The sequence below is a fragment of the Lutra lutra genome, chromosome 16 (genome assembly GCF_902655055.1).
Source record: "Lutra lutra chromosome 16, mLutLut1.2, whole genome shotgun sequence".
Classification (NCBI taxonomy): domain Eukaryota; kingdom Metazoa; phylum Chordata; class Mammalia; order Carnivora; family Mustelidae; genus Lutra; species Lutra lutra.
The window spans coordinates 60,341,812-60,410,569 of NC_062293.1; the positions used below are offsets into that span (position 1 = coordinate 60,341,812).

Genomic DNA, 68,758 nt, shown 5'->3' on the forward strand with positions numbered 1-68,758 from the left:
CCACATCCAGGGGCCACGACGTGGGGGAGGACTGACTGAGCCCCCAGGGATCCAGCATGGTGCACCCCTGCCAGCTCTCCAGGGTCAAACAGCTGTGTCTGCTCACGTGGCCGGAGTGGCTGGGCACCGATTTCCCCGCCGCGGGCGCGGGAATTCTGACCTTTCAGGAGCGTTTACAATACCGACTGGCTGATTGTAGACACGGTGTCAGCAGATAACACCGTGAGGGCAGCCTTCCCCGCCAGCCCCAGAACGCACTCCCGGCCGCGTCGCTCGCAGGCGGAGTGCGGCCTTACTGGACGCATGCTCGGGGCCGGGCCTGGGCGTCCACGCTGTCCTCGTGGAGTGGGCCGGGAGAAGGGGTCCCTCTCAAGGCGGCGGCCGCGGGATCCAGGTCCAGGCTCTCGTCTGGCCAGACCTTGGCGCCCAGGCACCCGGCCCCTCCCTGGGGCTCACAGACGCGGCAGCCCCCCTCCCAGGCTCGGGCTCCAGGCCACGCCCCAGGGAGGGAGCTGCCCGCCAGGCCCAGGGACAGGACCCGCCTGCGGCCTTCTCTGGGCTTCAGCCCAACAGTCCACCAGGTGGAGTTTGCACCAGGGAGACGGCCCAAAGAGCCCACCCGGCACCGTGATGCGCTGGGCACAGGGCAGCTCCCGCCCGCCTTGTCCAGCCACCCCAGCCCGCTCTCCCCCACTGGCCTGTCGTGGCGCCCTGGGCGGGCAAGCCGGAGCCCGATGGGGCCCCAGATGGAGGCTGGAGAGGAGCTGGGCTCTGGCCAGGCCACACTCTTGCTCCCTGACCCTGGGCCTTGTGGGGTGCTCCAGCAGCCCCTGCCCCCTGCTCCCACCACAAGGCAGCCATGCCTTCAGCTCTGAACCGTGTCCTTTCCTGCGCAGCTGGCCTGTGGTGGCCAGCAGGTGCTAACTGGATCAAGGGCCTCTGTCCCAGCATCATATTGGATGCCGCAGGCCTGCCGGGGGGCCTGCCCGCTGCACACAGGATCCCCTCTGTGCTGCCAGAGCCAGCAGGAACCAGCCTCCCCCCACATCCCCTGAACCTCTGTTTTCTCCCTGGCCAGCTAAGGACATGGCCCCCCGAGCCCTTGGAGAAGCAGATGGCCTCCATGCAGTCTCCAAGCCCGAGGGGTGAAGGGCCGTTTGCTGGGGCAGGTTAACTCATGGACGAAACCCCAGGATTTTATCCCCCTGATGGCAACCGGTGGAGTGAGCTCTGACCCCGTGGTTGACGTGTGCTTCCCGCCTCACTGGTCCCTGGAGGAGAAGGCTTTCCTGTCTGAGCCCTGCCTGGAGGAGGAGGCTTTCCTGTCTGAGCCCTGCCTGGAGGAGGAGGCTTTCCTATCTGAGCCCTGCCTGGAGGAGGAGGCTTTCCTGTCTGAGCCCTGCCTGGAGGAGGAAGCTTTCCAGTCTGAGCCCTGCAGGTCCAGGACAGAAAGGTGCAGGTCAGAGCCAGGGAGCAGGCCCCCCTCTGGAAGCTGGGGTGGGGTCTCCCTGTGACAACGGGAGGTCTCTGAGGCAGGGCTCAGGGAGTGTGGACTGAGCTGCTTTCCTTATTAAACCCATCAGCAGCCCCGTGTGCTTGTCATTAACTTCCAAAGTCATCCTTTTATTTGAGCTTAGAGAGAGACACAGCGAGGCATTAGTTCATTGACTCATTTGTCCTGGAGCACGTCTTCGTGCAGACGCTGTGCGGGGCGGATGGCCTCATACCCCTGACGCCCTCCACACGGGGAATCAGAGGTCTCCCGTGAGGCTTAGCCGCGGACCCGAGCCCCTGATCCCTGTGGCCCCGGCCAACGTGGATGCAGCAGCTGAAGGGGACCCAGGACACGGACCGGCCTGGACCGCCTTGCCCCATGGGGGAGAGCTGCGGGGGGAGCCGACCTCTTACTGCATGAGTGAGCGGAGGAAGCATTCCTACTGGGAAACACTCAGCTCCAATGGGTCACAAACCACATGTCCGCATTCGGTGGACTCTGGGGCACCCAGAAGCGGAGGGAGAGAGAACTTTTGGATAAAGTCGCAGTCATCCTGCTCTGGAGGCCGTTGCCATGGTTACCCAAAGTCTCCGGGGCTGTGTCTCACGTGGGTGGGAGCCAGCAGGTGTTTGCCGCAGGGAACCCGAATGACCGAAACAGCGTGGGGGGGGTGGCAAGCGATGGGGCCCCCCAAAACCCTCAAGGGAGCGGGGAGACCCAGTCCCAGTCACATGCAGTCACACCCCTCAGCTCTCTGGGCACCGGGCACGTGCTGTGTCAGGCGCTTTGCACACCAATTCCACTGACCCTTGGTGTCCACGGGAAGGAGGGGATGGTCCCATGTCACCAGGGCGGCCCTCAGCCCCTTGTGCATCGCACACAGATGGTCCAGCCGGTGCCAGCCCGGGCCCTTGGACTCCGAGCCCCGGGGGCAGGCATGGAATCCATTTTGCGCCTGCAGGGACAGGGTCCTGGGGCCCGAAGGCAGTGCCTCCCTCTGCCCCCCTTCTCCCTGGTGGCCTCTCACCCATGGGACCTCCTGCCTCCCAAAGGGACCCAGAGCCTAGTTCTCTAACTCTTCCCTGGCCCCCACGCTGCTTTGCCAAATGCCCGATGGGGCGCTTGCTGCCCCAGTCCTGGTGCTGCCACCGCCCCCGTGGGGAGGGGAGCCTTGATCCTGGGGGACCACAGAAGAAGTGGGACGCGCCATGGCTCAGGGAGCCGTTGGCTGTCTTGGTGGCCAGGGTGGCCGGAGCTCCTGTCTGGCCGTGCTCACCTGCCCAGGCTGGGCCCCGTCGTCTGTCTGTCTCTCCCGCACCCTTGGTTCCTCGTGTGTTCCTGTTCTCCTGTCGCTGGCTTATTGAGGAAACACGCTTCAGTCCCTGACGGGCACCAGGCCCCATGCTGGCCTCGGAGACAGCGAGATGAAATGCCAGTCCCTGCCCTCGAGGTGCCTGCGGTCTGGAGGGGGGCACACAGGCGTCCAAGGCCCTCCCGGTTTCTTCTGCGATGCAAGCAGTGGGGAAGAAGCCACAGACACCCAGAGGCCCAGGCCAGCTTTCCCGGGAGGCGAGAGGGTTTACGGAGCGTGGCCTCTGATGTGGGGAAGGAGCCAGCAGAGTGGGCTCGACGCTGGTTCCTGAGGGGAGCCCTTGAGCCAGCTCGGGCCCAGTGGCAGTCGGGCCCTGGGCTTCCAGAGCGTTCTCTGACAGATGGGCCCGGCTTGTCCTAAGTGGACCGAATCCACCACACGCTTGACATGGACGTGTGCCACTCAGAGTCGGGCTGGGTGGTGCTGTGAGGCCGCCGTGCCCATGCGAGCAGCCTCTGTGACACAGCCAAACTCAGTCTCACACAGGCAGGGTGGGTGTCACCGCGGAAGAACCCACGCAGCCATGGTGCCACGCAGAGGCCACAGTTCCTGCGAGGGGCCTCCTCAGACTGGCTGCTGTACGCATGTGGGGCCCCTCTGTGTCATCTCACGCCTGAGAGCACGTCCTCGTCCGTGCAGCTGCCTAGGCCCTGAAGGACACGTCGGTGGCTTCTGAGCTCAGGCGATGCCAGGGAAGCCACTGTGCGTAGACCCCAGAGGAGGAAGTGCGCCTTGATGCTCCCGCCTGTCCTCATTCCCGGGAAAGTGAGTGTCTGCTGAGAGACATAGGACTGTCCGTGAAACCCATGGTACGGCCGCAACCCAGGGCAGCCCCGTAACTAACAGCTAATTAACCAAAGCCTCAGCTTGTGAGGTCACGGCCACAGCACAGGGGCTGCTCCTCCCTTTGGTGGTGGGACCCAAGTCAATAATTCAGGAGTGTCTCCGCGCCTCTGGCAAGTTTGACGGTGGCAGTTAAGCTAAGGTTCTGCTGGGAATGCCGTGTTTCCAGTGCTCCTGGACCTCCGACCCCCAAGAATTTAATTCTGCTCCTTTAATAATTCCCGGGCATGTGGGTTCTGTTGAGCGAGCAGCTTCCCTCTCGCAGAAACCAACTCAGACCCTGGAGCCGCTCGCTGCATGTTCGGGAAGACGGAGCCCTGCTTAGCTTGGGTGCCAGCAGGAGTGGGAGGCAGCGCTTTCTGGAGGCAGCTGAGGGCCAGGCGACCCTGCCCGGGTGTGCAGGACCGGGGGCCAGGTGGGCCTCCTAGCGCCCCTCCGAGAAACCGCCTGCCGGAGGTTGCATGGTGATCCGGGCTGGAAATGCAAGCCACTCCTCCATCATTCGCGCCTTCCTTTTTGCAACAAAATTTATGTCCCAGTCACTGGACTGGGTACCAGAGAAGGTGAAGATGGGAAATGTGTGGTCCTCGAGAGGTCCTTGTTGCCTTTGAGGGAAACACAGACCATGTGGAAGACAGGTATAGTGGGATCAAGGTGCTGGGAACATAAGGTCATCTTGTAGTCGGGGCTCCACTGACCAGCACCTGACCCTGGAGGGCCTGGTCAGACCCCCATCTGCAGAGCCTTGGAACTGAATCGGGAAGCTTGCCATGGCTAGAACCATCAGGTAAAGCTAAAGGGGAGGAAATACTTTTTTACCCTGTGGCTGAGTTGAAGAAGATGCTGGTCTGCAGATAGAAAAAGAAACCGAGGGCTCAAGAAGGAGAAAAGGGAAGGAGGCCTTTTCTCGGATAAAAGCAGGAGTCAAGTGGGATCTTCCGGGTTTGATTCCGGGCCCCACTGAGGCTGTGCTACTGTCTTAATCTTGGGGTTCTGCAGGATGCCCCCACGTTCTCACAACCAGACCCTCTTTTCAGCCTGAGCTAGCCCAAGCGGGCTTCTGATGCTCGCAGAGAGAGGGGTCGACCGCGATTCTACTGAGCTGGCTCGAGTGTGTGTTGGACAAGAGGGGCGGCCTGGGAGCCAGGGTCAGGGGACACCATGCCTCCGGGGAGGGCAAGCTTAGCAGAGGATCATGTTAAATTCCCATCTCGGAGGAGGACCGGCAGCAACAAACATCGGCAAAGAATACCAGACATTCTCCCAAGTGCTCCTGGAGGGTCTGCAGGTTAGCCCCAGGGTGCAGGGGGGTTGCTAGGAAACAGGCCCGTTGTCATCTCATTTCTCAGATGGAAAATGGAGCCCACCAGGGGCCACGTGGTTTGCCCACAGCCCAGAGACTCAGAAGGCAGGCAGTCTGGAGCCTGGGTTGCCGCACCACCCTTTCCGGCCTGGGGTTCATTGGGGAGTGTCGGGGGCATTGTGGCCCCACTGAGGGCAGGCTGGGCCTTTTGTGCAAACCTGCAGGGCTTGGCTTGGATTCCGAGGGACGGGCGATTCCCTCTGAGTTTGTGTGGATGGCCGAGAGCGCGACGGGGGGGGGGGGGGGGGGGGGAGGCCGTCATTTCCACAGCGAACTCTGTGGGTTTGTCGTGTCGCCGGCTGCTTGCGACCTCCTGACTGTGTACTCGATCCAGCCAAGAAAGTTCAGAGGCCGAGCTGGGGAAGCACCCATCTAGGGGATGTTGAATCCATTAACATGGTATTTTTGAAAAAGTCTCAGCTGGAGGAAAATATTTAAATAGAAGTCATTAGTGAGCATATTTCTGAAGCCGGCAGTGCCTAATAAGCCAAAATTGCTTTCCCTAAAAACGAAACCCATTGAAGGTTTTCAGCCCCCTTTCTGAAGTGCTCAATAAGGGAGAAAAAAACCCGCAGCTCTCCCTGGATGGAAACTGCGGAGAGGTGGGAGTGCTTTCTGGTCAGGCATTGTCCAACCACAGCGACACAAATCAGCCCTTTAGGATAATTTATATCTTGGAGAGGAGTTCGGAAATGGGTCTGCTTGGAGCTAAAAGCATCGTAAATAAGCCACACCAGCTGCAGTGGGGGCTCCAGACTGGCCTCCCAGCCTTCCACCTGACCCTCCAGGCCTGGCCCACCCAGGCCCAGCCACGGCCACCGCCCCCTGGCTGCAGGGTCCCCCTCTGGGACCCCAAAGAGGGTCTGGGCAGAGCCAGGACCTCCCCACTCCTATGTGGGCTCGTTAGGCCCTTGTTGGGGGCCGGGACCATTGGAGGAGCCTGACACTGATAAGAACGCAACCCCAGTTATAGGATCACAGCACACACACAGACAAAACTGTGCGAATGTGTGTTCACGCTAGTGGGGGCATGCCTGCGTGTGTCCGTGTAGGCACTTGACCCAGCTTGGAGGAGTCGGAGAATTTAATCTGGGGGGTTGATGCTTGGTCACATTCTGGATGGGGCTGGAACAAGGTGGGTAGCAGGTCTGGCTGGATCAAGCCGGCTGTGGCTCCTGAGTCCCCACCTTGTAGGACCTCACGGGATCCTGAGGAAGGGGGACTTGGCCAGAGCTACATTTTAGAGAATGTAAATGTCCACATTTTAAGATGAGATTATTTTTCTCCACCTTTTCCCTCAGAAAATATTCCCCTGGAAGTCTGTTGTGCAACAAACAGGACACGGTCTGGGCTGTTGGGAAGACGTGGTGATCGGAGAACCCCCAATCTGTTGGCAAAAAACAAAACAAACAAAAAACCAGAAGGAAACAAAGAAACTGAACACAGATGGAGTATTTCATTATTCCCTGGAGGCCGTCCCCAGGACTGTTGGGAGCTATTAGGAGTGGAACTCGGAGAGGTTATCTCTACGATGCCAGAGAGAGGTAGATTCTTCCAAGGAGACAGCCCCAGTGATGGGGGAGAGCGAGGGCGTGGGGGCGACTGCGGCTGTACCCCTCCGGGGTCCTGCCCCTTGGGGAGGGAGTGGGGGAGGCAGGCTGGTGAGGGGCCCGGGCCTCCCTGTCCGCCTGGAAATCGAGGTGGCACGGCTCTAGTGGCTCTGGGCACTCGCTGTCACTCTCCTTCTCCCTGCTCCCTAGAGCTCGGGGGGAGCTGGACGGAGATGGGTGGGGACCCCGACACACATCCGAGCCGGGCCATTGCTCCCTCCATGGCAGGCAGGGGTCAGACTGGGATCTGGGTGGGGACGCGCGTGGGGCTCTCCTAGGAGTCCGAGGGGAGTCAGAGGCCGGGGAAAACCATCTTAATCTTGGCCTGAGATTCTGTGGGTCAAACTCATACACACAAAACCATGGCGAGAGGGCCCCGCGCTCCCATGGCAGCAGCCATGACCAGAGGCTGGTCTGGGGACTGTGGTCTGGTGGGGCAGGACTCCTGCCCCCTTCCTTGCCCACATCCCATTTCCAGCCCCTGGAGGAGAGCTTCCAGCGGCCCCAGACAGAGGTCAGATGGCCGTGGGCATCCCGTCCCTGCTCACCTGCCAGCCCAGGGACTTCTCAGCCTCCCTGAGCCATCCAGGGGCACATGCGTCCAGAACCAGCTGCCAGCATGGTCCGTGACCCCAGACCGCCTCTCTCCCATCCCTGCACCAGCACCCTCTATCCCCACTCACGCTCCTCTGAGCCAGTGCAGGGGGTCGGCCCCCATGTGTGAGCTATGCAGGTATCCTCCCTCCCCGTAGTGGACACACTCCTTCTGGTACCCCATGCACGGAGGATGGTGGGCACCTCCCAGTTTCTGGGGAATGGCACCCGTGACCCTCAGCCCTGTCCGGGAGTCAGGGTCTACTGTTAGAAGCAGACATGGACCCAACGGCCACCCAGATGAGGACATAACTGCAAAGGTTCCTAACATGCTGGGAGGAAGTCACACACAGGGTCGGGGCATGGGCCCATCTCCCTTCCTCCTCCTCATCCCCACTCTCCAGATGGGAAGACTGAGGCTGGGGGTGGGGGTGAGCAGAGCCACCGGGCCCGAGCCTCGGCCCTGTGTTTCTTCTCCTCCTTAACAGAAAGTCCTGCCTCGGGTCCCCTGGGGGACCACAGGGGAAGGGAACGGAAGGAACTAGAACACGGGGAGCTCTTCACCCGGTGAGCCTGCCCTGCCCTGCCCTGCCCTGCGTGGAACAGCTCTCCCCTCTCCCTGTCCCCAGGTCCCTTCGTGCAGCCACAGATCCCTCGGAGAGGCGGCCCTCCTCCCCTGTCCTTTCCGGGTCCCCTGGGCACTGCCGGTGACATCAGCCACATCCTCTGTGACTCAACAGTGTCCTTCTCATGAAAGTCCCTCCTACCTGAGATGGGGGATGGCACGTGCGTGTGGCTGTGAGGCAGCCACCAGGGAAGGAAGCCAGAAGCTTCTCTGGACAGAGGAGGGGCCACTGTCCCTGTGCACCCCTCAGGAAGGGTCGGAGAGGACAGGAATGTGGCCGATACGCATTGCAGGTTTGCGGGGACGACGGCCTAGTGAGGTGCCCAGCACCTGGGCATCCTCTTCTCCAGGGGCTGGCGGAGGGCAATAGCCCCACAGTGCTGTCTGGGCAGTGAGCAGGGGACAGGTCACAGGCACAGCCCTGGCCCTCCTGCTCTGGCCCCTGTGTCTCCCCATCCGGACTTCTATTCAACCACAGTCTGGGGGGCCCCGGTGGGCCAGGGGCATGCCCTCGAGAGCTCCACTTATGTGGGAGTGACATTCCTCAGAACCTGGTGGGCCCCATGCAGGATATCGGGCCTCCCACACTTCTATGATTCGGAAATGCCACCTGTGGGTGCTTTTTGGACACCCTCCGCCCAGCAAGGCTGCCCTGATGTCCCGTCACCCACCTCGCTGGCCAGCTCCTTGGGCTGCAGAGAAGGCATCACCCCATCATGACCCCTTCTAACAGACATGTCTCCAGAGGGTCCCCCATGGGAGCACGAAGCAGCCTTCCCCAGCCACTCCGGGTGGGGAGCAGGGAAACCTGTGGGCCAGCGGCCGAGGACTCTGTGATCAGAGCAGGAGGTTGCCTGGAAGCAGGTGGCTGGGCGCTGGTGCCCCATCATCCCGCTGAGGCCAGTGGCAGAGGACCAGCTCCGTGAACCCTTCATACTCTCCCCAACGCGGGGTCTCGCTGGCTGCCAGCTGAGTCCCCCCAGATGACTGCAGGAGGGCTGGATGCAGGAGCCTGTGGCCCGAGGGGGCGGGAGCAGTCTGAATTCCTGGGAAGCTCCGTAGCCAACCACTGGGGACCCACTTGGATTCATTAAAAATATGTCATGCTAGACTTACTGCATTTTTAAAAATCAATCAATTATTTATTTAATAAATATTTAGTGAGTGTGTCTATGTGCCAGGAATTAAGCTGGAGCCCAAGGATAGAGCTGTGAACGAGACGGACAGTTCCCTGGCTGTGCGGTGGCTGACACCCCAGCTGTGGGGGCCTGTGACGGTCTGGAAGGAGACGAGAGACAAAAACACGCGTGCCCTGGGGCACGATGGGGTGATGCATTTTCGGCAGCCTGGGAGCTGGTCGGCGAGCCACGTCAGGGCGGCCCCGCTGGTCGGGGGTGGGGGGTGGCGGTCCAGAAAGCACCCACGGGTGGCGTTTCTGGATCATAGGAGTTAGGGAGAAAGCGCTGTACATAATATTTGCTGGGACGTGTTGTGTGATTTTTTCCGTGGCAGGCCGTGCACTGCACCCACCACACACATTTTATCGAGCCTCGTGACAGCCCGCGTTGTCTCTGTTTTGTAGGCAAAGACGGTGAGACTCAGAGAGATGGTGACTTTCCCCAGGTGGGAGGGGAGGTGCGGAGCTGGGACCCGAGCCCCTGCCCGGGCTGCTCACCCTGCAGCCTGTGACCACCAGGCTATCCCCATAGATGAAGGGCAGAAACGCGGCCTGACAGCTCACACTTTACTGGGTATTTCCCGACGTGGAGGGCCAGGTGGCCGCCTGTGGAGGAGCAGGGCCGTGGTGAGGGCGCAGGCTGGGTCTGCAGCCCTGCGTGCCTGCGGGACTCAGCAATCTGAATGAGACTGGCCGGTCTCCTCTGCAGCCACTGCCAACCTTACCCCAGCCACATCGAGTTACCGGGAATTCCTCCAACATACCGTGTGTTTCTCACCTCCCTACCCTCATGCAGGACAACTCCCTTGCTTGGAGTGGCCCCTGCTCCGAGAACCCAGGTCATGCCAACTTCCCCTTTAAAAGTCCGCTGAAATGTCACCTCCTCCATGAAGCCTTCCGTGAATTCCTCTAAACTTTCAGTGTCACGCCCATATATGCATACCCAGCTGCTTGCCTTCCTAGCAGCCAGCACCCTGCTTGTGCTCTGCTACCAGCAGAGGAACAGTTTTGGCCAAGTGGTGACGGGCTTGAAGCTACAAGCCCCTCAGCGGGTGCAGTAGGGCTCCTTGTTTGTGGTACATTCTCACTTCGGGCGTGTTTCCTCACCCAGGGCTCCACACTGGACACTCCCTGGAGGGACTGCCTTTTCTGATCAAAGAGTCTTCCGAGTTCAACACAAAATCTAATGCAATGGGTGCTTAGCTCAGTGATTAAGTGAAAGGATGCATGGAAGGAAGGAAGGAGGAAGGATGGGTGGTGGGTGGGTAAACCAGTGACCGATGTGCAGCTAGGAGACAATGTACCTACTTGGAATCCAATCGTGGATCCAGAAAGAGAAGCAGATGGAGTCAAAAGACAGACACAGAGGCAGGACTGGAGTGGGAGCAGAGGGTCTGGTCTCTAACTCCAGACCTGCAGGGGAGTGGGAGGCGGTGACTCGACGGTCAGTGGTAACTGGACATGTCAGTCCCACTGTGGGACCGCCAAGGTATTAGGGAACCTTCTGGGATATGGATGAAGATGACATGGGGACAGCGGTCCAGCAGTCCCAGCTGTGCCGACGGGACAGCTGTGAGGCAGAGCTCGATGGGGGCTGGGAGTGGCTCTGCTGTCAGGCCTAGTCCAGGAGGCCTCCTTGGGTCCTCTTACGGGTCACCACCACCACAGAGGAGGGCTTCGTCCCAACCCTGACCCTCTGGATACCTTACCGGCGACCTGCGCCCGTCTCCAAGCCCTTCTCCAGCACTTCCTGGATTCTGCCGTCCTCCCTCCTCCTGCATGTCTCTCCCGGAGACCGCAGCTGCTCCTACCTATCTCCCGTGCCCCTGGAGGGATTTTCACAGCAGGTGTCGTGTGGCATCGGGCACACAAAAGGCACAGATGCCCGGCCAACCTTTCTCTTTCCTGAGACGACTCTCCACCGTTGCAGGAGCACACGGCCTTCCCAGCTTGAGTGCTGTCCCAAGTGCTCTCCTGGAGGGGGTCCTGGGCTCTACGCGCTGTGCCCGTCGGGCATTCGTCCACTTGGGGCGTCAGGAGCTTCCTCTGGAAGGTGGCACAGGAAGGCAGCCCCTGACTTACTGTGAGTCTCCAGTGAGATAAAGGGCAGGAGGCAGCTGGGCCAGCGTCACCCGCATGAGCCCCGTGCAAACATTCACAGTCTGTAAGGAACACGCACGTGCGGGGGCTCTTCTGCCAAGCCAGGGACACCGGGGCAGCGCTGGGCGTGTCTCTCACCCCTGGTACCCTCTCACCCAGCACGCCCACAGCTCCAGAGGGGACCGACTCTGTTCTAAGTATGGGGCTTGGATGTGTGCACTCAAGCCAGCCCCTTCCCCTCCGGTGCCACCAGGCTGACCTTCACACAGCAGGGCTCCGACGGGTCCCAGTCGAATCCCTTCCTTGCCCACCCTGCACCTGTTGATAACCGGTTCCTCTGAGTCTCGCCAAGCAGCTCTGCCCCTAGCGGTCATGAGACGCATGAAACTCCCTTTCAGGAAGCCGGGGTCAGAGCCGCACCACAGCCACCTGCTCCCGCAGCCTCTGCTGCTGCTCAGCCTCGGGGAGCATCTCAGCAGCCAGCCCTGGGTGAGGATAGCCCCCCCCATGCACCCGCAGGGGTGCTGCTGTGGCTTGAGGATTTCTGAGGAGCAGGGGCAGGGGAGACACTTGGAGGGGAAATCCTTGGGGTTGGATCCAGCCCTTATGCAAAGGGGGGGATTGTGGATAGCCGTGTGGTTGTATACCCGAGTGTCTGTATCGGTGCCTGCTGCCACGTGTGTGTGTGTGTGTGTGTGTATGCACACGCGTGCACGTGTGCCTGTGGGTCCCTGCCCCGTGTGACTCTCTGTAGAAGTGTGGCACTGCTTCTGTGGGCGACTAGGCGTGTGTCAGTCCCTGAGGGTCGGTGTGGGGCAGTGTAGTAGCTGCCCTGAGCCTGCCGGTGGGGGACAAGGGTCTGGGATGTGTCCCTGCGGTGGTGCCTCTGTGTGTGGCTGTGCCCGTGTGTCTGTGTGCATGAGGACGTGGGTGTCCGTGTCCAGCCACGGATGGGACGGTGAGTCAGTGTGTGTCTGACTGTGTTGGCACCGGAGTACCACCAAGTGTGTGACACTGTGTGTGCCTGTCACCGTGTCCCGTGCGGTCTGTGAGTGGGACAGAGCTGTGTGTGTGTGTGGGTGTGAGCACGAGTGGGTGTCCGCGGGGCTGGGAAGCAGTGACTCCGTGTGTGTCTCCATCACCCGGTGCCCCGGCCCCGTGCGTCTCGGTGATGTGGCAGTGTGGACACGCGTGCGAGGGTGTGAGCGCCAATGCACCCGCCGGCTGCGTGCACACCAGCGGGGCCGTGCGTGTGCGCGTGAGGGTGCCGTGTGCACGCGTGGGCAGCGCACGCGTGTCCCTCGCTCCGCCCGGGCGCGCCGGCCTCACCGGCCAGCCCAGGAGCGGCCCCGGCCCCCAGCGCGCCCCCTCCCACGCGGCGGGCGGCGGCGGGCGCGGGCGCCTCTAGGACCCGGGGCGGCCGGCCGCTGTCCCCGGGCCGCGCGAGTGAGCATGTGCAGAGCCCGCCGCCCCCCGCCGCCCGCGCCGCCCGCCCGGCGCCCGCCCGCGCCGCCCGCGCCGCCCGCTCCGCCCGGACGCCCGCAGCCCCGGGAGCCTGGCGGCGGCGCCCTCTTCCCCCGGGGCGCGTCGGGCCGCTCGCGGGGGCGCCGGGGTCCGGGCGCTGCGGGGCTGCGGGCTTGGCGCCCGGGAGCGGGCGCGTGGCCGCCGGAGCGGGCGCCCCAGCCGGCCGCGATCGCGGGGTGAGTGCTGTCTCCGGGGCGCCCCGCCGGGACCCCCGCCGGGACCCCCGCGCGAGGGGCGGGCGGGCTCCTTCCCAGGCGCCCGCGAACAAGTTTGTGTAGACGCGGCCGGAGCGCGGCGGGGCTGCACCTGCCGGGGCTTGGGGCGGCTGGCGGTGGGCGCCTCTGGGCCGGGGCGGCTGACCGGGGAGGTGTGAGTGCGCGCGTGGGGGCGGCGCTGGAGGGGGCCCGGGGCGAGCGGGGGGTGCACCTGCTTCTCTCGGGGCGGCCGGCCGGGGAGGTGTGGGTGCGCGCGTGGGGGCGGCGCTGGAGGGGGCCCGGGCGGGGTGGCCGAGGGCGTGCAGGGCAGCCTTGGACGCGCTGTCCCCACCCTCCGGAATTCTCGGCGACCGTCCGTTTCCGCGGAGGGAGCGGCGGATCCCGCGAGGCGGGGAACGAGTGCTGTGTTTGGGGCGTGCGCTGCCTCGCTCAGGAGGAGACGTGTGCCCGAGCAGCTCCCCCTCGCTCCGCTGCCAAGAGAGGCTTCCGGTCAGCAGAGGCTCGCTCTGTCTCTCCGTGAACTTGAACAGAGGCAGAGGCAAAGGCGGAACGTATGTATTTATGTATTTTGTCAGCAAAATTACCCAGAGTGAGCTCTACATCTCTCTAGGTGGGGATGGAGACAGGACCTGAGGCTGCTCATTGCGTTTTTCTTGTATGTCCGGAGCCTCAGGGTGGCCCTGCAGGGGTCTGTTTTCTGAGCATCCCCACCAGCGGGCAGTGGCTGCTGGTTCTCCCCAGGGAGGCAGGGGTGCAGAGGGGCGCCTGTCCTTGTCGGAGTCGGCAGAGGCTGGACACCAAGGTTCGGGTCCCACAGCCCTGACCTGGCATCTGGCATCCTGTGGCTTCCCAGGCACCCTTCCCTGGCTGTTCCGAGCCGGACAGACTGGGAACTCCACTGTACTTCTCTGACCCGCAGCGTCTGATGCCATCACCCCCTCCTGTCCTAGAAAGGCCTGCTTCAGTTTAGGGAGCTACGGCGTTGTCCCAGGTTGGGACACCTCGGCTGGGACCCACAGATGGGGCCTTTTGTTTTTCCTCCAAATTGCCTGGGCTAGCAAGCGGGTTAGGGAAGGGAGGGCTGGTGGGGAGAGAGAGAGGAGGGGAAAGCTGGTGGGCCCTTCTGTCTGCAGCAGCCCCTTTCTGCCCCTTGCAAGTGCTGGAGACGGGGCAAGGGGAGGTTGCCCCCCCACCACATTCCCTTGGCTCGGGTCTCAGAAGCCCCTTGGAGAAGGTGTACCATTGGGCCACCAGAGCCCCGGGGGTCTGTGAGGAGCAGCAGCTGGGTTGGTCCGAGAGCACATGTGTCCGTGTCCCACGCACACTTGCGATCACGGCTGCTTGGCGGGTGGCTGGGCTGGGGGCTGCTCCTGGCAGCCCCGCCCTCCCCAGGGGGAGCCCCGTGACCCTCATCCTCGGCTGCACTCTCCCAAGTCTGGACAGGAGCACTTCCAGACTCTGGAGGAACGCTTGCTGTGGGGTGAGGGGACCCCTCTTTGCAGCGGGGGAAGGAGCCCTGTGGGGTGTGGCCGGTGGCCTGCGGCATATCCGGCGGGAAGTGAAGGGCAGCCTGGATTACGCAGGAGGCCAGACCCCATCCTTTCCCTCCAATCTGTCTAATCAGGCAGAAGTGGATATTCTGGGCACCGGTGGGTCGGCCTGAGTCCCTGGCCAGGTCGGGTAAGGCCCGGGGCTGAGGAGTGAGTACGGGGCCGGCTCCCTGGGGGTTGGCCTGCAAGGGCTCCCCATGCCTGGAGGCTGGGACTGAATCTTGCCTAACGGACGATCTTGCAAGGGCTGGGTCTCCCGCAGACACACCCGGCTTCTGCTCCCGCCCGTCTCAGACTGGGGGTGAGACCAGTCCCAGGAGCTCACGGTCAGGGCCCAGGCAGTGGGGACAGCACGGTGTTTCGACCGTCAGGGCCTTTATCCGAGAGAGGCCCGTGATCCTCACCCCCGCTGGCGGGGCAGGCCGGCTCATGGGGGACACGAGTGCATGAATCTGGCTGCGCCTACCCCCTCCTCGGGCCTCAAAGTCTTGTTTTCACACTGTTTCTCCCGATCTCTCCTTGCCGTGCCTGTCCTAATCACCGTGTTGACCCGCCTCCCGCACAATTACCGGAAGTGGGACGCTTTGGAGAACGTGGTTGGGGAGGAGCCGCCTGCCAGCGTGGATGTGAGAAGGGGATGGAGAACAGGCTGGGCTAATTTAGGGAGCCGTGAACAGGGCGCACCTGTGGCTGCCGAGGCCCCTTCCTTCTGAGGGGCTTCTTTTCTCTTGCCGCTGGAGCCCCTTGGCGATATGAGTCCCTCCCAGAGGGCGACCGTCTTGGCCTGAGGGAGCCAGGAGGGTTTGGAGGGTGGGAGCGCCGGAGGCATCCCCTCCCATAGGGTGAGTCCCCTGTCCCAGCAGCTGCGGGAGCCAGAGGGGGCCGAGGCTGAGTCTGCGTGCTCCTCTCGCTCGCCCGGGTTTATCCGAATCGCTGAGGGTCTTGGATGACCCTCCAGGGGTGGCCCCCAAGTGGGAGAAGCACACAAACCAATGAACAAGCCGGGGTTCCGGAGGAGCTGTCTCTGCAGCCCGGGGCTCAAGCCGAAGGAGGCGTGTGACGCGGCACCTCGGAAAGCGTGGGTCTCATGTCTCGTCTGTGACCCGGCTCTGTGGCCCCGACTCTGTCAGCAGCCGGGTCCCTATGACGGCCCGCAGTGACCCTGCCTCTAGGGTTTACAGGGAGCCTCCGCGTTCGCTGCCCGCTCTGCTCCTTTCGTACATGTGGTGCCGCATGAGAGCATCTTTTGGTGTCTGTTGCGGCTCAGGAGGCCCCATTTGTACGAACCTCGGCGGTGGGTGGGAGGGACCGTCCTCTCTGGGCTCCGCGGTGAATGGAGTTTTGACCTTCCTCTTACGCTTTATACCTTCTTAACGACATTACTTATTTTGGACTTTCTCACGTAAGTTCTGCATCCAGAAGATCAAAGCATCTGCCTTTTCAAAGTCAGAGGGATCCCCACCCCATTCCCATTCCCGGACCTCGTCCCGCCCGAGGGCCCGGGGATTTGAATTCAGGGGGGTCCTTTCTCTCTTGGCTCTGAGCCTCCAAGGTGCAGAGGCACCGGGCCCCAGGACGTGGACGGCCACGGGCACGGATCTCCGGCAGGTCTGCCCTGTGCTCACCCCAGAGCTGGACAGGGGCCCTGAGTGTGTGTGGCCTCAGCGGGCTCCCAGGCTGGGAGGAGGAGTGGGCTGAGTAGCTCACGGCCCTGACCTGGGGCAGGACAAATCACCCAGACGCCATTCACGGAGCATCCCATTCCAGCATCGACTCTGGGGGATCAGGAAGGCTTCATGGAAGAGGTGGCATGGAAGCTGAGCCTTGATGGTCACAGAGCATTTCAGAGTCACGCGAGGGGCCCCAGGGCTCCTGGCCAACAGACGAGTGTGCGTGAGGGGGCGTGGTGCGGCTCCCTCGGGCCTGAGGACATGGTGCCTGGGATGTGGCCTTCTGCAAGGGGCCAGGAGACAGAGCATCAGGCTGGGGAGCTTGGGCCTGGCCGCCAGGTCCTCGGGAGCCCCGGCAAACGGCAGTTATGGTTGCGTGTTAGGAAGGTCACTTTCTTAGGTCCAGCCTTTTGGAGGGGGCAGGGTATCCAATGACAGGCCCTGAGCAGGGCAGAGGCAAGGCTGCAGGGGAGGTAGAAAGCAGAGGGAGCTAATTCAGAGCCCCGAGCCCCACTGGAGGCTCCCCAGTGCGGCCTCCTGGAGGTCCTGAGGCTGAGGACTCCTCTGTCCCCCCGTCGTGGAAGCTGGAGCTCAGGGCTGCGGGGACCCCACTGCCCATCTCCTGCTCGGCCCCGTGCCTTTGTCTGCAAGCTTCTTGCCCCACTAAGAAAGAGCGTGCGGCTCTGAACCCCAAGGGTCCCTGTCCTCAGGCCGTGGTCACAGGGCTGAGATGCTTCTGGGGGCACCTGGAGTCTTTCTCCCCTCACCTGTCACTGCCTATCCTTTCTGGGGGAGGGGGAGGTGAGGGAGGCAGAGTCACCTGACCGAACCTCAGTGGCCCGGGGTTGGGCTTGGAACCCTCAGAGCTCTTTCTCCAGGCCCCAGGGGCTGCTGGCTCTCCTCTCCCTGCTGCCGCCCCCGCCAACCTGCTCAGTCCCTGGGAGTCCCCCTCCCCCCTGCCTCGCCGAGCAGTAGGCGGCATCTCCCCAACATCCCTCACCTGCAGGCTCGGCACCTGCTGCCCCCTGGGACCTGGGCGGCAACACAGTACCAGGAGAGGACCCAGGTTTCCTGAGCTCCTGCCCTCGAGAGGGTCCTGCTTCCTCCTGGGACCCCCAGAAGACCCTGGGCCCCGTTACTCTCTCCTTCCTGGGAGGGGTCGTGGGATCCCTCGTTCCTCCAGCCCCTGCCCTTCTCTGGGGTGCTGAGCCCCGCCCCCCCCCGGCCGACAAGGCCCCGGCCAACAAGGCCCCAGCCTCAGGCAGCAGCGTGTCCCCTCGTTCTTCTCTCCCTGGAGCACGTTGTTTGATGACAAGACAGGAGGTGCCATGTGGGGGAGAGCAGCTTGGGGGAGAATGGCGCAGACTCCCAGTGGACGGGGCACCCCAGGAGGCTGGAGCTCGCCCACAGGGCTGCGTCCGGGTCGCTGAGCTGGGGGCATGTGGCAGCCCAGTGGTCTGACCACAGGCCAGGATGGGGCAGGGCCAGGGGCGGCCGCGGCCCAGCCTGGCTCCTCCTTCGCGCCGGGAGTGCTTTGTGGAGGGGGCACAACAGGGAAGCGGTTGCTAACAGCCCAGGGGCGGCTTCGAGCAAGGACGGGGTGCCAGGCCCACCCCAGGGAGCCGGGGCTACGGGGAGGCGAGGGATTCTGGGAAACTGAATTCACCCGTGGGTCAGCTGCCAGGGACCCCTCCTCGGTGTTCATGACGGCGAGCACCAAGCTTTGTAGGGAACGGTTTTCCCTGTGGTTGGATCCACGGCCTTGCTGTTGGTCCCATTTTGCAGGTGAGGAGCCTGAGGCTCCATTCTGAGCCATGCCTTGCCCCGTGGAGGTTTGGGGTGCTACGGGCACCACCGATGGTCTCTGGCCCACGCAGACAGGCTGTGGCTAGATGACCCCTAGGCACTGGCAGCTTGCGCCATGGGGCTGACCCTGGCTGGGCCGGGAGCTTCCGTGCAGCTGACTCTCCCCTGGCTACCCCCAGGCCTTGGCAAGTGTCCACCACCAGTGCCTGCCAGTAGGTGAGGTGTGCTCGGTGCCCGCCGCAAGGAGAGGTAGGGGTGACCGGGAGGTGTGAGGCTGGCCGCAAGGGTGGTAGGCTGCTTTAGAGGATGCTGAAAACGATGGGCCCTGCCTCAATGCCCAGGCCCCTTCCCCAGACCAGGAGGTCCCTCTGGGAGGGGGTGACTCCAGAGGGCACTGTGGGGTCCGTGATCACTGGGATCCTGATCGATGGGCCCTGACGGCGCCCGGCCCACCATACGTGTTTCCCCACATTTCGGGCTGGGGCCCCCAGCTCTGGGTTGGTGTCCCCTGAGGGCTCGGGGCTCCAAGACCCCACAGGAGGGGTGGCTTTCTGATATCAGGGAAGGCTTCTTGGAGGAGATGACTCCTGGGCTCAGACGTGGAGGATACACAGGAATTCACTGAGCTAAGAAAGTGGGAGAGACAGAAGAGGTGCCAGGAGGGCATGTGCTGGTGGTGCCCTGGGGCGTGGGGCATACGTGCTTGTACACGCATGTGACGGGAAGCCAAAGGGAAGGGCTGGGCAGTGGAGAAGCCCGGGAGGGGCCTCGTGTGTCCCACTGAAGAGCTCAGAGTGTGACCCCAAAGCCACGGAGAGCTTTTGAGAGGGGTTTTGAGCCGGGGAGCACGGTGATCAGATTCGTGTGTTCAGAAGATCGCCCTGGAGGCCTTGTGGAGGACGGATTGGAGGTCCAGAGCTGGAGGCTGGGGGATCAGGCAGGATTTCTTGGGATTTTCTCTGTAGCGTTACAAATCTGACAAGGCTGGCTGGGGCGGGCCTGGCGCGCGCCAGCTTAACAAGAAAGTAAGAGCTCAAGACAGGGCGAATGGCTTCCCGGCTCAGAGTTTAAATCCAGCTCCGGCTGCGGACAGAGGGCCTACCCCCGCAATCCCAGACCCAGCCCTCTCCGGGTCCTTGGGACCGGGGGGCTCTGCGAGTTGAGCTGGAAAGGGCCGTGCTGGCCAGGGGGCCACTCTGGATCTCTGCCCTGGGAATGCCAGGCCACAGGGGCCCAAACATTGTCTTTCTGCTCACACCAGGCCGGCTGTGCCCTTCACAGAGCAGCCATTGAGGGGCTGTGGGCCTGGCGGGGGTCCCGGGCCACATTAGTCATGCTCCTGGGAGCTTTTCTTCCCAGGACAAGACTGTCCTTGTGCCGAGGGCCACCCTCACACCACGGCTTGGCTCCTGGCAGCTGCAGAGCCCCTGTCAGCCCCTAGCAGCCCACTTCAGAGGCACCGCCATCCGGAGCCAAAGCCCAGCGTGAGAGCCGGGGGCAGCCCTGGGAGCCCGCGCTGAGCGCCTCCTGCTTTCCCGCTAGGGGCCCCAGTCTCCATGAGCAGGTGCGCGGCCCCTCATCCTTTCCCGGGCTAGAGCCCACCAGGCTCTGCGAAACAGTTCCCAGGACACAACTTCCAGGACCAACGCGCCCTGGGGAGGGCGTTGGCAGACTTTGTGCATGCATGGAGCGCCTGCTGCATACGCATGCCCTGGGCTGGGTACACTTGTGCACGCTGGCGTCCATTGCTGGCTGGGCCAGTTCCTAGTTTACAGTTCAGGCCCTGAAACAGACCGTTTCAAGCCTTGGTTCCTCTGTTTGCCGACGAAACGACATGGGAAAGTTCTTTTGCCTCCTTTTGCCTCATCTGTGAAATGGGGCTGTCCCACCATCTCCCTCTGGGCTGCCCTGAGGGTTGAACGAGATGCTAGGTCAGTGTTCGGCTCGGGCATGGCCTGAGAGGATTCTCTGTGGAGCCACCTCTGTCCCTGGATGTCCAGGGCTGCTCAGGGGGAGGGGGCATCATCCCCATTTTACAGATGGGGAAGCTGAGGTCTGAGGGACTACCCAGGGACACACAGCCAGCTCACGGAGCTGGGACTTGAGTCCTGCTCTCTGGGGCTCCTGCAGCACAGGTGTCCCCTTTGGGAAACAGAGGCCAGAGCGGGGGGCTCCTGACCCCGGCGCGGCTGCACCATGCCCCTCCCCTTGCATCTAAGCGTGCTCTCTCTGCTCTTCCAGATCCCCAGACAGGCGTGGGCATTGGCGGAGCCCAGCGATGGCAGAGTTGGTGACCCTGGGGCAGGAGCCACAGCTGCGGGGCCCCGCGGCCGGAGACGCGTGATGGTGTTCTTGGGGCACCTGCCGGAGACAGGCCGGGTGGACTGGGAGCCCCGAGGAGCAGAGGCCGGCCCCAGCATGCAGAGATGAGGCCTCTGGGGGCCCTGGCCTCCCTCCTGCCCGGGCGCTAGGAGCTGTGGCCAGGCCCCAGCCGGGAGCCCCGCCACCCGGGGGTATGGCCAGACCCTTCTTCCGACTGCAGACGCTGCTGCGGCGCACGCGGGTCCTGCTGTTCCTCCTCACGGCCGCCTACCTGATGACCGGCAGCCTGCTGCTGCTGCAGCGTGCCCGCATGGCCCTCCCGCCGGGGCCCCGAGCGCCCGGCCCCCTGCAGGCCTTGCCTGTGGCTGCCGTGGCACTGGGCGTGGGCCTACTGGACAGCAGGGCGCTGCAGGCCCCCCGCGTCAGCCCGGAGCTGCTGCTCGGCGTGGACGTGCTGCGGAGGCCCCCGGCCCGGCCCCGGCCCGGCCCCCGAGGGCTACGGAGCCGGAACTCAGAGCTGCGGCAGCTGAGACGCCGCTGGTTCCAGCACTTCATGGGGGACCCCCAGGGGCTGCCCGCTCCGGGCCCCGAGGCCCCCAGGCCCGTGGCCAGCAGCCGAGGTAGGTGCCTAGCTCTGGACCCCTTGGCGTGTTGGGGGGCCACTCCCAGAAGCCCTGCCTGGGACCAGGGTTGGCTTTCCCCTTCTCAGGCCCCACCTGCGGCCTCCAGACCACTGAGTTCTGCCCACTCACTGGCTGGGCAGGTCCCAGAACCCGGCCTCTGGGTTCAGGTGGACATCCGCTTGTGTCCTGATTTAGCAGTGACCTTGGACCCCTGACCTAATGTCCCCAGGTCCCTGGGGCATAGAGACAGACATACCTAGCCCAGGGCTCGCGTGGGGATGGCATGGGACAGCAGGGAGGGCCCAGGGCAGTAGCCAGTCCCACGTACAGGTCCTCAGCCTCCCCCGATCACGGGCTGGGGGCCGTGTCTGCACAGCACTGTCTGCGGGTAATTCTGGGGCTCGCGCAGGCGGAGATCCCTGGGCCCGGGGGCCTGGTGTGCTTCCCGGCACCAGTCCCTGGTGGCTGCTCTTTTATTGTTAAACAGCTAATCATACGGCATTTGTGCTGCACTTGTAAATGACATGTTGATGGAAATACCCTGATGGTGACATCCTCATCCTGCGGGGAAACATGGGAATGTGGGGATGCTCTGTCAGTTGCCAGGGTCACTCTCCTGGATTCGGTTCCCCAGAAGCTGTGTTCTGTTTGGGGTGTGACCCCAGGACACTGGCAGGGAGCAAGGAGGGAGCTGGGGAAGAGCAAGTGGCAGGGGAGGGACCGGGAGACATCTTGGAGTATAGCCTGGAGGTGGCGGGTCAGGAGGAGGGCCAGGCCTGGGAGCCTGGCTTCACTGCCAAGATAGTGAGATGATCCAGGGAAGAGGGAGGAGCCCCTGAGGCCCTCACGTCAGGGGAGATGACTGACGGTCAGTGAAGCCCAGAGGACAGTGTCCTTCTGTCTCCACAGAAGGAGGTTTCTCCTGAGGTCACGTAGGTAAGAGCCCTTGCTGTGGGGTTCCTCAGCAAGCTCCCACCTAAGAATGAGGGGGACAAGAGGAATGGATTCTGCAGCTCACTGCACAGGCTGCCTTCTGTAAACTTGCCCCAGCTCCCCAGGAAGCTGGGTCTCTATGCAGACTATACTAGCATGACGCGTTTAGACTAAAGTGTGAATGACTGACAAAGTCAACACAGAATGCTTGAGCAGCAGCCAGGGAAAGAGCACCGGTTTTGAAAACAGACCTTGGTATTGCCGGTCGCTGGCTCTGTGGCCTTGGGCAGATTGGCCAAAGGTCAATTCTTTATTTCTCCCTGTGCACCCTCCTCGGGGGTCCATGCACCAGTCTACCCTTGTCTATGCACTTGAAGAGCTCAGTCTGGGGGTGGACGATGGCCACACAGCAGCAGCAAGGCCCAGATGAAGGTCTTTATGACCCGGCCAGTGGGAGGAGAGGTATAGAGTGACCCAGTCTGAACGCCGGGGGCACCCCTTGTCTCCACGTCATCTCCCCCTGGCAAAGTGGTGGATGGGATTTTGCAGCCGCTGAAGAGATCAGGACCTCAGGGTCACAGGGCAGCAGTTCTGGGGCGATCGGGATGCTGACCGCCGTGAGCCCCTGGGGCGCCCTCCCCGCCTCCGTGCTGGCCGCGCTCGTCACGGGGCCCAGCGGCCCACGTGGGCCAGCTGCTGGGGCTGCAGACAAAGAGGGTGGCTCTTTGCGGCCGGGCAGCCCGCCACGCTCCTGGAAGGGGCTCCTGTGCGGCGTGGAAGCGGCAGGAGGCCATCAATCACCAAGCATTTCATTATACCTTGGACAACATCCATAATGGAATAAAATGTCAGTAAGTTTACTAGGGGAGAAATAGTAACTTCCCCTCGCCAGTTTGTTTTTTATTGATAGTGATTTCCAAAGACATTCCAATATCTCCAAAGCCGTCGTTAGCAGCCGCACGGCGCGTCCGTGTTGACGCGCAAATGAACAGATGCGGAGTCACAGACAATAATGCTTCGCCTCCGTTTTCGCCGAAAGCAATAAATCCGCCTCAGAATGTGTCCCAGTGTGTCCCCCGGACATCCTCTCTCCGCCGCACACCCTCGCTTCCGTCAGAGCTGGAAGAGCCAGTTGGTGATTTTCCAGCACGAAGGGCTCGTGGCTCTGCTGGGGTCCTGGGCCTTCTGCGCGCCCCGTGGTACGGCCGGCGGAGAGCCAGGCCCCACGGCTCCAAATGCTTCTTCCTCTCCCGCTCGTGGTTCAGGTCTCCCGCTGCTGTTTTCCAGTCCAGCGTCCGGCCGCCTGAGCACAGTGAGGGCACCAGGAGCACCCCGGTGGGCGTCCGGCACGGGTCCCACCCGCTCACTCAGGTCTCAGGGACGAAGGACTGGAGAGTCTGTGTCCTGATCGTTGTCGGGGTCAACGCAGCCGCCCCTCAGCAGCACCGCAGGCCGGGCCTTGCGCCAGACGCTGCCGCGTGTTACCTCCCTCTCTCGACCCTCCCCGAGCCCGCGGGGCCGTCTGTCCCCACTTATAGGTGGGGAGGCCCAGGCCCGGCAGGGAGGGGGTGGCAGGGGCCCAGAGTCACGCCCCCCTCCCGCCCGACTTGCATTCTATGCATGCCGTGGGCCCCTCGACACGTTTTTGGCTCGTTTCCCATGAAAATGACCCCTGTGTTTTGTGTTTTGGAGCTTAATTGAAAGTTGTAATAGAATTTCTTCTTTGCTGTGCAACACACCGGAAATTTCTCAAAGGTTAGTTTTCCTCCACCAAGTACCTGGTCGAGGGTAACCCTTTATCCTGCTGCAAGGGGAGGGGTCTCAGGGGTCCTCACCTGTCTGTGACCCCAGGGGTGCTGGTGTCCTGAGCAAGAGCCAGTGCCCGTGGCTACGTGGCTACGTGGCTAGTTGCCAGGCGTCCTGGGGCCAAGGGGACACGGAGGCTCACGGCCCTGCAGGCAGACAGTGAGGATGGTGAACTTTGCTCCCCGCTGCCCCTGGGTTCTTCTGCCTCGGCAACCTTGGCTCAGTGGCGGAATCCCATCTCCGGGCACCTGCTCACCTCCCGCTGCTTATTCTGGGCCCGGGAGCTGTGTGCGGGGGGGCCGGCAGGCCTGCCCCTCCTTGTGTCCAAGCTCCTGCTCACCTGCCCCATCCTTGCGGAGCCTCAGCCTGGTTCTGGGGGCCCCGACCTACTGTGGCACAGGGTGCTGACGGTGTGCGGGGCACAGCGGGACCCCGTGGACACAGGGCACGTGGGTATAAGAGCGTTTTAACACCAGCAGTTACTGAGAAGGGCTTGGGCATTGGCGAGCGTTTCAGATACAGAATGTCCGAATCTGGAGAAAGGAGAGGCAGTGGCAGGCTGGTGGTCTGTGGCAGGCTGGCGTGGTCGGGGACGCCCGATGAGGATGGGCAGGAAGCAGACTGTGGGCATGATCGGGGAACAGGCACAGGTCCATGCCAGGGGCAAGAGGAAGGGGCTTGGGCGGGATGGGGCAGGTGGTGGACCTTAAATCCACTGGACAGTTAGGGAAACTGAGGCACAGAACGTTGTCGTGATATAGCCAAGGTCAGAGGCAGAGTTAGGTGTAATGTTCACAGACGGGACAATTGCTCCCGGCTTTGTCCCCGGGAATGAAGGTGGGAGACATGCTTCTCCAAACACCCCAGCGGGCGGCCCTGGGCTCCTGCTCTGGGCCGGGATCCCAGCAGGAACACAGCGAGTGACGTCTGCCCTCAGGGCGCCGGGATTGGGGGTTCAGGGTGCCATTCCTCCAGCTGTGGGGCCGCCCTGGGCTTGTTACCCCCCAGTGGCAGCGTGTGCTGCATGGATGCCCTTCCAGACGTCCTCGGGATGGCGGGCCTTGTCTGCGCCAGGGGCGCCCCATCCGTGTCTTGGCCCAGCCACCGGTGTAGGACCGGGAGAGCTCCTGCGCCACGTGGCAGTGCGTGCACGCGGCCCGGTGCGCTGGCTCTGTGCTTGTGCTCTCCAGCTTCCCTGTATGTGTCTGGGAGTCCCCTCTGTGTCAGTGACGGGGAGGGCAATTACCTGTCATGCAGGGTCAACACGTGACCACTTGGCGGGTCCCATTCCCCAGCATCCCCTTCTGCACTGGGGAGGGCTCAGCAGTCCCCGGCACTGTCGAGTCCCATGTGGACGGCTCCCTTACCACCTGACTCGCTGTGTCCACGCCTCCAGCGACAGCGGCTCCCCTCCCCTCACCCGGGACCGCAGATTTTTCTTGAGATCCTGTTCCCGTTTGCAAGATGCTCCTTATTCTAGTGAAGGTCAGACTTTCCATAACCGATTTCCTCCCTCTGGACCATAGGTGACAGGACCTGCCCCGTCTGCACCTTCGTGGGGGTGGGGGGATGGGCGGGGATGGAGACGAGGGTCCCGGGAGGCGAGATGGGGCTGGAGGAGGACGAGGCTGCTGTTCAGGCCACTGCCAGCTCCTGGCAGGTGTGTGTGGGGACAGCGGGCTGTCCGGCGTAGGCGTCCGGGAGCGCCGGGGGCAGGTGCGGCCTCACCAGGTGCCCTGGGCCCTCCGAGGGTCCCCCCCCAGGGTGGGTATGCGACAGGACCGTCCCGTCCCCCGCCTGAGCCTCCGCTGTGTTCCCATCCTCAGGCACGTACATCGGCTGCTTCAGCGACGGCGGCCGGGACAGAACCCTGAAGGGCGCCGTGTTCTTCGACTTGAGAAAGATGACTGTCTCCCACTGCCAGGACGCGTGCGCTGAGCGGTGAGTGAGAGCCCCGGGCCACAGACTCTACCTCCGGATGAGGGGGCGTGTGGCTGCGGGGGGCGTCTTGCTCTGACCGGAGCTGGATGGATCAGCAACCCCTGGGGGCACAGAGGATGTGATGCGGGCTCACGACTGTGCCCGGGGAGCAGGCCGCCATGTTAGCGGGTGGTTTTCCTCTCCTGGGCCTCAGTTTACTTGTGTGTTCAGACTCTAGTAGAAGGCTTGGCTTCATTGCCATCTCTTCCGGGAAGCCCTCCAGCTTGGTCATGATCCATTACAGAGAAACTGAGTCTGGAACAGATAGGATGGGTCCCGGCTCAGCCTTGCAGCGTAGACCGAGTAGAAAGTGACAGCAACTCAGTCTCCTCTACCTCCCCAGCAGTTCGGGGAACAGACTTGCAGGTAGATAGCGACTGTCGGACCCCATGGCCAGCCGGTGGGCACAAACGGTGATGAGGGGCACAGGGGTTTTCAGTCCTCGGAGCCGGGGACGTGAATGCGCTGGCCTGTCTCCAGAGCTGGCGTCCATGTGGCCCGTGCTGGGGCCCGTCTGCCGTCTTTCCTCCCCCATGCTGGGGCCCTGCCTGGTACGTGCAGGTGGGGAGCGGCCCCGGGCGGAGGCCTGGCGGCCAGTGTTCCAGACTCGTGCTGGCCAGGCGGGGACCAACTTGAGCCTGGTGCTGAGATCATCCACGGTGGGAGTGCTGCATCCCAGGAGCTGACAGGTGTCTCGAGTTTGGGCTCCCGTCCTCTGGTCCTGAGAGCCTGTTCACAGCCCGCCACGGCCTCGGGCCCTCTGTTCCCGCGCTGGGGCCTCGGGACAGAGCTCTCAGTCAGGCACGAGTGGGGCTGATCAAACTAGATTATCATGAAGGATGGCCTGCTCCCTGCCAGCTAGGGGGCCTCTAAGTCTGGCTGAAGACCAGCCGCTATGGGCAGCTGTGGGCCGGCCACCGCGGCCCTGGCCTCCCGACCTGACCCTGACCTTAGTCACCGCTGCCATGGGGCCGGGGCAGCGACTCAGCTGGGCTACTCTCCCTGCAGGTCCTACGCGTACGCGGGCTTAGAGGCCGGGGCCGAGTGCTACTGCGGGAACCGGCTCCCGGTGACCAGTGTCGGGCCCGAGGCGTGTAACCACGAGTGCAAAGGGGAGAAAGGCTCCGTGTGCGGGGGCGTGGGCCGGCTGTCCGTCTACCGTGTGGAGGAGCTGCCGCCCGGCTCCAGGAAGCGTGAGTGTGCCCGCCTCTCCCTGTGCTCCGTCTCCCACCTGCAGCCCTGCGTCCTCAACACGGGCAAGAGCTAGCGGCCTCCCTTCCCTGCCAGCCTCACTGGAGGGGCTCGCGTGGTGGGCACAGGGGCAGCCGAGGGCTGTGTGGGTTCATGGCCTACAGGACAGACACTCTCATCTGGGGGTCTCGCACGTTCTGTGTGGCCGCAGAGGCCCTGGGCTGTCCCCGGCCATGAGAGGGCCCCGTACTCTGGACGGCAGCCCCTCCCCGTGATGGCACAGACGGAGGCAGCCGGTGCCACTGGGACCACCAGCCCATGGCAAGTCACACTGCTCCTCACGGGTCCATCCCTTCTGGGCACTCGCTGGGCCCACTGGCACCAGGACTGCAGAGCACTGGCCCACCTGACAGGCTCCCAGACTCCAGGCCTGGTCCTGTTCTATGGTCGTGCATGGAGACGCCACCCGGGGTGCTGGCTGGTGACGGGGTCTCCACACTATTGAGGCGGGCGGGCAGAGTGGGCACAACAGTGAGGCTGCCGCCTAAGCAGCCCTGATGAGTGTGGCCAGAGTACAAGCTGTCAGAGCTGGAACGTTCCAGAAGGCCCAGCAGCCCGGACCCCACTCGGAGCTATACTACTCCACCTGGGCTGGAAGACAGCTTGTGGGCTCGGGGAGCCTTCCTGAGGCTGGCGGGAGTTTGGGTCTGACCCCGCAGCACAGCAAGGGGCCGTGGCGGCATTTCACGTTTCTTTCTTTTTTTTTTTTTTTTTAATTTATTTTGTATAGAGAGATCACAAGTAGGCAGAGAGGCAGGCAGAGAGAGAGGGGGGAAGCAGGCTCCCTGCCGAGCAGAGAGCCCGATGTGGGACTCGATCCCAGGACCCTGGGATCATGACTTGAGCTGAAGGCAGAGGCTTTAACCCACTGAGCCACCCAGGTGCCCCGCATTTCACGTTTCTGGATCTACTTTTCTCCTCACGCCTGCACGGCAGGGATGTAGAATTTTCCAGAATATCAGCCTCTTGGGTGGCCTAATGCAGATCTGTGGAAGAAAGGAGGGATGGGGCAAGGGCAGACACTATCCCCCAGGAGCTGGCGAGAGAAGGAAGGAGGGGTGGAAGGGGGGATGGACACTGTCCCCCAGAGTTAGTGAGAGAAAGAAGGAGGGACAGACACCATCCCCCAGGAGCTGGCAGGAGAAGGAAGGAGGGACAGAAGGGGGGATGGACACCGTCCCCCAGAGCTAGTGAGAGAAGGAAGGGGGACGGACACCATCCCCAGAGAGCTGGCAGGAGAAGGAAGGAGGGACGGGGGTTGGGGGGGACAGACGATCCTGCGGAGCTAGTGAGAGAAGGAAGGATGGACAGTAGGGGGATGGACACCATCCCCCAGGAGCTGGTAGGAGAAGGAAGGAGGGACAGAGGGGGACAAACACTATTCCCCAGGAGCTGGTGGGAGAAGGAAGGGGGTGATGGATACCATCCCCAGGGAGCTAGCGGAAGGAAGGATGGATGGTGGGGAGGGCAGACACTATCCTGCGGAGCTGGCAGGAGAAGTGGCCTGAGGTCAGCAGCTGCAACCACGTGGTCCCTTGTTGGTGACCATGGTGGCGAGGTTTGGGTGCCTGGGGTCTCAGGAGCCTGGCCCGCCACACGCCGTCCAGAGTGGTCTGCTGTCTGGTTTGAAACCTACCCCACGGACTCTATTTGCCACTTTCCAGACCGCGAAGCCACCGTTTCCCCCTGATAAGCACCAATAGCCAGGGGCACTGTGTCTCAGCAGACACCCGTTCTGTCCCCACAGGGAGGACTGTCATGTACCGTGGGTGCTTCCGACTGCCGGAGAATGGCACCCACACCTTCCCGGACTCCCTGGCACAGGCCAACGCGACGGTGGACGCGTGCTCGGGGTTTTGTTCCCAGAAGGTGAGGCCAGCTGTGACGTGTGCATGTCTGTGGTGGGCTGCACGGAGCAGGGGCCTGGGCCAGGCGCAGGTTTGGGATGGCCACGTGGTCTGTGCTTGCGTGGGCACCCCAGGCTGGCCGGGGTGCTGTCCGCTGGGCCGCGCGGCTGGAAGGATCGTGCCTTCCCCGGTGGCAGGTGTCACACTGACTGGGCTTGTTAGTGGGATGTGCTGTCTCGGGCCTGGGGAGAGTGGACGGCTCATTGGTTGTGCCCATGGAAAAGGCTGGGTGCTGAACCCGGCATCAGGGCCAGGGTCACATGTGTGCCTTTGGCTCAGCCGGGGCTCGGAGACGATTCTGCAGAGGGCGGGTGGGGCGCCGAGGCCTCCGTCCCATCCTCGTGCGGGAGCTCTAGGTGGGACATGGTGGTCAAGGCCAGGTGGGGCTGGTAAGCGACGGGACTCCCAGAGTGCTGAGGTCTGGGGTGCGGTCCAGTGGCCCACATGTGGGCCCCAGAGCATGGCAGTAGGCTGAGGTCAGGGCTGCTCCCCTGTGCTGGGGACTGTGACAAGAGGCCACGTAACGGGATGGGGCTAAGACGGGAGCGTCCTTGTGATGGTGGTGCATATGTCCTTGTTCATCCGGCAGTGGCCACACCCCTCGCCACGTAGTAAGTCACTCTGCCCTCCTGATGGCCATGCCTGGTGGGTGCTGAGACATGCTGTGATTGTAGGTGAGGAAACAGAGGTGGAGCAGGTCATGCATGCTGCCCAAGGTCACCCATCCCCTATGTGGGGGAGCTGGGATTTGGACCCAGGCAGGCCCTCTGGTTCTGACCCGGCTGGTGGCTCAGAGCTGCAGGAAGTGGGCTTCTGGGGACGGGGGGAGCCTGCCCTCCCTGGTGTCTCTTGAGACGCGCCCATCAGGGCTGAGACAGAGCCTTTCCTGTACTTTCCAGCCCAAGCCGCAGCCTTTGGAGTGGGTCTCTGTGGCTCTAGCATTTCAGGGTGTCTGGGGTGTCCTTGGGGCATCTGGCTAGGGCCCATGTTCCCATGCTCCCCACGTGGGAGCAGAGCTGTGGGTGGAGGGCCATGTGCACCTGCTAAACATGGCCCTCCCAGGGCTTCCGCACACCTGCCGGAGGTCTACAGCCCCGGGAGCACCTACTGCCATCGCCAGTCTAAGGAGCTCGACTGTACCCGACCTGGCCACCTCCATCTGCAAACGTGGAGGTGCCCCACATGCCGGGTGACCCACTTTACTCTCCTGGTGCTCCGAGGGGGACACGCTGCCCCTCACATGCTGCCTGAGCCAGCGGGGGTTGTGGCTGTGGGAGCAGGGGCCCGTGCCATCAGGATGATGCTGCGGTTCCTGCTGAGCAGTGTTGGGGGAGGGGACGGGTAGCTCCTGTTCCTCGTCCGGTCAGTCTTGGTCGGGCTCAGGGACCGCTCTGTCCTGGCACGGGCAGCACTTTCCCCATCTTGGGCTCCATCGTGCAGATGTCCTGTTGCTTACGCAACCCCTCCCCTGCTGGGGAGCACTTCTGTGGTTTTCTGTGTCCCGCTGCTTCTGCGAGCCCCCACGCAGAGCCAAGGCTGGGGTCGGGCTGGGCTTCTCGAGGGCCGGTCTGGGCCAAGCACTGTCGGGGGCGTTTGTGGCCCCAGAGGGGACGTCTCCACCGTGGTTTGTGGGTTGGTCGTGATGGTTCAGGAACACCATGATATGGCCAGACAGAAGGACATGAGGGGCACCATCAGTGCCATGACCATCGGACCACCGGTGCGGGGCTCGGCCAATGTCACGTGTGTCTGAGCACAGAGAAGCCACTTGGTCTGATATTCTGTGGCCATAGGGACAGACCTGCCCTGTGTCCATGCCTGGACCTGGGATGGCAGACATGGGGCCGGCGAGGGGCTCCAGCACTGTGGGCAGACGGGCTGCTGGCCCCTGACGCTTCCACAGGGATCCCGCGTGCGGCCAGAGGTCCCCTCTCCCTGCTCCTAGTCTGTCGGAGAGCGAGAACGAAGGGAGACAGTGTGAGCTCTTCCTGTAGACGGCTGATGGCTCGGGCGGGTCTTCTCGGGCTTTCCCGTGGCACTGACCCGGCTCGTTCCCTGCACCACGGCTGTTCTGCCGGACCCACCTGGATCCTGCCAGGTGCAGGCTGTCCCGGGGTGGGGGAGGGGCACTGCCTCTGCAGCCTGCCAGCGGCAGGGCAGTGAGCGTCTGGGTTTTGTGAATTAAACCCCTGGACGTGGGCTTAAGGAGGGAGGTTTTTCCCTTTGCTAAAATGCTCGCCGGGTCCTGTCGGCTGGTGACAACCTGGCATAGCCTTGGGGTTCTCTCATGATTTTGGCTGTAAACCTGTCAACGTTGCACCATGTGTGTCTTCAGAGAAAGTTTATTCTTCTGGGGGTGGGTGTCTCTAAAGGTAACACATAACTATTTTAGAAAATTTGGAAAACGTGAAATTAAATGAGAACTCATCAGTGACGGTATCGCATCAGAGGACACCACCAACGGCATCTCACATCTTCAGGTCCTCCATTCGACGGGCATGTTGGTGGGATTCGCATCTTTAAAACTGAATCGTTCAGGGCACGTGGGTGCTCCGCTGGTAGAGCGTCCGACTCTCAGCTCAGCTCAGCTCATGGTCTCGGGGTCGCGAGATCGAGTCTCGCCTCGGGCTCCGTGCTGGGCACGGCAGCTGCTTAAAGAAAAAAAAGGAATCTCTCCTTCCATTTTCCTTTGTTCCACGTGTCCCTCATGGCATGAGCCCCCATCCCGCCCACTCTGGGCTCTTTCTTCGTGGCTATGAGCCACGCTGCCATGAACATTCCCAAAGGTCAGCCTTTCAGCGGCCCGTAATGCTCTCCTTGCATCATCACACGTGGAGTCACTGGTGTGAGGGACTCGTGTGTCTCCTGCATCACTCATGAGACTTCAGGTGTGTTTCCAGAAGTGAGTCACGTGGCCTCATTCCGAAGATGGTGGAAGGTGGCTTCAGAGTCCGTGACCTGGGTGTGTGTCTCTTTGCAGACACGTCCTTGCCTTGTGGTCCTGGTCAGTCTCGTGGCCCTGAGCTGTGGCATTCTCACTGATTCTCACGGATGCTGTTCAAAGCCGTGGGTTTCTGTGGCAGGGGGAGCATGAGCTGGTCCCGGCTCCGGGGCTGCCTCCCCGGCCACACAGCTCCTACTTTGCAGCCCGACGGCAGGGGCGTTGTGTCAGCAGAAGACACGTGCTTGGTGATGCGCTCTGCGGACGAGCTCTGGTTGACCATGACGCCCACTGTCCATGCCCATCCCAGCAGCCACCACCCCCGGGCACCTTCTTTCATTCTGGGTGTGCATGTCCAGAGCGGCCTCGGAGTGAAGGGAGGCAGCAGATCGGTGAAGGCAAACTCCGTGCTGGTTTGCAGATTTCACCAAAAACCCCCATTTCTGTGAGTGTGTCCATGGAGTTGAGTGTGGTCTTGGGCAGCCCTGGGCTGCTTCTGCCCCCGATCGGTCTCACGGTCTGAAGTCTGGGCTGCTTGGCACCTGCTTCCTCACCTCAGTTTGCCCTCCTGAAGCCCAAAGTTCTGATCTCTGACGTTTTTGTGATTCTCTACAATCCTGGGGACTGACCGCAAGAAAGGCGCTCAAGGAGGACAGAGACAGACGGGTCTGCTGGGACGTCCACTCCCTGACCTGTGGCCATGAACGTGCCTTTGCAGGGGGACTCCAGGGACGGGAGGGCCTAGCCACTGCTACCGTCAGGACCCAGCACCAGACTGAATCACTGTGCCTGCGGCAGCCACCAGGCCCAGGTTCTGGACGCAGTTCCAGTTGGAGACCTGTCTCCCTACCCTGTCCCCCTGTATCCCTCTGATAGAAACGGTCTCACATCTGTGTCCCCCTTCCACCTCCCCTTCTCCAACCGTTGAGAAGATGGTGGGGGTGGGGGGGAGCAGGGAAGCTGGCAGAGAAGGTTTCATCAATATTTAATTTTTATGGAAATCATGTCCTAGAAATCCCCGAGGGGTTGGAAATTGTCCTGTGTTTTCAGAATCCAGTTCTGTTCTGTTGTAAATAAAACCACATTACTGTCCGCGCTCCCCCATGCTCCGCACGCACCCGGAACCTGACGGTTTCATCCACTCAAGGAAGAGGAGGGGCTCGGGTCGCTGGTGGGGTGCGACCCCCACAGGGGTGGCCACTGGTAGAGGGACACTTCCTTTTGGGACCTGGTCCTGCTGGCGCTCATGAGGACACAGCAGACAGAGCCCAGACGCGTGGGGTGAACGGATGCCCCATGGTGTCTGCACGTGGACCACAGCTGCTGGTTCCTCCACAGGGATCCAGCGTGGGCACACGGATTTCTGAGGGGAGGGAAAGTCTGCTCCAAGGGATCCTGTTCCCAGGACGTTCTAGGGTAGCTGGACGACCGCGGAGCACGAGTTGGAGCTGCGGCTGACTGCAGGAGGAAACGGGACCCAGTGATTCCCACGGGCTGAACCAGAGGGCTCAGCAAAGGGATGGGGTCTCGTGGGGGTGCGAAGGGTGTGGTGGTGTGACCCAGGGTGGCTAGTGAAGGCCTCTCAGGGAAAGGGGCTTGAATAAGTGGGAGGTTCGGGGGCAGGACGTTCCAGGCAGCGAGAACAGCAGGTGCAAATGTCCTGAGCTCTGCATGTGCCAGTGGTGCATGGCCAAGGACTGTAAGGACCCCAGTGTAGAAGGTCACCACAACTGCCCGAACAAAGTGCCACAGACAGGGGGCTCGCACTTCTTGGAACTCTGGAAACCAGAAGCCCAAGGTGGGGTGTCATTGGGCTGGTTTCTTCTCAGGTCTCGTGGGCTCACAGACGGGCATCCTGTACCTTTGTGTTCATATGGTCGTCTGTGTGTGTATCCGAATCTCTTTTTATGGCCACACCAGTCGGATTGGCTCGCACCTGCCATGGCCCCATTTTAACTGGATTCCTTCCTTAGAGACACTGTCTCCGAATACAGCCGCATCCTGAGGTGGGGGAAGGACGTGGGCTTGGGACAGCGGCCGAGTGGTGCAGAGAGATGGCTGGGGGCTCCGCCAGTGCTGCTTCATGGCCTGGTCCTGGCCCCAGCCCGACATGCCAATGCAGGCCTCACTGCGGTGCCTGAGGGTGTGGCCAGTGGGGGGCTGGGCTGCTGTGACCATGGGCAAGTCTGACAGGTGCAGTGGGGGTGGGGCTTCCGACCTTCCAGGCATGGGGACCTTGGAGAGGAGCCTACGGGCAGAGTGTCAAACCCTCAGGTCCCCCAAGCATGGGGGGAGGCAGTGGAATCCTGAGAGATGAGAAGGTGCTCGCAGATAGGGAAACTGAGGCTTGGACGTGTCAGGGTCAGTGTTGGGATCTGATGGGCTACACGCCTGCTGCTTCCTCCCTGGTCCCTATGCCCAGGAAGCCCGGACACCCTGAGCTACTGCCTCCCCCGTCCTCCGAAAATCCTTGCCTCAAGCCTTGTCCAGAAAAAGCATGGGGACCGGGGCTCTGGTCCCAGGGGAGAAGACAAGCTGGGGAGGAGGCCAGAGGGAAGCCAGGTCCTCCCCCTCTTCCAAGCCAACAGCCGAAGGACTTGTCTGTTTTATAGAGACTAGCATTGTGGATGGGGCCCCCGGGCTGTTTAAGGGCTTTTCCTGCATGGGGCGGGGTGGGGCTTGGTGCTGTAGCAACGATGGGCATGGGTAGTGGATGCATGGGGGGGTGCGCAGGGGTGCGTGGTGGGGTGCACGGGGGTGCGAGGTGGGGTGCACGGGGGTGCGTGGTGGGGGCACGCGGGGGTGCGTGGTGGGGCGTGCGGGGGTGCATGGTAGGGTGCGTGGTGGGGCACACGGGTGGTGGTGGGGGCACATGGGCGCGTGGTGGGGGTGCGCAGGGGCATGTGGGGGGGTGCGCAGGGGTGCGTGGTGGAGGCGCGCAGGGGCGCCTGGTGGGGGTGTGCAGTGTCAGAACAACGCAAGGTCTAGGCTTCTGTCCCCATGCGGCAGCTCAGCTCGCAGAGGGACAGGGCTAGGACCCTGGGAGCTCCCGGCAGGGGTGCAGCAGCTCGTGGGCATCCAGGAGGAGGAGGGAGGCGGGGAGAGGCTCTGGTAGGGGTGCAGGGCACTGGGGGGCACACGCCTGAGCACAGGAGCCCCCCACAGGCTCTGCATCGCCCCCCCACCATGGCTGGGACGGGCGACTTTCTGGACGCAGAGATCCTCACTTTGCCAAGCCACACTTGGAAAACGCTATTGATTTTTCTTTTCTTTATTTATTTACGAGATTTTCGCTGTGAGCAAAAAATAAAAAGGTCTGTGTGGTGCTGCCTCAGCCTCCCGCCTCCCTCCCTGCCACCTCCCTCCCTGCATTTCCATTTGCAAGAGGCAGGGGCAGGCAGGATGACGGGGCTGGGTACCCGGGAGCACCCGCGTGCCATGCCCCGTGCTGGGCCGCCCTCATTAGGGACGTGCGAGTCCCCTGATCGCCCGTGTTCGGTGGTGAAGCACAGAGAGGCTCGGCAGGTACCTTGCCCGAGGTCGTCCAGCACCCAGCGGTCTCCTCTGTGGGGGCAGAGGGAGCAGGGAACGAAACCCACACAGGAGGCCAGGGTCCGGCCTCACCGCGAGGCGCTGCCCCACCCCTAATCCTGGCAGAGCTGCAGGGACTTGCGGCTGCCTGGCCTGCACCCCCTGCCCCTGCAGTTGGGTTGGGCTGGTCTCCTCCCCAGGGAGCCCCAGCGGGAACGCCAGAGCTCCCTTCAGGACGCAGTATGTGCACTCACCTGCCCCATCCTGACCCTCGCACTCACTGGCTCCCACAGACATCCCGCTCCGGGTGCCCGGTCCTCGCTGCACTCCCGCCGGGCCCCCAAGGTTAGCCCGGGCCTTCCTCACTCTGACTGTTGTCGGGTCCCCGGCCCACTCTGAGCTGCTGGGGGCAGAAGTCACGTCCCATGCATCCTGCCTCCCCTGGGCTGTCACGGGAAGGATGGGCACCATCCGTGCTGATGCGAGTCGGGAGGCCTGGCCCTGGCGGGCACCCCACATGCTTCTCCCCCCTCGCTCCCTGGCAGGAGTTCCCCCTGGCCATCCTGCGGGGCTGGGAGTGCTACTGTGCTTACCCCACACCTCAGTTCAGCCTCCGGGACGCCGTGGACAGCGCACTGTGTGGCCAGGAGCCCAAGGCACAGAGGCTGGCCGAGTACTGTGCGGTTTACCAGACGCCCGTGCAGGGTGAGTTCGGTGCTTGGGGCACAAGGCGTGCGGGGCCCTCCCCCATGTCTGTCGCATGTGCTGTCTGGGCATTGGGAGAGACCAGTGCGGCTGCGTGCGTCCTGGGGTGGGGAGGGGAGGCCACCACCATCCCTGGAGGCTGGGCACGGGATGTACCTGGCCTTTCCCTGAGTCTGGGGACGGAGGTGCTTTGAGGAACAGCAGGAGAGCCACGAGGCGGGGCCCCACCACCGTCCGGCAGAACCTGGAATGTTCTGTGCTGTGTGGGGAGCCAGGGCTCGCTGCCCGGGCTGTGGGAGGCCTCGTCATCCCCGGAGTTCTCTTTGGGCACGGGCTTGGGCGGCCACCCCCTCCCCCCCGGGCCTGCCTCAGTTTCCCCATCGGTGAAGCAGGAGTCTGCGGGCGGTGGGTCCGGGTGGGGCGGTCGGTGGTCAGCCTCTGGCCTTTCAGACACTCGCTGCACAGACCGGCGGTTCCTACCCACCAAGGCCAAGGTGTTTGTGGCTCTGTCGAGCTTCCCGGGAGCTGGGAACACGTGGGCGCGGCACCTCATCGAGCACGCCACCGGCTTCTACACAGGGAGCTACTACTTCGACGGGACCCTGTACAACAAGGGTGAGTGAGGGCCGAGGGGCCTGGAGTCCCAGGGCCAGCCCCGGGGGCCAGGGAACCAGCATTGCAAACACGCTCCCAGCCGTGCGGCCGGCCCGGGACTTGGGACATCCATCCCCACAGCTTGCGTGCCCATGCTACGACCACTTTAGCTTGCGTGCCCATGCTACGACCACTTTCCGAATTTCTCCTCATTGTCAGAACCCGCGGTAATTCAGTGAGACATCACCGGCTCATTGTCGGATGTTCTGTGAGGCCAGAAGGAGCTCCTCAAAACGCTGTGTTTTCAAGATGGTGCAAAGCCCCCCGAGTTGTGTGGCCCCTAGTCTCTCCCTGCAGAAGCAAGGGGCCTTCCTGTGCTGAGTAGGAACGAGAACCCGGCCAAGCGAGGGGCTATCGGTCTGCCGTCAGGTGTCACCCCCGTTGCGTCCAGGTTCCTGACTGGACTGTGGTTTAGGAAGGGAAGCCCAGACCCACAGTGTCCTCAGCTTGGCAGAGGGCTCTGGTTGGGTGGGAGAAGCCAGGAAAGCTGGTCATTCATCCTTAATTCCTGAGTGCTACCCGCCCCCCCAGTGGGGCGGCCGGATGATCTGTCCCGGGGTCCTGCCTGCTGTGGCCTGGCGCCCATGGAGTCCTGCAGCACGGGCTGCTAGTCACCTGCTCATCTAGAGGGTCTGCACAGCTGGCGGTCTTGTTCTGCAAGTGGCCCGGGGGCCCAGTTGCTGGCGTGGCCATGTGTGATGGCCCCAGAGGTTCCCCCTGTGAGGCTTATGGGACTGGTGCGGGGTGGCCGCTGGCCTCTGCACCAACCCCCCAGTGACATGCATGGGCACCCCGTCTGTCCTGGGCTACTGTGGCCCATGGGACACACAGAGCGGCCACTATGGGGACAGCCCGATGGACTTGGGGTGCTGGGGACCCAATCCTGATCCTGATCCCATGTTTACAGCCCGTGGTCTGGCTCCTCTTTCCCTTGTCCCAGTGCTGGGCAGTAGGAGCCCCGGCGAAGGCTGGTGGTTGTTAGGCCTGGGGCAGGCAGAGATCCGCTTGAACTGTGCTGGGTTCCAGGAGGCAAACCCGCCTCAGAGGAGCCTTGTTCCCAGCATCAAAGAACCCGGCCCCACCTGCTGCGCCTTTGTGTGCCACCCCCTGCCTCTGCTTGTTGCTGTGGTTGTCCCCAAGAGCCCAGGAGACACGCATGCTCGTTTATGGAGCACGGGTCCCCGGCTGGCGGACCCCAGACATGGCGGGATGTGGTTCTGGGGCACCCCTCCTGGGGTCCTTCTGTGACATCTGGCTGCACCCCCTGACCGGCCCCTGACTCCTAGTTCCTGGGAGGCCCTGTGCTCCGTGGGACCGCACACGGAGCCCCTCCATCGCCAGCACAAAGGCCTCCACTGAACGAGCCCACAGTGTCTTACTGACCCACGCGTGACTCTGTTATGGGTGGGAAGGGCTGGGACCCTGCCACAGGACCCCGGGGTCCACCGCCGGGCAGGGGCTGGAAGCCCGGCCTCACGGGGACACCTGCACCAGGTGCCCAGAGCCCCGTGCTGCCGTGCGATCCTGGTAGGTGTCCTGCCCACTCTGAGCCACACCTGCGGCCACAACTCACTCATGGGATGTCGGCGACGCTCGCGGGAAATCGCCATGCAGACGCCCACACGCACGCGCCTGCAGGTTGTAGAGGGGCGTCAGGCCCCGCCCCTGGACTTGTGGGGTCTCCTGGAGGTGCACTCAGCGCTGCTGGCTGCCACGGCGGGGTCCACCACCGTGCTCAGGCCCCCGTCTCCCTGCAGGGTTCAAGGGCGAGAAGGACCACTGGCGCAGCCGGCGCACCATCTGCGTGAAGACCCATGAGAGTGGCCGCAGGGAGATCGAGATGTTCGACTCGGCTATCCTGCTGATCCGGAACCCATACCGGTCCCTGGTGGCTGAGTTCAACCGCAAGTGTGCTGGGCACCTGGGCTACGCGGCCGACCAAAACTGGAAGAGCAAAGGTGGGCAGAAGGGAGGCGGGGGAGGGCAGCTCTTCTGTGCAGACACCCGTCCCGGCCCTGCCCGGACTCGGCCGCTGTCCCCCGAGGTGTGGCCGGGACACGGGTCCAGGTGGCGAGCGTTGGGACACTGAGCGGTCAGAGGGCAGCAGGTGTGGGGCTGTCAGGCAGGCAGGCCCGTCCCCGCAGACCCTGCCCCGGCAGACATCCCCATTGCCTCCAGCCCACCCTGCCCCTTGCTGGCGCCCCAGGAGCAGGAGGCTGAGCTCTGGTCCCTCCTCGGCTCCCAGGGGCCTCAGTTTACCCACCGAAGACACCAGAGCAGTCCCTGTCTGAGGGTGGTCGTGAAGACCAGGGAAAGAGAAGGGTCCCCACGCCATCCGAGGTGGCAGGATGGTCATAAGCTGTATTTGTTGATATTGGCACCGTCCCCACCAAGACAAAAGCCCCAGCACATGTCTCAGTTTGCCGGGACAGAGCTCTCACGGATTGATCCTCCCCGAACGTTGCCGGCTGCCTGGCGGCGTCACGGGGTGGACTGGCCACCCCCATGGGACGTGGTGGGCATCAGGCAGGGACCTCGCTCACTTAGCTTCATAGGAGGACCTGGGCGGGCGCTCGGGCCTACGCCCGTCCTCGTGGTACCCCTGCTCGTCCCTGTCACCTGGGGCAAGGTGAGCGTGAATGAGGGTCACCCATCCCCCCCATGATGAACACCGCTGTGCCGCATGGGCTCGTGGCTCTCCCTGCCCTGGCATGAGCCCCGAGGTCAGGGCGCTCACTGTCCACGAGAGAGGGAACCAGCTCCCTACATACACGCCGCATCTGTCCTCATGTGGGGCTGCACGGCCACCAACGCAGACGTGGCCCGATGTACCAGGCTGGCCCCGAGGTGCCGCTCTTACTGCCCGTGGGCCTGGTCCGAGGGGCCGCCTGCCCTGGTCGGCCTCCTCCCCGGCTCCCCCACCGCAGCGCCCGGGAGGCGGGGCCGACCTGTGCGTCTCTCCCCGCAGAGTGGCCAGACTTTGTGCGCAGCTACGCGGCCTGGTGGTCCTCGCACGTGCTAGACTGGCTGCGGTTCGGCAAGCGGCTGCTGGTGGTGCACTACGAGGAGCTGCGGCACAGCCTGCTGCCCACGCTGCGGGAGATGGTGGCCTTCCTCAACGTGTCCGTGAGCGAGGAGCGGCTGCTGTGCGTGGAGAACAACAAGGAGGGCAGCTTCCGACGGCGTGGCCGGCGTCCACACGACCCCGAGCCCTTCACCCCCGAGATGCGGGCGCTGATCGACGGCTACATCCGGACGGTGGACAAGGCGCTGCGCGACCACGGCGGGGCCGGGCTGCCCGGCGAGTACGTGCCTAGATGACCGCCCAGCTGCTCCGCCCGCACCACCCAGATGCTGCTCCGTGGGCCCGGCTGCCGGAGCCGCCAAGGGGCCCCCGCGCTCACAGACCCGCCGCACGTGCCACTGCACGCTTGCGGGGACCCCCTCGGACTTGGCACGCCAGACTGCGTGCATGCTGGGCTCCCGGTGCAGCTCTCCTGCTTCCCGCTGCGGGCTTGCTGGCCGGGATACTTGCCCACTGGTGCGGGGCTGGGTGGGCATCAGCACTGTGAGCAGCGAGTACCGTGGCGTGGGCTTGAGCTCACAGAGGCTGCTGGACCCTGTGACCCTAAACAGCACATCTGACGCCCTGTGAACATCTGTGGTATGGCCACCAGGCCCCTGCGACCACAGCCCTGCACTCCCTTCTCCGCAGACCGGCTGGCAGCTCAGAGTGGAGCCTCCTCGCCATCCCCATGCTGCACACTGACCTCAGGACCTGCCACAGCTCTGTACACCCCCACTACCCCGTCCAACATCAGCAAGCCGTGGAGGAACCCCCTTGCCTGACTTTTTCCTCCCATGTCCTAGAGGCAGGGTATGGGGCGAGGGGGCATGGGGCAGGGAAGGGCTGGCCTCCAGAGGGAGCTTGGGGTGCACATGGGGAGACCCAGGAGGGATGGGTCTTGGTGTCACTTGGACCGGTGACACCACCCACTTGGCCATGTCCCCCATCCACACAACCGTCGGGGGAGGGGCCACGGCCAAACCCTCTGAGTTCACACACACCCCCATCCCCTGCTGCTGGGTCCCTGGGCCGCATCGCCACACCCTCTGTCTCTGTGGGAGCCTGCCGTCTTTCCCACTCGTTCACCCCGGAGGGAGGGTCCTCATGAGCGCAGTGGGCTGCTGTGTGCTAGCTGGCCGGTGGCTGGGGGGAGCGGTAGGAAAGCTGCCCACCCCAGCTCACAGCCTCAGGGGGCAGAGGAGGGGTGGTCACAGAGGGGAAAAAACCCAGTAGCAGAGGACTGTGTTTGCCATACAGGCTCAGGGTCACCGTACGGGCTGGTCTGGAGGGATCTATAGGAATTACCCCAGCAGAGCCGAGGGAAGGACCTCTAGGCAAAGAGAACAGTGTGTGCAAAGCTCAGGGGCTTGGAGAACAGGGGGATGGGCTGTGGGGCGCGTGTGTCTGAGTTTCTGCAGCTGGGGTGGAGTGGGTGGGTGAGGACAGAGGTGGGGACACAGAGAGGGACCATCCTCAGCCACCTGGTGCTCAGCCTGGAGGGACAGAGCTCCCTTCAGGGGTACCTCGGGTTCAGAATGAGGCCGCGTTACCAGGTCTCCAGTGGAGGGGGTTGGACCCCTGCCAGGTGGACGATGGTGGATGGGCCCCTCGACAGCTTCTCCAGGCTTGGGGTGACGGTGGCAGGGCCCCTTGGTCTGCCCTCCTGCAGCCTGAGCCAAGCTGCCCCAGGGGAAGAAAACAGGGTGAGAGATTTGGGGAAACCAGGGTTGGAACGTCCCGACCCTGCACTCTCCCCGGCCCCGGGAAGCCGAGAGCCACCATGTGAGAGCTGGTGGAGTGGAGGGCCCGGCGGGCTTCCCTTCCTCGGAGGGAGGCCTCCACACCCGTCCCTGCCAAACCCACCGCGGTGCTGAGCCTGTCCTGGGCCGTCCCACAGCCGCTCTCGGCTTAATGCTGGCAACGCTTATCAGCACGGCCCCGGCTCCGCGGTTCCCTCTGGGAAGGCCCCTGACAAAACTGTCTGGAGTCATAGAAAGAGGTGAGGCCTGCCAGGGGGCCCCACCTGCCGTGGAAGGTGGCCCAACGGTCCCTGCACACACACCCCCAAGCAAGCCTAGAGGCAGGATGGAGAGCCGGATGCAGGCTGCCTCCTGAGCCAGGCTCCCAGCTCTGGCCCTCACTCTTCCCGGACTTCGGGGGGAAGACCCAGACGCCGGGGAGGCTGGGAAGGGCAGAGGTGTGGCTGAAGGGCCAGGCCCACTGACCCTTGGGCCACCCACCCTCCTGCCCAACCCAGAATCAAGACAGCATCAGCCAGACTCCCGGTAGCTGGTCCATTTCCTGCTGCAGGTGCGCAGAGAACCTCCTTTCCTTCCCGGGGAAGAGCCGGTCGCTCTCATGGCCTTGTGGTTTACAGGGCACCTCAGCCAGACCTGCAACTGAGTAGAAAGATGGGGTCAGTGTACACCCAGGTCGCGCTGAGTCGGTCCACATGGTCAGGTGCCCTACAGGGGGCTGGTGCTCCTGGGTGTCTGATGAGCAAAGACATGCAAAGGCCCTGTGGCTGATTCTTCCTGTGGGAGAGCCTGGAGGCACAGGAAGGGCTCTGGCTGTCCGTTTGTGCAAGTGAGGCCTCCTGGAGCTCTCAGCTTCTCCATCAAGTAGCCCGGGCACAAAAGCCAGTGTGAATCTGGGGGAGAGTTGTGAGAAAACCCCACTTCTGCAGATTCCAGCTTTAACAGCGAGGCCACGAAATCAACGCAGACCTGCGTTAAGACGTGTAATTTCCATGGTTTTCATCTCCCGTTGTGGATCAATTTGGAAACACCAAAATATATAATTTTAAAAAACGAAAACACATTTCTGATAATCCCAGTGATGTGTAAATGAAACAGAAGAATAGACAGGCTTCCAGACCCCAGGAAGAAAGCTGCTTAATTATGTGAGCATCTTGTAACGAAGTCTCTTGCAGCTAAAATTAGATCCCGAGTGCATGAATGTGTGATAATGTTTGCACACCAGAATTCATTTTCCCCTTAAAACATGGCAGGAGCTCCTTGGTTCCTGGGGGGCCCTCAGGGGGGAGATGGGAGTGCTGGGGAGGTCTTCATGGCTGCAGGAATACTTGGGGCAGAGGTGTGTCTCCTGTGGTCGGAAGCTCACCAGGGCTGTGCAGGGTGGTTCATGGGGGTCTAGCGGGAAACCCACTGGTCTGGGCCCCGCCTGCTCACTGTTCCCACCAGGACGAGTTGGCCTGAATGAGGTCGAAACGGAGTGGAAGCCAGCGCACGCGCTGGGCGGGGCTGTGCCCCCTGTTCCCGCCCCTGTTTCCCTCCCCAGCAGCCCTGGTCTCGGGTGGGGCTATGTAAGGTCATTGTCATCTCCGGGGCGAAGATGGCTCTGGGCGAAGCCAGCGGCTCCATCTCTCTGGCTACAGTGGGTTCGGGGGCGGTAGCATGAGCTAGTGCGGCGTGGCCGGAGGGCATCTCAGGTCATTGGGAAGCACGTGCGCTGCTGGTGGGAGGGGAGGCGGCAGCCCTGGGCCTGCGGAGGGACCCACCCTCAGGTGTCGCCGGTTCTACCGCGGGGACAGTCGGGGGGCACAGGAGCCAGGAACTTGGCGTCGTTACCTATACTCAAGACTGGCTGCGATCGCCCTGCCTCTGGGCGGGTTTGTTACACGAGCCAATAAACCCCCTTCTTGTTCACCTCAGCTGCAGTTGGGCTTCTCTTCCTCGTCGGCCGTGGGCTTAGCCCCGCGTTCTGTCTCCGTGGCGGCTGCAGGCGGGGGCCGGGCTTCGGCCCAGTTTGAGCTGGGGGGCTGCGGACGGAGCCTTTTTCCTACAACAGAGACCTCTGCCTGCGGGCGCCTCTGTCAGGGGAGAGATCTAGCTTCTAGGCTGAGCGGGTCCAAGCGCCTGCCCTCTGCTTCACGGATGAGGGACCCAGACCCCCCAGAGGTCACGCTGGAGGGACAAGTGCTCAGAGCACCGGCAGGAGCGCGGCTCCTTCCACGAAACCACCCGGCCGCCCTTCTGCTTCGACGGTATAGCTCTCGGGCGTCGCTAATAATGGGGCAGATGTGCCCAGCCGGCTTGTCTGGAAGTGACCCCGTTAATCTCATGGCCAGTTCTCTGCCAGAACACACTTTGGTGGGCGCCCGAGGTCGGCGCCGAGGGCCAGGACTTGAAGACCTGCCCACGAGGAGCGGGGAGAGGGACCGCAACGCGCCGGGGTGTCCTTGCTCTCTCCCAGGCGTCCCAGGTGGGAGAGGGTCCTGCGCCCCCAGGGGGCTGACGGATAAGCTTGGGACGCTCACCCACAGGACAAGCGGGTGCTCCCTCCCATTGCATGCCAGCCCTCCTGACCACGAGACAGTGGTCACCTGGACATTGGCGTCAGGTCACTCACTGATCTCGTCCCCACTGTCTGAGCCCCGCACCCAGCCGACCCAGTGACCCACGCCCGCCTGGCAGGCAGGACCCCTGTGCCCCGCCGACAGTGCAACTGGCCACGGTTGAGATCACACCCCACTACTGTCAGCTGGGCTGCTTGCCTTTGCCACGTGACAAATTACCATGAACCCAGCAGCTCGAGCCGACCCCCAGGCACCCTCCCCCGGCTCCCGTGGGTCGGACATCTGGGTGGACCTCCCTGGGCCGCCCGCCATCAAGGTGGTATTAGTGGTCTGCGTTCCCACCGTAGGTCTGACGGGCATGTCCACGCCCAGGCTCCCCCACACTGTTGGCGGAACTGAGTGTCTGTGGTTGTAGGACAGAGGCCCTCGGTCCCTGGGACCCACACGCGGTCCTGACACGTGGGCCTCTCCCAGGAAGGTTGCAGCAAAGCGGCTGCTGGTGGGAGGGTCCCACGTCTCCTACCTAATCCCAGGAAGACCGTCCAGTCACCGTTGCCGCGTCCCACGGGACAGACCCCCACTCGGGGGCTGGGGTCCCACGAAAGCATGAGCCCCAGGAGGTGGGGATCCCTGCGGACCAAGTCAGAGTCTGACAGCCACAACACCAAAGTGGGAAAAATCTGGAAATCCGTACTTTCTGCTCCCCTCCCCTGCCGGTCTGCAATGACTATGGAGGGTGTTTGAGGATATCATCGCGGGGCTGGTTACACCCGCGTCCCTACGAGTCAGGGCCGCGTCCCCAGTCCACACTGGCCACTCTGCACATGGTGGGCCTTTCAGTATCTGGACTTCTTTAGTTTTAAGACGCCATTGACGATTTTTGGGTTGAATGCTGGCCCTCCCCCTCAACGTCCTTCTCGAATTCCTCAAAGGCTGGTGCCTGGACTCCAGAGCCCGGCTGCATCCGGGAGACGCAGCGAGCGGTTTCCCACACGTGCTCTCTTGATCCCACCACGTGGGTGCTGCACTTTGTCCTCAAAAACGATCATTTGCTCTCCCCCGCGTACAGTTCCCGTTAACCCATCTGCCCATTTCCATAATTACATGTTTTTTTTTTAATTCCTGGAACTTCTAATTAATTTTTATCACAGTCTGCCCCGGTTTCATGGATGGTGCCCTTTCACGTCTGCTGATGGGCATTAAATGCATTCAGTGCTGTTAACCCTATTTCCTTGGGTGTGAGTTTCTCTCATTGTCGGGTTTGTGGTCTCTTTGGCGGTTCTGGCCCTCATTGGAGTGTCGGTGGCTCTGCATTCATTCCAGGAGAGGAGGATGGTGCCCAGTCAACCTTCCTGGCGGGCCCAGGTTTGAGACCTCAGCCAACGACCCTGTGAATCACGCCTGGGCCACCTCCTGCTTCCCTATTCCACCGACTCCCGGTGGGACACACCTGCCTTTCTGCGGCAAGAGCCCAGCTGTGTGCTGAGTGCTCACCACCTCTGACCTTCTCATCAGTTTGCCGCTTCTCAGTGTTTGTCGTTGCCGTCCCTTCCCCGCCTTCCTGACCACGTCACCGTCTGGGTTCGATTCAGGGAAGGAGAAGCTGAGTGAGTGCTTCCCTAATCAGCCGTGAGAACCAGACACCTGAGCATGAAGACTGGATCGGATGACCTACGAGCATCGCCAGGAGATGCTGTGTGACCTTGGGTAGCATCTTCTCCTCTCTGAAGCTCAAGTTCTTTATTAGAAAAAAAAACCAAATCCAAGAATTCGAAAGAAGAGCGAAGACCTCACCCATCTTGGCCGCCTGACAGTTCTGCGGATGCCATCCACACAATCTGGGGGAAAAGCACCACCTTTGTACCTGCTCCAAACACTGACCTGACCAGGGTCATCGTAACAGCCAGACCTTCACTTGAGAGCCCAGTCTCTGTCAGGTCTTCCCCAACATGGACAGCGCCATGGAAAAACACAAAAAACACTTAAATCAGGTTTTGTGTGTTCCTTCTATTCCTCATTTTTTTTTTAAGATTTTATTTATTTATTTGACAGACAGAGATCACAAGTAGGCAGAGAGACAGGCAAGGAGAGAGGAGGAAGCAGGCTCGCTGCTGAGCAGAGAGCCCAACGTGGGGCTCGATCCCAGGACCCTGGGATCATGACCTGAGCCGAAGGCAGAGGCTTAACCCACTGAGCCACCCAGGCGCCCCCCATTCCTCATGTTTTAAGTTGGATAATCACCGTTTTCAATTCACTTGAAAGCTCTATTTACACTTTTACTTCACTGGATTTTTAAAACCCATGGGGACAGGGACAGTGCTATATTTTGTAGGGACCCTCCTACCCTCCGCTCCCAGCGCAGGACTCGCAGGCCGGAGGTACAGCAACTATCAGGGGAAGGAAGTAGGGATGCACGAAAATCCTAAACCATCTGCTTTTCAAGTTTTCCAGGAAAGCAACCAGTGCCTCAGGCTTCCTGTTTGTGAGCTGGGGGGGAGGAGCTGATGACACCTGTGAACCCCTCCCCTATGTGCTGAGACGCTGGGGGACGAAAGTGAGCTGTGGGATCCGCACAGCAGGCAGAATGAGGGGGACAAACGGCAGTGCCCCAGCTCTCTGGGGAGTTATCTGAACAGAAGACACACATTCTCGGTTGACCCATGTCCTGTTTGCAAAATTGGAGACAAAACAGTGGGTTTTTGTCCAAAGCTCTGTTGGTGGACGGTTGGGAAGATGGTCTAACGGCATCTCCCGAACTTTGTCCCCTGTTCTGCCGCTCGGTACCTAGCACTGAGACCCTTCCCCATCCAGCCCCCACCGTGGCCCCAGGGCTCACGGCCAAGGATCCCCCATCCACGCCATGCTAGGAAAGACACATGCGTGCATCTCTATCTGCCTCTCTGTAGCCGTAAGTCTCTATCCACCGTCTGCAGACCGACATATGAGATTTCTGATGGCCGTCGTGTGTTTTTGCAATAAGATCCTACGAGGCACCCAATTTTCCATCTTTCAGGTTCCCACTCGATGACATGCTGTGGGCTGTGGGGACGGCGCATAACATTCTCCAGCAAGGACCTCCAACATGCGGCACGTGCGCCCTGCAGGCACCAGGGAAACATCGAACCTTTTACCTCGTCTGTTTGAGTCCTCCTGCTTCAGTCTGTCTATCCCACGCTTGTAGTACTCGTACATACGCGTGAAGGTCTATGCTTGGAGGTACGTGCTGACACCCCATGAGCGGTCAGTGGTCCTCTGAGGCCACGGGGCCACAGAAGTGGGAGGCACCATGTCCATGATTCCCCACTGGCCGGAGACGTTGTTTGTGGCTGGGGTCCCTGCTGGCCTCGTGCAACAAGGGCTGCTTGGTACGAACACTTACGCATGAGTGCTTTGAGGTCTGCGGGCCCCAAGCGTAAAAGCTGGCTCAGGGGATAGGTGGCATCCTAGTCATGACGGATGTTGGTGGCCTCCTCTCCAAAAAGCCTTAGCATCCACACCTGTCCCCAGAATGTATGAAATTCCAGCATCCCTGCGTCTTCCTGGACCTCGTGGCTTCTCCACCTTCTCCAAGTTTTGCCGATGCAGTGGGTGGGTTGGGAAGTGGCCCCCCGTGAAAGGACACCTTCATGGGTAAGTCGGGGCATTTGGCACGATGAGCCCTTGTGCCCCTGATTCTCCAGGCGTCTGTTCTCAGAGCTCACCTGCCACAGGCTCGCCTACAGCACCCCGCCAACCCGAGAGTCGCGGGGGAGCGGCAGAAACCCACACATCGGGGGCCAGGGAGAAAGAAGCCAAACGCCAGCCAGATCATCTCGCCAGCCCTGCTCAGCTTGTAAAACCACGCGTGCCAGATCCCTGCGATTTCATCCAGAACAAATAACAAGAGGCAGCGTGTAATAGTTCCAAGACGAGCATATTCGTAGTAAATATTTTAAGATCAATGGCTGCACGGAATGCATTTCCCAGGAGTTTCACTAAAATGGCTTTGTATTAAAAGTGCCATTTCAATAAATATTCATGGGGAAATTCACTGATGTGTTTTACCACTTACAGTGAAAACTTCGAAGGGCCTGGAAGAAAAGACGTAGGATGCAAGCGTTCCCTGATTGGGAGAGGGTGGTGAAACCGCGTGAGCCCCTCCCGGGCGGGAGCCGCAGGTCCCACGCCCCGTCCAGCGCGCCTGCAGCAGGGCCCGCGGACAAGAAGGGTTGTGGGAGCAGGGGCGGTGGGATGCGGGAGCAGGCGTCTGAGCCTCTTTGGGCTCTGAAGCCCCCCAACACACCTGCCGTTTGATGGGCACCTGCTGTGCACCCCACAGTGTCTTGGGAGAGTTAAGTGATCTGTCTCAGTGTCACAGAGCAAGTTCACGTGGGCCCCATCGCTCCCGCCTTCCTCCGTTCCCCGCCTGCGTTTCCTCTGGGTCTCCAGGAGCTGCTGAGGCAGCGAGGACAGGAGGAAGCCCGGCACGGGGCCAGAGGCCACCTGCGTCACGTCCCCTTCCTCGCGGTCCCTGGCAAGCCCAGTTGGCTGCCTGCTCTGGACGAGAGGCCTCCAAGATCCCGTGACACCCCGCTTCCTGGCCCCTTTTCCTGCAGCAGGAAGCGAGCGCACAGGCGGAGCATTGAAAATCTGGCCGCGCATTCCTGCCAACTTCCTTAGTCCCGGGGAACGTATTTATTTCTATAATGGCAACTTGTCCCCTTGGCACCGATCGGATCCCACCGCTCCCTTGTTTAAGACGCTGGAATCCCTCCCCATGGCCAGCAGAATACAACCCAGATGCCCCACTTGGTTTGGCATTCGAGGCTCTCTAAGGCTCTCTGTAATCTGGCCACACAACCTTCCTCTTCACGGCCGCCATCCTCAATCCACCCGGCCATTCGTGCTCCTCCATCTTCCTGGGATGCCTCCCCTCCGCCCACCCCCACTGACTAGTAGCCTTTTAACTATCCTTCAAGGCCCAGCTTGGAAGGACCTGCCTCCTCCCTCAGCCTCTCCTGATCACCTGGGACAGAACAGACCACAGGGAACCCTCGTCCCTGCCTTTGCTGGACTGTGAGCCTTGGCGGGGTTTAACGGCGAGGATACCCATGCCAGCGACAGCGGTGGAGAGCTATGGGGCCTTTAACACAGAATTGTACTGTGTTCCTCTGATCAGCCTCAGGAGGCCCCCTGAACAGATGAGCAAACGGGCTTCTGAGCGATTGGGTGGGGTGATCGGCTGCGATTTGAACCCGGCTCCTGCACCAACAGCTCATACCCACTGGCTTCATTAGGTGCTAGCTAAATGTTTGTTGAATGACTATTCGAGCACATGGAGGAGCAAATGAGTCATGAGAGGGGAAATCACACAAACACGGAATAATTACCAGTTTGTTGACTGACACAAGGATTACACAGAGCCCATGTGGTGAGACCTGGCATTTCCTGCCACTTGGGAAAACCCCGCTTACAATGGAAGCCACACCAGTGTGTGCCGCCCCACACACTACCCCAGGGATACAGACAAGGATGGCTTATCCTTCTGGGTCCAGGCCTGCGACGGTCTCAGGGGGACACAAACTTGGAGGAGGACCCAGGCCCGCGGGGTGGGAACTCTGGTGTTGGGAGCCTCCGGGAAAAACAGGTTCAAACACGGCTACGTGTGGCAGAGAAAGTGCGGGCAGGAAATGTCTGCAGAGCCGAAGAGAGCCAAGCAGGCTACAGGAAGCAAGAATGAGGGCAGATGGAGAGCCGCCATGGCCCAGCAGACGCTGGGCCACAGCTGCGACTCTGCTTGCGGGAACCGCGGGGGCGGGCAGAGCAGCGGGCACAGCAGAAATGCAGGCAGAGTGACCTGTGTGTCGGTCCCAGAGAAGCCCAGGGCGCTGGCGGGCCGTGGCAGACACGCTCAGCTCAGGGAGAGGCCACATGCCTGTGGGGCACGGCCAGGAGCACACACAGACAGGGCCTGGCCCCCTTGCCTGCTGGCCGCTGCCCTGCCTCACCTGATGCTGCACGGAACCCCAGCCCTGCAGCACATCCTGACCTCTCGTCCCCACTCACTCCCCACGGGGGCTTCTGGAGACATGGGAACACATAGTCATGCGTGCTCACACGCACACACACATGCACACCCATACAGTCACTCATTCACACGCACGCACAATCACACACAACAAACATACACGATCACATGTACACACATGACCCACATGTGCACACCCACACAGAGACACATGTGCGCGGGTGCATGCATGTTCCCCACGCACTAACACGCAGACACAATCACACACGTGTACATGCATGCTCACACTCACCTGCACACATACACATGCTCATACACACCCACTCACATGCACACACGTGCTCACACACATGCACACACGTGTCTACACACTCACATGCACACGCGTGGTCACATGCAGACACGTGCTCACACTCATCTGCACACATGTACACACATTCTCACACACGTACACACTCATTCACATGCATACACGATTACATAGGCAGACACACATGATCACATACATACACACACGGCCCACATGCTCACTGGGAGAAACACGTGCACATGTACACGCATGTCCCCATGCACCAACACACAGACACAAACACACGGGTATGTGCATGTTCATGCTCACATGCTCACACACACATGCTCACAGTAACAGACATGCACACGTGTTCACACGCTCACACACACATGATCACAGTCACACATGCACCTACTCAGAGGTCTGTCCAGCTCCACAGCATAGACAGGAGGGGGGAGTCTTGTGGGCATCCTGAAGGCTGCGGAGGCCCCTCCCTCCAGAGCCCAGGCTTCGTTCCCATCTGTGCTGCTTTCCATCCCTCAACCCCAAGGACCTCAAGCCTCCTAATTATCTGCAGAAAGTACCTATACCTGTTAGATGGACTCATCCTGTTTTAATTCAAATGCAAAACAGGATAAAGGCTCTCACGTTTAAACCCCCTAGGCTGGAGGACAGCAGGACAGTCAGTGCTCACTCTCACGCGAGTCCTTCTGCCCCCAGTACCCTGTACGGCCGGGTCAATGCCCTCCAGGAGCCCCACGCCTGCTGCCTTGGGAAGTTGCTCATTTGGGCTTCACGATGGCAGGAAGCTGAACAATCATGTAAGACTGTGTTTCTGCGACAAGTTTATGGATTTACTTTGAAGGACGCAAGCATGTGCCTATTAAGTATGGGGGAAATTATCAGCAAATGTTTTAAAATGACCAATAAAAATGAAATTATCATTGCTCATTGTTTTTTATGGATCATAATGTGTGTTCCTTTCTCTTTTTTTTCTGATGGAAACATCCAACAAACTCCCCTCCTAGACGCCGGCCACTAATTACACAGCTAGCACAAGGTAATGCAGGCACACAGGGGCCGCCTGTCGTAATTCATCTTCATAACTGTAATTGGCCCAATGAAAGAGACCACAAAATCACTCTGCAAAGAGCAGGCCGATTCAATAAAAACTGATTTCACTCTCCTCTCTTCCGAAACCACAAGCTGGGGACGGGAGCTCTTAAGGACGTATCGGGTCACTTCTCCAATTGCCACTCCCACCCCAATTTGATGGTCTCTCGCCTACTTATTGAGGACCTACTCCACTGGAATCATTAGCTGGGCACTGGGGGAAAAGCAAAGCCTGAGGCAAATTCCCCACGGCCAGGAAGCGCAGTCAGGTGGGGAAGGAGGTAAATTGCACTGCAGTGAACGCCCCAGAAGAGAGGCGGCATGGATTACTCCTGCCAGAGAATCAGGGTGGGCTTCATGGAGGAGGTGACATTCAAGCATGATGAAGAGTTAGGAAGAGGGTAGGCAGGAGCTCAGACTAGCACGGGGTAGTTTTAGCAGAGTGCAGGGGGGAGTGCGGGAGGGAGCGGAAAGGCAGGTTGAAGGTCCCTGATGTGGGAGAAGCAGGCGTTGAAATTTGTAGGTGAAGCCTGAGCCCCTTCCCCTCGTGTGGGGTGGTCAGGAGAGCAGCCCGCCCCAGGCCAGGCCCTGGGTGGTCCAGCTCCCTTGGCTGCAGGCCTGCCTCTAGGAGCCCAGAAGGGTGGTGCAAAGGACTCTGCCAATGCCGCTTATGACAGGAGGCAGGGGGGTCACTGGGGTCACTGCCCACACGTACAGCAGGTCGCACAGGTCTCAGACGAGCTCGTCATCCACCCAACACCACATCACAGGACATGCTGCGAGCAGGAGGCTCCCGGCGCTTCCAAGGCAGAAGATTTTGGACCATTTCCTGTTAAGTGCTTCTCTCCACCTCTGCCGCCAACATTCCCGTCCTTGAACATTCAATGCGCCGGGAAAAGACACTGAGGAGAAACGTTCAGGAGGACAGGAGGGAAATGCTAATGAGAGCCAGAAAGCAGAATCCCGGGGAAGGGGAGGTCTCCCGAAGGAGTGGCAGCTGGTGTTGCTCGCTAACAGGGAAGTCGATCTGGGGACAGGGCGAGAGACTGTCAGAAAAGCGGGGCCCGGGGAGCAGAGGCCCGGTGGCAGCCGAGGACAGTGGGAAGGAGACCCACGCTGGCGCAGGTCTGCTCACCACCCGCCATCCCGACATCCACCACAGCAGGTATTTGTTAACAGACCGACTGACTGCAGGGAAACTAGGGGTCACGGCTTCTCTGCAGGGGAAGGCAGGTGCTGCTGTGACCTTTCCATCCCGGAGCATCTTGGCAACATGTGGGATATGTCCCTCAGGAATGCCCCACCTATACCTGTGGCTCTCACCTTTCTGGGGCTGAAACCCGGACGCGGGGGACCTGGGACAGATTCGCCCTTTCCCTCCCCATGCACATTCCACCTGCTGCACACTCCGTGTCCTCCCTCTGCTTCTCCTGTGTTTCTCTGCTCCCCCCGCCCCTCCCTACCACCCCACCACCCCATGGCTTCCTCTGGGACTGATCGAATCCCCGGTTCCGAGGCCTCGCTGCCTCATTATAGATCTTACTTCTCAGCCTTCCCCAGGCCCATGCCCCTCCCCCGGCACCACGGCCCCTCCCCCAGCCACAGGGCCCCAAGGCCCAGCTCTGCTCCCTGCTCTTGGGAGGGAGGTGCACAGGTGGACTGTGTGACCTGTCTGGGCTAAGGAGATAATCCTAGATGCAATGCTGCCAGAGGCTTGCCGTGTCCTTGTGCCCTGGAGTGGGGTGAGCTCTCATTCCTGGGATCCCCCGAGAAGGTTATGCACCAGGCAGAGGCGCCACTTCAGACGCGGCCCCCGGAGAAACCCGAGGAAAAGACCCAAGTCTACCCAGGAGCCTGGAGCCATGCCCCGCTGACCTGCCCCAGAACGAGGGTAGCCCAGATCAGCCGTAGCACCGTTGACCCGCTGAGCCCTGGCCGTGAGAAGAAATAGCCTTTGTCTCAAGCCACTGAAGGTCGGGATGCTTTGTTACACGGCACGGCTGCTCAGTTCGTGGGCTGATGCAACCCTGGTTGTCCGAGCTCCCCACTCTTCCTCCTTAAGCCCGACTGTCATACGGAGGGTCGCTGCAGCAGGAAAGACTTTCCTGTCCAGGATATTCCAACTTTCTTCCAGAGGCTTATTCCTTAGTTCACGTGCCAACATACGGAGGTCAGTGTCAGCCTTAGCAGGGGCGACGGGGGTCAAGGGCGGGATGGTTCTGCAGGAGGCCGAGACATGCGCCCTTTCTTTGAGAGTGAGAGAGCTGGGCCAGAAGCCAGTAATCACCTTGCAGCGTACCGGCCACGTTTCGGACTCAAGAGCAGACCACGGGGAGACAAGGTCATTGTTCCGCAGATGCCCATGTTTCTTCTTAAGACAAATGATCTGTGAGTACTTTTTTAAATCCCCAGTAATCACGAGTTTCCCTTCTTTTGCACACACCACACGAGCCAGTGAGGAATCGGAATGCAACACCGCCTTCCCGTATGTCAGCTCCAGATACGTCTTCTTTTAGAGCGTGTTCTGTGCGTCCTTCTGGAAGGAGGCGAATGAAACGTTCTTGTAAACAGACAGAAGTGATTCACGGGATCATGATTGCGTTTCATCAGCCGTATCAGTTCTAGCCAGTGATGGGACTTGGTGAGATATTATTTACAACTTGTTAAAAACACTCCTTGAGACACTTCAGGCCTTGTTCGGTCCTGGTGAGCTCAGCTGATTGTGGCTGGGCTAGCAGTCGGCCGAACCTGGTCCTCCTGGCACAGCCATCCGCGCTGCCTGGGCCCAGAGGAACCACATGCCGGGGTGGGGAGGCTTCCGGAACTCTTTCCTCCGAGATGTGCACGGGACTTTACTGGGCCATCAATGAGGCATTCGATCAGGCATCGAGCCAGGTGATGTGTGTCTGGCGATGGCGTCACAGATACACAGGGCAAAGGAGAAACACACGGTCCTGCCCTCGGTCGCCTACAGAGATACGGTTCCCCCATCTACTACGTAGTCTTCAGAAAAGATGACCTTGCTTGCCCGTCCCTTAATCCCCTCCTCCGTCAAATTATGAAAATGGTAATCACATCCCAGGACGGTGGGGACAGCCATGTCAGCTGACATGTGTCCACCACACCCCCTTGTCCCCTGAGAGGACCCTGCGCGGGTTAGGGCGGCCATGCTTCCTGATGACGGCTCACCTTCCCAGGCTCCCTACGGCCACGTGGGCCATGCGCCCCGGTCCCCGTCCATGAGCACGGATGGAAATTTTGGTGAGCGCATTCCTTTCCGAGTAAAAGGACAAAGTTTCGCGAGAGACGCTGCTCGTTTGCCTTCTCTCCAGAAACATCTGTACGGAACCTCTGACCACCTGGGACCAAGGGGACAGTGACAGGCTGGAGGGGCCTTTGGCCCCGGACAGGCTCCTGGACACCTGTTAGCCGTGTTCTACTTAGTCCCAGACAGCTCTTGTTTCAGCTGCTGTCTCGCGGGTGAACGTGTCCCGGAGAACGCGAGCCCACAGAGCGCCGGGCGTGCGGGAAGCACTCTGTGGGGCCAAACTGTGCGGTTACTGATGTCGTGAGCACACAGCACGGTGGCGTGGTGAGCGGGGTGCGGACGCCAGATGCTTCACGGGGCCTGCAGTCCCAGCCGGCGGAAGTGCCGCGGGCTCAGAGCCTCAGAGATCTTTCCGGGCGGACCCCTCCGCTCCTCCCGGCCGTCCTCCCCTCCCACGGGGCCTCTATGTTGGCCGTTCCAGCAGGTTCCAAGCCCGCCTCCTGCCTTCAGTCCTTCGCGAACTATCCGCCTTGCTTGTTTCCAACGTGGGTCTGCTCCCAGCTCACCCCCAGATGAGAACCTCCCGGGAGTGACCTTCGCCGTCCGCAGCCCCTCTAGCTCCCGTCCTCTGGGCCCCGAGCGCCGACACTGCCCTCCACGGACATTTCAGCAAGGCCCGGGGAGACACAAAACCCACCTCACTTTTAAAAATTCAATCCTAAAAGAAAAAAAAAAAGATCATGCAATGTTTGCTTTTTTACTGTGATATATTTTGTTAGCTTCAATATAAAAATGTTTTAACTTTCCTGCCAATGGGAAGAATTAATCGTATTCGAGGAAGATGCTGGGTGTTCGGCCGCGGTTCTGAGCGCCCCCTTCAGAGGGCGTGCGGGAGCTCCCTGTCCTGTTGTCCAGGGGGACGTGTATGGCCTCCTGTGACCCCCTTGTTCCGCACACCGTCCCCTCCTCACGGAGGGTCCTCCTGGGTCGCTGGCAAACTCCCAGGTGTGCTCCAGTCTGAGAGTGCCCAGCACCTGCCGTGCTAACTGCTTCGACCTCTGGTCCCACCGTGCACCTACAAGCACAGGGGACATTCTGTTCATCGTGGAAGGCTTCCGGTTACTTGTGTGTGACCAACGATGCCCACACCTAAAGACCCCTCCTCCTGAGGGGGGCAGGTGCCCCAGGAGCAAGCAGGCCCCTGCTGTCTGAGAGCACCTCAGTACCGCAAGGGGGGAGGTGTGAGGACAAAGAGAGTGTCTGAGAACGGCCGGGCCGGCTAGTGACGTCTCCACGCACCCTGGCAAGCCGTCTCTGCCCCACACCCGAGTGTGGAGGTTGAGGCTGGAGCAGGAGGGAAGGAAGGGACCCACTTGCCGCTGGGAGGGACCCAGCAGGGAGGGACCAGTCCCCAGCTCCCCATCCCTGGTATTTCTTACCCCCAGCCCCGCACGGGAAACCAAGTGCTTGGTGTTCACTCAGCGCGGGTCAGTGGTCGGTAGAGGAAACCCGGATGGCTCTGGTACTGCCCTCATCCCCCCCAGAGCCACTTCTGTGTCCCCCGCTCTCAGGGGCCCAGCAGAACAAGGGGGGCTCTAGGCAGCTCCCCCAGCCCTTTCCCCCCAGCCCCTGGGAGAGGCAGCTGTCCTTCCTGGGCCTAACAGCCCCTCGTCTGCCATTACGAGCTCCGTTATGGGAGCCTTCATAGCAGGTGTCATTAAAGAGACATTAAGACCCAACCGGCCATGGTTTAGGGGACCATTACCATATGCCCGGTGTTTGCCGTGACAAATGGAGACCCAGCCAAGCATGCATGTAATAATGGGCCGGGAAACACCCCCTGGGGGGAAGTACCAGGATGGGGCGGGGGAGGGGGGGCATGCCCTGCCTGGGGCCCTCGGACTCCAAGTAGGCGTAGCCCTGGCCGCCCTGGGTCCACGGCACTTCACGGGGGAGGTGGGGACGGCTGACTGCCCCGCCAGCCTGAGCATGCTCCAGGGAATCCTGCCTTGTGACGGGAGGACAAAGGGTCACGCTTCCTCAGTGTCCCCCGAGCTGACGGGTCTTTGGGAGCCGAGGCCAGAGTCAAAGCGCCGAGCTCATTTATGCTCCTGTGGGTCTGGAGGGTGCGGGGCCGTCAGGGTACAGAGACCCCACCTCCAGCAGCATGGCACATCGGCACAGGTGGCCGGCCCCGCCAACCCACTCTTCCCCCGACAGCGTTCCGCGATCGGGAGGCCGCGCAGTGTGGGGCGCAGGAGTGCGCTTTGGGTTCCCGCCTCCCTGGGTTCGAAACCCCTCTCTGTCCCCTGCGAGTCAGGCTCCTCTTTCCAGTTCTGGGGGGCACGGCGCACACTGTTCCTCTGACCTCCCAGTTCCCTCTGCTCTGCGCTCACGCCCGCGCCTGCCAGAGAGTGGAGGGCCCAGGGTCTGCCGGACCCTGCCGCTCCCCAAGGGAGCAGACATCCCCTAAATCAGGCTCTATCCATGACGGAGCCTTCCCTGGGCCACGCTCAATGGCGATGGCGAGCACAGCCAGAGACTGCCGGCAAACCCACCAACCTGCCCCCTGACCAGACCTCGCGCCCCCACCTGCGTGCCCAGCCCCCGCCATGCACTCAGCTCGCTCCCGCCCTGCGTTCTTCTCCCAGCGCTCCAGGTACCAAGTCCTCCTGCCGGCTCCTCCTCCTCCCCTTCCTGACCCCGCCCCTGCCCCCGCCTCCTCCCCAGCTGCCCATCCTGCTGACCCGCTGGCTCCCTGGAGCCTCCGTGTCCCTCAGCCCGCTGGCCCCCACCTGCGGGGCACATGCCTTCAGGACCCTGCCTCGGGCAGCCGGGTCCTCCTCTGCTCACTGCGCCATGTACTGCGGTGTCCCGCGCTGTGTGTGAACGTGCTCTTGCCGGACTCACCCCGGCCATAACTGAATGTCAGGTGCACTCTACCCGCCCACTGAGCCAGTCCCACGGCTGCACCTGGCCGAAGGGGTGGGAAGGGCAGCGCCACTCGTGCCCAGCCTGTGACCTCGGACACAGCCCACAGCCACGGACAGCCAACAGCCCCCGGTGCCCAGAGCGCCGGGCCCGGCCTTGCTCCCATGAGCCGCAGCCAGCCAAGCACGCAGTGTCTCCCATGGGTCATCCAGCCCCTCTCACGCGCACAAGTGCCCAAGATCTTCTCCCGTCTGTCCCCCATGAGCAGCGGCACTTTTACTCTCAGGACCACGCTCACTGCGGCAGGCATCACGGTCCGCAGTGGGCTGAGTGGCGGCCGCCCGGAGAGGCACAGCTGCGTTCGCGACCCTGCAACCTGTGGCGGTTACCTTTAACGGGTCTTGCCTGATGTAATTAAACGAAGGATCTCAACAGGAGATGGTCTCGGATCATCCCCCAACCCAGGGACAAGCTTCCTTACCTCACACACACGCACAAATAGAGGACACACAGACACGAAGACAGATGGAGGGACGCAGCCACAGCCACGGACATTGGGGCCACAGCGGCTGTGCGGGGCTGGAAGGACCCTGCCTCAGAGCCTGGCCTGAGTGGCTGCCGTGCCCTTGCCTCGCCCGTGGACGTCTGGCCCCCCCCCGGGACACTGATTCCAGATCCCCAGGGACAGTTAAGGGGCAGCGGGCAGCTTGTTAGAGTCTCGAGGGTGCTGAGGGGCGGAGTCCCAGCCTCCGCATGTCTGGGCGGCACGAAATCCGGGCTCCCAGAGGCCAGGGCTTGCCCGGATTACACCCCCAGCATGCGGACCAGGAGCCCTGAGATTTGGGGCAAAGTGCTTAACCCCTCGCCCCCAGTTTCTGCGTCTGTAAAATGGAGGGGGCAGTTGGTAAAAACAACCCTTTGCCCCCTGGGTTGGTGTGGACTTAAGGGTGCAGGTGAATGGACCCATGGACAGAAGCGAGGGCCCACCTGGGACACAGCGTGTGCTTGGAAGGCACCTGCTGTAACTACCCGTCTGTGGGGGCCCCAGCTCACGCGCTCTGGTCTGCGGGGTCTCCCGGCTCACGCGCTCTGGTCTGTAGGGTCCCCGGCTCACCCAACCTGATCTGCAGGGTCCCCTGCTCATGTGCTCTGGTCTGCGGCTTCTCCTGGGCTCATGTGCCCTGGTCTCTGGGGTTCCCTGCTCATGCACCCTGCGGGGTTCCCTGCTCATGCGCACAGGCATAGACGCGTGAGTGGGGTTTCCCTGCTCACGTGCTCTGGTCTGTGGGGTCTCCTGCTCATAAGCTCTGGTCCGCAGGGCCCCCATGGCTCTGCACTCTGGTCTATGGGGTCTCTCCAGCTCATACGTTCTGGTCCGCGGGGTCTCCCCGGCTCCGCGCTCTGGTCTGCGGGGTCTCCCACTCACGCACTCTGTGTCCACCCCACCACACAGCATGCATTTCCCAGACGCCGGACTGCTGACACTCCCTGTTGGGAGGCTGTCCTGGGCTCTGTAGGATTTGAGTGGTGTCCTTGCATTGCATTCGCCCCGGCCCGGCTCCCTGTCATGCAGAACGACGCTGGCTCCCTCTGATCCAGGTTGGGAGACACTGTTGCCCTGGTGGAGAGCAGCCCGCTAGGTGGAGGGGCCAGGACTTCAGAACCTGGGCCTCCCGCTTGCAGCTGGCTTGGATGCAGGCAGGGGTGCTGGGTGGAGCACTGGAGCCGGCCATGGTTAGCAAAGGCCTGGGGGTGGGCAGGCCACGCAGGCGGTACACAGACAGGGCCCCGGTTCGCCCTGGGCAGTGACACCAGCCGCACGGTGACTGCAGGTGCTTCGTGAAGCCACGATGTGACATGAGCCCTCTGCCCGTCAGGGGGTTGGCTGCCCCACGGCTCTTCCTGCTGTTCCAGCCTGCTGAGAGAACCCCTAACGGGACGCGGGAGGAAACATCTCTTCACAGCGGCTGCAAAGCCTCCTAATCAACTCGTCAAACAACAGGCACGCGCCCAGGATGAGGGTGGGAGTGTGCAGCGTGATTTGGAGGAGTGTCTCTGCCAGGGCTGAGATTTATGTCGTGGTGACGGAGGTTCTTTTTTTTTTTTTTTTTTTTTTTTTTTGACAGAGAGATCACAAGCAGGCAGAGAGGCAGGCAGAGAGAGAGGAGGAAGCAGGCTCCCCGAGAGAGCAGAGAGCCCGATGCGGGGCTCGATCCCAGGACTCCGAGATCATGACCTGAGCCGAAGGCAGCGGCTTAATCCACTGAGCCACCCAGGCGCCCCAGACGGAGGTTCCTAAAGACCCGGGTCCCCCCGGCCTGTGATGATGATACTGGCTGCTGGCAGACGCAGCTGCATCGGAAAAAGAGAGACCACGCTCTGGGACTGTCACTTCATTTTCCTCTCCTGTGGCTTTGGTCCAGTCCACGGCGGTGCCAGCCCCTCCCCAGGGAGCTCCAGGGTGGCCCTTCTCTCTCTCCCCTGTCCTCTGCCTAGAAGCTGGGGAGGAAGCACGAAGTCCCTCAGACTCTGGAGGTCTGAGTCCATGAGGTTCTGCCCTTTGCTGCTGTGTGACCTCGGGCCGGGAGTGCCTGGACCACCTTTCTGAGCAGGACAAGGACGGCCACGATGACACCACGCCTGCTTACTAGTGGCTTATTCCAGAGCCCACATGAGTCAGGATAGCACTCTGAAGGTGTGTTCTCACTACTCCCATCTTACAGAAGAGATAGAGGCTTCGAGAGGTCAGACAGTTTGCCAAGGCCAAGCAGCTCATCAGGGCCACCCTGTGTGGTTGTTCCGGTTGTGTACTGCACAAAGGAGCTCCACCCAAGATGACATTTACGCTGCAGATGAATGCTGACATCCATGACAGCACAAAGTGGGCACAGGGCTCCCAGGCCCCCACCAGGCACGTCCGAGAATGATGTCCTTCATGACCACGCCCCTGTCCCCGTGCAGGAGCACAGGAGCTCGTGCTGCCTCTTGGCCTGACTCCCACTCTGGAGCAGACCCTGAATTGGCCGTGGCTGCCTGGCTGGGGAGTGGAGCAGGTGCACGCCAGTGTTCATGAGACTGGGAGCCCAAGGGAGCAGCAGGTAGACATGGGGCACCGAGCAGGACCCCGTACCAGGACCACAAATGCTGCTCTCTTGCAGTCCGGAGGGTGGACATCCTACGCAACCTTGCTGGCCAGACCCAGGCATCCACAGGGCCAGCCTTCCTGGCCTGACCTGTTTCCTGCGTTTTCCAACCTCCACAGCCCCATTCCCTGCCCCTCCAGGCACAGCCTCCTGCCTCAATGGACGTGTTTCCTCTACAAGCACATTTCCTTCTGCCTCTCTCTTGAGGGAGGGTCCCCCAGGTCATCCAAGATCAGTTCCCATTCCCAGATCCTAAACTCAGTCCTATCCACCAAAGCCCCTTTGCCTTCCCAGGATCAGACCTGGGTGTGGCAGGGTCATCACCCAGAGTGCGCAGAACGCCAGGAGAAGGGTCTTCACCTGCAGGGCCACCTGCGCAGGAGATGAGCGGCTTGACTCGGGTGGGGTGGGGGCACAGCCTCCGGGGAGGAGGGTGGAGGGGAGGGAGGAAGCACGTTTCAAAGGTCTGCCCACCGGGCGTGCCCAGAGCCCTACTTCCGGGCTGTGCCAGAGCGTGTGCTGAGCTCCCCACCCAGAGCAGACAGAGACCTTCAGGGCTTGGACGGGGGCCTGGGCAGTGGCACAGCACAGCCGCGCCCACCAGAGCAGCAGCCGGAAGGAGGATGACGGGCAAGACCCCATGGGGCCGGAGACGCTGCTGGAGAGAGAGGGGGTCCCCACACAGGGGCAACGCTCCGCCTCGGGTGTGAAGGGAGCACCTTGCCCCTCGCAGCTCACAAGGAGCCCGGGGTCCCAGGCACCGCTGGGGGCGGTCATAGAGAAGAGCTGGCCCCCCGGCCCTATGAGGCGCCTCACCAGCCCCCCGTCCTTGGGATGTGCGCACAGCTCTCCTTCCTGCTCCCAGAGGCTGCTCCCAGGACGTGGCCCCCAGACTGCGGGGGCGCTGAGAACGCCAGCCAGGTCTGTGTGCCTGAGCCTGGGCAAGGCCTCCTCCAGCACAGACCCTCCCGATGCCCGTGCTTCCCCGGGATGAGACTGGCCACCTACCAACCTGGAGGGGCCGCCCCAACTTCTGTGTCTCCCTGCCCTCCGAGGAAGCACACTTGGGAGGCCCTCAGGGGCTTGCAAGGCCACATTACCCCACCGGGGAGAGCAGCAGGGCCGGGACGGTGGCAGCCAGTCTCCTGATCAGGCCTGCCCCCCCGCCCCTCATTGGCCGCCCCCATCTCCCGAAGCCCCTGGGTGGGCCTTCCACCTGCCCCACACGCCCCATACCCTGTGACCTCACTCCTGACCCCAGCCGTACCTGTGTCTGCTCTCCCCTGGCTCCGGCGGGCCCCTAGGGGACCCTGCCCTCTCCCGCCTGGAGGTGTGGCCTGGCTCTGGCTGCCGCATCGAGGGTGTCCAAGCACTGCGAGCAAGTTCCACAGAGGGACGGCTGCCGTTCCTCCAGGACAGGCCCAACTGGAACACTCTGGCCTTCACCTTGACCTTGGTCTGAGTCCCTGACCCACTGTAGACTTAGCCCCCTACTCCCCACAAGCCAACCCCTCACCTCAGCCTCACACATGCCCCGATAGGGTCCCCAGACCCCCCAGGCAGGCCCAGACGTCTGAGTTACTGGTTTAAACGGGAAGACGGACCACGTTCCCCCTTCCAACTGCAGCTTCCACACGCGGGTCTGGGTGGGCCACGGTAGAGAGGCTGCCGGGCCGGGGTCCGCATCCAGGCTTGGTCACCGGCCCCCTAAGCCAGTGAGGCAGCTCTGGGCCTCGGTCTCCCTGCCTGACCCTGAAGGAATGTGCCAACGGCTCTGCAGCTTAGGGCCTGGATGGCCTTGGCCAGCTGAGGAGTGATGAGAGGTTTTGCACGGTCTTCATCCCAGATTCAGGGGCTCCTGGGGCCGACAGACATGTCTGTCCCCTGCCTGGAAGGGCAGTCCTCCCAACACTGTGGCATAGGGCCTTCCACAGCCCTGTCCATCCGTCTGGCCACCCCCACCTTAAACAAGGCTCCGTGAGCCCCTGCCTGGCAGCTGCCGACCTACTTTCCTTCCAGTCCCGCAGGCAGGAGCCCTATCCCGGTTCCCTCTGCGCAGCCTGACAAATGCATCTCTTTACTGGGGCAAGCCCAGCCCTGGGAGGCCAGGGCAGGTCACGTGCCCAGCAAGGTTGCCATGGAAATTATCCACTTTTACTGAATTATTCATGTATGCGGTCCAGGCAGAACGTCCCCAGGCTCACAGCGGTGACAGACCCCTGGACAGACAGGCGTACGGCAGAGACCGCTAGGGGGCCACGAGGGCACAGTGACCCCCTCCCTCCTGCCTCCTGTGTCTCCGCTGAAAAACGGCAGTAGAAAGGTGCCGTGGAAAGTAGAAAGACTTAAAATGTCTCTTAAAATGTCACGTAAAGTGTCTCCAGCACTCAGAGCGTCTGCAGCTGCCCTACTTGCAAACTGTGCGATCGTGGGCCTCAGTTTCTCCGTCTGTCAAGCGGAGATGCCAGACCAGGTTGGCTCCAAAGTGGCTGTGGCTGATAATCTCTGCTGCTAGAACTGGGGAACGTCTCGGGGGACACGAGGTAGGCTTTGCCCTCTCCCCAGTTGCGGGCATGAGGCAGGGCCAGGAGGTGAGGCTGTGGGAAAGGCTCCGGCAGGCAGGTTCCAGCCTCAAAGTCAGGGGGTGCAGAGGCAGGGGGACTTTTGCATCAGCAACATCCCGAAGGGCTTTTTATCAAAATCAGCACCACCCTCTGCAGTCTGTGGAGACCGTCCCGGCGCGTGGGGCCTGCCTTCAGACAACTGATTCTCGGGAAGGAAACAGAGATAAAAACCCAACAGTGGGATTTCAGCTTTTTGACATTCTAACCCGAACCCTTAAGCGGCCGCCTCGATGGGCGTGAAAGGTGCACGCAGAGAGTTAACTTTGCAAGGGTCTGAAATCCTGGAAAGCCAATCAGCACATGCAGGTGGCTCCTCTCAGGGGACTTTCCAGCCGGACGTCGGGAAGAGGGGCTTGGACACCCCATTACTGACGAGCCTGGAGCACAGGGCATGGGTCAGAGGGAAAAGATACGAAACAGCGAGTGTGAGGGGAAAACCGTTCAAATAAAACTCTGCGGGTGTAAGTCTATGTCCCATGTGGCTGGGAGAGCCCACCGCTTCTCATCCACAGAAACATGACTTGAACCCCCATCCACAAGTTGGGGAGCCCCTGACCCCAATCCTTCAGTGAGTTCCCAAAGGAGTTTGCTCATGTGGCTGCCTCTGTCCCCCTCCCTGTCCTGTCCTGGTACAGAAGGATGGCCTTCCTGCCCCGTGTCCTTGTGGTGGCTCCAGACCAGGACAGCCACGCTGTGGGTTCAACCCCGTCCCCCGAGAACCCCCAACACTCACACTCCCATGTGGGGAGCTAGCACGTCGGAGGCTTGGGGAAGCCTGTTGAAGCTCCTGAAATTCAGTCCCTGGTGTTTTCACCTGGTTTTCGAAGGTTCCATGGCCGTTCCTGCAGCCGGGGGTCCAGCCTCCCGCCCAGCTGGGCCCCGTATCTGGCCTCTTACTCTCTGCTCCATCACTCCCTCTGGCCCCTGACTGGCCCCGAAACCTCCGAGTGCTTTCCCACCTCATGAAACATCGCAACTCCGTCCTCCTTTGAGGACTGAATTCAGACCTAGGCCCACCCTGCTTGCATCCAAACCCACTGAGAGGCACAGGGCCAGCTCCCCATGGACCTTTCACTAAACAAAACCCACCCTCCTCAGAAAGCGGTTCACACACACATGCACACACACACGCACACACACACATAAGGAAAAATCAGCCCAAATCATGCTCACTAAAATGTTAGCAGTGGTCCTTTCTAGATAATGATATCTTGCGTGATTTTTTTTGCCTTTTCTTCTTTATATATTTTTATTTGAATTTCTTAATATAATATACATATTACATATATATATACATATATTATATAAAATAATATAATATACATATCAAAATACATATTAGCCTCAAGGTCTGAGCAGAGGAAGCCATTTTCACCATGGGCGCAACGTCTTTTGTGGCACGGACGGCCAGGCTTAAGGGCTCACGCTGTCCCTGGTGTGCTCACACCTTTATCTAGTGCCAACACTCCCAGGAGCCCTGGACATCACCCAGGCCTCACCTGGCCTCACTCCCGACCCCGGGCCGACCTGTGGCATCACAGAAGCTGGCATCAGCCGACCCCAGAGCCGCCAGGGGTCCAGAACTTCGATCCACACTGACTCACCACCCTCTCCACTCACAGGCGTTCAAAGAAGTCCCTGAGGAAGGGCCCCGATGCCCATCTTGAGAGCAACCCCCACCCCCAATTTTGCAGGAGCTCTTGGACTGACCACGCACAGAGCAGGTCACAGAGTGGGGCTCGTCATTACAATTACTTGGAGAGCAGAGCCCCAGAGAAGGGCACAGGTCTGAGGAGGGGCCCGGGGGAGCCCTGGGGAGGACCCCGGGTTTCCAGCCATGTTCCCTGGACCACTGAGTCAGCATTGCTGTTACTAGTGTCCTGGAAACACCCGGCACCTTCACTCTCTTGTTGGAGTGACGGGAGTTGGTAAAGCTGTGTCTATTGCCAGGAAACTCATAAAGCAGACAGTTAACCCAGGCCCATGAAGCCAGGATGTGGGCTCAGGTCCTGGCTGGGAGGTCTGAGATGCGCAGAAGGAAGACCCCACCTCCGCCTCATCCGTCAGAAGCTAATAAGAATCCTGTAACAGGAAGAGGGTTTTAAATCCATGCCCCATGGTGCCTGCCCCAAGCAGTCGTGGTGGGCACCCATTTGTAGAGTCCTGCGCTTACAGAAGGACCTCTTGGAATCAGTGGGAGCCTTCTACGGGGCAGGCACTCAGCGCCTCCTGCTCAGGTCTTCATCAGGCAGGGATGGCAAGGTGCTTCTAGGACAGGCATGGGAGCACCGCTCAGCAGCGGGGTTAGGAGACAGGACCGTGGCACAGTCCGAGTAAACAGCTGGCTGTGGGTGAGGCCAGGATCAGACCCCAGCCCTTCCGATATCCAAGTCCCCAGAGAGCCTGCTTGCCTTCTCCGGCTGTCTTCCTGGGCACAGCCTGAGCTGGGGGCCCTCGGGCGTTGGTAGCAGGGATGGACCAACGCAGGGGTCTGGGAGATGCAGCCGCCCTCAGGAGGAGAGTGGGCTGGGTGCCTGGTGCATCACGGGGCCCTGCAGGACGCTCACTGCAGCCCCGGACCTGGCTCGGTGGGAGCCAGCAACCACCCCTGACCCAGCAGGTTCAGCGGGGGCACCTGCTGCTTGCCCAGGGTGGCCCCCGACACAGCTGCTCTCCCTAGCGTGTGCCCCAACACCTGGGCCAGGGCACTGAGCCCCTCATTCCAGTACAGATAGAGGGAAACTTCACTCGGGTGGAATGGGGAGCCCACCGTCCACCGCCCAGCCAGGAAGAGAAGCTGCCGCCCCCGCAGCGGGTAGGAAGATTTTCTCTCTGCCCAGCAACAGCCCAGCCAATGAGAAGCCAGTGCACTTGAGGCTCCCAGCGCCGTCCAATGGGCTCTCGGCTAACAGCAGCCGCACCGCCCTGCAGAGGAGCTCAGCTCCGGTCCCGCCGGCTGCGACCGGCTGGGCCAGGCGCTGCTGTTCCTGAATAAACCCATTTAGCTGGTAAGGTAGCGGGCAGCGTTCCACCTGGAAGCCTGGTGCTGGCGGCCCCGCCAGCGCCTGGGGCTCAGGGTACCCTCCGCTGAGCGCGGACTCACGGGGATCGCCAGCGACCAGGTTTGGGGCGGTTTGGGGTCTCAGGTCCCGAGCGCCGGCCCGGCCCTGTGTCCCGTCTGTGAAGGGCGCTCAGGGCCTTCCCAGGACCACGCGTCCAGGCCCCGGGGCCAGCACTCTGGTGGTGGGGTCCCCCTCCGCATCCGCTGGTGCTGTCTCCACACGCCCCTCCTTGTCACAGGCGGCGGTTCGAGTCTTGGATTCTAGCCGCGGCCCCTCGGGGCGGGGCTCCGCGCTGCCACCGGCCGAAGCTGGACGGGGCTCCTGAACCAGGCTCGGGCCGTCGTGCTCTGGGGCTTCCCCGGGAACCCACGTGCCTCGCGGATGGGGAGTGTGTGCGCCCCAAAGGGGCGCCACGTGGGGACCACAGACCCCCCGTGAGCATGTTAGGCAGGGGCGTCTCAGGCCTTACCCCAGGACCCCGAGCCAGAATGGCAGCCCGTAAGATCCCCAGGGGGCGCCCGCGAAGCACCGATGGCACAGAACCTGCATGAACCCACATCTGCCCGTCCCCACTCAGTTCCTTTTACCGCAGGGCTCCCACGCCTGCTCCCACGGGCCTCCTCCCGGCAGATGTGGACCGGCCTCCTGGCTGGAGGGCCACCCCCTGGGGCTGCTCGAGGCCCTTCTGCCGGCAGCCAGAAGGGCCTGGAAGTTGACATCCCCCCAGGGCAGCCCTAACCCCGAGATTGCAGAAGGTCCACAGCTCAAGGAGCCCTTGATTTCTCAGTGATTTCCTCACAGCAAGCATCTGAGCCCAAAAGAAATACCTAACAGCTCCCATGATTAAGTAACAAGGTTCAAACAACTTAACAAATATTTATATCCTAACAGCTTAGCGGCTGAGCAGCTGGCTGGAAATACAATATATGCAAATTAAAGCAAAAAGTACTATTCTTGCTTCATTCATAAATAACCATAATTTCTTACTAATGGGACATGTGTGCCTGTTGGGCACTGCACAACTTTTCAGTTCTTAGATTGGGACTGGACAGCACCACTGCCCTCGTTTCCTTTTCCACGTGGATTTTCACACAGAACTTGCTTCCCTCCCACCCCCCTGAACTGCCGCCCAGCAGGGAGATGGAAGAGAAATGACATCATCCAAGGAAATGTAGGACAGTCGAATGTTGAGCTGTGAACTGTCTCGAGTGTGGTGTCTGACAGCTTTCCATGTCTGGTCCTCAAAACTTAAAGCCATGGTGGCGTGGCACATGGTTGGCAAGCCGTGGCCTAACCTCTGACTGCAAGGGTTGGGGTCTAAGTACCCTGGCAGGTGTGAGCTGAGCAGGGGCCAACGCCGTGCTGGCCTTCCCTTCCCACCTCAGCACTCCGCGCACCACTGGCTTTCCTGGGAAGGCCTCCTGAGTGTGAACTTTCACAGGACCATCTTCATGCTGGGGCCCTCCCTGCCCAAGGGAAGATGATGAGAGGAGGGGGGCTGAGGGCCAGCCTGGAGGCAGTCCGCTGGGTGGAGGTGGGCGTCCCCTGGTGCATGGGGAGCAGGAGCTCGAGTCAGGGGAGGCCCTGGCTGCCAACTGGATGGGGAGGTGCCCCCAGCATAGAGACACCATTAGCAGCCATCTGGGGGCAGAGGTAGTTGGGATGGGGGGCAGGTGCCCAGGGCTTTCTTCCCAGAGCTGAGTTCAAACCCTGCAATCCCAGTTCTAAGAAAGAGAGAAAGCCAAGCCCGAGAACCTCTCCACCCACTCTTTAAAAAAGATACCGTTTAAACGTGCCCTTAACGCTGCTCCTTATTCCTCATGATGACCCTGATCACCTGCCCTTGGCACGTAAGGATGCGTCGGGAGGCCCAGCTCGAGGTGGGCAAGAGATGCAGACCATGTGTCCTCCAGCGTGGGGTATGGCCTGAGCACCTGAGTGTTTTTGGCAAAGGGCAGCAGGTGCCTGGTGAGGGTTACCCTTTGTGTCAGATGGAATAAGGGAACCGTCCAGGAGCACAGGTTAGGAAGAGCTGCTCCTCTGGGCAGACACAGTCACTTACGGGCAACACCTGCCAGAGTGCTGGAGACAAAGGCAGTGGGGTGCCCTCTCCCTGCAAACACATGGGACTGCTTGAGCAGAGTGGGCCCCCGAGGCCCCTCCAGCCCCTGGGCCGTTGCTGGGGCTCTGGGCACACCTCTGTGTGGGTGGCTTATTTCTGTCTTCAGACCGTTGGCCCTGGTGAACAGCTACGGGAATGCAGATGGAGAGGGCACTCCAGATCAGGAGCTGGGCTGCTCTGGGCAAAGAAAGCAGGGTGAGTTTGGTGGCGGGTG

General features: G+C 61.6%; 1 protein-coding gene, 1 long non-coding RNA gene and 2 pseudogenes across 6 annotated transcripts; 2 read left to right on the plus strand and 2 right to left on the minus strand.

Moving 5' to 3' along the window:
• Positions 1 to 7,129: 7,129 nt before the first annotated feature.
• On the plus strand, positions 7,130 to 9,351 carry LOC125087593 (uncharacterized). Its single transcript, XR_007123455.1, has 3 exons — positions 7,130 to 7,416; positions 7,766 to 7,844; positions 9,084 to 9,351. It is a non-coding gene; the product is annotated as an uncharacterized LOC125087593 (long non-coding RNA).
• Positions 9,352 to 11,610: 2,259 nt separating this feature from the next.
• On the plus strand, positions 11,611 to 43,332 carry WSCD1 (WSC domain containing 1). 5 transcript variants are annotated; one of them, XM_047708054.1, is made up of 9 exons: positions 11,611 to 11,668; positions 20,186 to 20,886; positions 25,455 to 25,569; positions 26,617 to 26,801; positions 28,607 to 28,728; positions 35,784 to 35,943; positions 36,394 to 36,558; positions 38,355 to 38,555; positions 39,566 to 43,332. In XM_047708054.1, exons 2-9 carry the CDS (start codon positions 20,460 to 20,462, stop codon positions 39,916 to 39,918), a joined length of 1,728 nt encoding a protein of 575 aa, XP_047564010.1. In that variant the 5' UTR covers positions 11,611 to 11,668; positions 20,186 to 20,459; the 3' UTR covers positions 39,919 to 43,332. The 5 variants fall into 5 exon arrangements, with proteins under 5 accessions (XP_047564010.1, XP_047564009.1, XP_047564008.1 ...); XM_047708053.1 differs by lacking the exon at positions 11,611 to 11,668 and adding an exon at positions 12,706 to 12,879; XM_047708052.1 differs by lacking the exon at positions 11,611 to 11,668 and adding an exon at positions 13,252 to 13,469.
• LOC125086723 (uncharacterized) lies at positions 40,966 to 42,118 on the minus strand (annotated as a pseudogene).
• Positions 43,333 to 65,636: 22,304 nt separating the features above from the next.
• LOC125086724 (uncharacterized) lies at positions 65,637 to 67,141 on the minus strand (annotated as a pseudogene).
• Positions 67,142 to 68,758: the final 1,617 nt, after the last annotated feature.

What these genes read in the sequence shown, in the direction of transcription:
- WSCD1 (XM_047708054.1), top strand. Translation starts at nt 20,460, where the DNA reads ATGGCCAGACCCTTCTTCCGACTGCAGACGCTGCTGCGGCGCACGCGG. An exon ending in GCCGCCCGGCTCCAGGAAGC is followed by an intron (nt 26,802 to 28,606) that starts GTGAGTGTGCCC and finishes CTGTCCCCACAG; the next exon opens with GGAGGACTGTCATGTACCGT. An exon ending in CGGGACCCTGTACAACAAGG is followed by an intron (nt 36,559 to 38,354) that starts GTGAGTGAGGGC and finishes GTCTCCCTGCAG; the next exon opens with GGTTCAAGGGCGAGAAGGAC.